General features: G+C 38.4%; 1 protein-coding gene across 1 annotated transcript; it reads right to left on the bottom strand.

The window, feature by feature from the left end:
- Positions 1-18,094: 18,094 nt before the first annotated feature.
- Positions 18,095-65,817, bottom strand: LOC722305 (ovostatin homolog 2). The gene is made up of 36 exons (XM_015151050.3): positions 65,630-65,817; positions 65,122-65,305; positions 64,431-64,587; positions 63,073-63,125; positions 62,615-62,635; positions 60,357-60,525; positions 59,455-59,539; positions 55,839-55,956; positions 51,027-51,138; positions 49,974-50,083; positions 49,473-49,631; positions 48,557-48,784; positions 47,027-47,081; positions 46,324-46,469; positions 45,817-45,966; positions 39,026-39,196; positions 38,061-38,205; positions 36,540-36,645; positions 35,552-35,780; positions 35,177-35,306; positions 33,169-33,287; positions 32,410-32,461; positions 31,532-31,615; positions 30,630-30,803; positions 29,795-29,876; positions 29,014-29,170; positions 26,918-26,992; positions 25,605-25,770; positions 24,626-24,837; positions 23,415-23,624; positions 22,724-22,845; positions 21,222-21,312; positions 20,781-20,849; positions 19,419-19,521; positions 18,656-18,730; positions 18,095-18,252 (listed from the first exon to the last, which is right to left on the bottom strand). The coding sequence occupies exons 1-35, from the start codon at positions 65,692-65,694 to the stop codon at positions 18,678-18,680; spliced, it is 4,362 nt and encodes a 1,453-aa protein (XP_015006536.3). The 5' UTR covers positions 65,695-65,817; the 3' UTR covers positions 18,095-18,252; positions 18,656-18,677.
- Between the last annotated feature and the right edge of the window lie 6,272 nt (positions 65,818-72,089).

Below are 72,089 nucleotides of genomic sequence, written 5' to 3'. Positions count from 1 at the left end.
TATTCCTTCCACTTTTTGGTGATGATGAATGAAGCTTCTCTGAATATTTTTGTGTATGACTTTTGGTGAACATAAATGCTCATTTCAGTTTGGTAGATACGTAAGAAATTGAATTGCTAGGTCATAGTTTTTTCTTACATGTAGCTTTAGTAGATACTGAAAATTTCTTGTAGTTGTAGTTCAAGTTACACGCCCACCAAGTGCAGACAAAAGCACTAGTAGCTCCACACTCTTGCCAACACGTGGTATTGTCAGTCCTTTTCATTCTAGTGCATCTGGGGAATGCAGTGCTATATAACCTGCATTTTCTTTTCTTTCTTCTTCTTCTTCTTCTTTTTCTTTTCTTTTTCTTTTTTTTTGTTGTTGAGACATGGTCTTACTCTGTTGCTAAGGCTAGAGAACAACGGTGTGATCATAGCTCACTGCAGCCTCCACCTCTTGGGCTCAAGGAGTTGTCCCTCCTTAGCCTCTGGAGTAGCTGGGACCACAGACATGCACAGCATGCTCAACTTAATTTGTATTTTCTTGATGGTTAATGAAGTTGAACAGTTTTTCATACACTTAATGGCTGTGTGAATAGCCTCTTTTGTGAAATACTTTTTAAACATTTGGCCCTTTTAAAAAGATTTTTATTGTCTGTCATTTGTTATTAATCTGTGGGATTTCTTGATATATTCTGGATGCAACTTGCTTTGAAAGACGTGTATTATGATAATCTTCTGCTCTGTGGCATGTCTTTTTATCACATAATGATATTTTTTGATGAACCATATATTTTTTATTTTAATAAAGTTCAATTTATTAATCTGTTTTTACTATATTTTATTTTTAACAACCTTGTCAATATATTATTTATTATTTTTGTTTATTTACTATTTTTGTAGTTAGTGATTTTTTGTATAAAAAATATTTGCCTATCCCTTTGTTATAAAGATAATCTTATTTTTTTAAAAAAAATTCTAGACCTTCTTTTCTTCAATATACCATGCTTAACACAGATTGACTTTTTTTACCCTTCATGGTTTGGTCTAGGATCCATCTCAGATTTTTTTACATCAGGACTGAGGTGGAGAGTCATGGTTTCTATTTTTCTATATGGATGTGTGGTTAGCCCAAGGCCATTTATTGAAAGACCACCCTCTCCCCACTTAACTGTGCCGCCTCTCCTGTGTCATCTGTCAGGTGTTACTGCCTTTTCACGTCTGTGCACTCTTGTTTGCGCCATTGGTCTTAGAAATGTATCCTTGTGCCAGCACTTCAGCATCTTAGCTACTGCAGCTTTAAAAGAAGTGTTGTTGTCTAGCAGTTAAGTCCTCCAGCTTTGTTCTTCTTTTTCAGGGCTGCCTTGGCTGTTCTTGATTCTTTGATTTTCCACGTATACTGCAGAATCATCTTCAATGTATACCAAAAAAAAATGCTGGGATTAATTGGCATTCCACTGAATCCGTACATCAAATTAGAAAGATTTGGCATCTGAAAATATTGAGTCTTCCAATCCATGAACATGATGTAATCCTCCATTAATTAGGTATTTCTTTAATTTTTTTCTCAGCAATGTTTTGTGTTTCATATTTTTCAGTGTAAAGGTCTTGCCTGCCTTAGTTTGATTCCTAGGTATTTTTTGGTTTTGGTACTATTGTAAATGCTCCTTTCAAAAGTGTATTTTCCAATTGTTTATTGCCAGTATATGGAATGCAATTGATTTAGGGGGGTTATTTATTTTAATTGTGATATAGATAACATAAAATTTACCATTTTAACCATTTTTAATTGTACAGTACAGTGGCATTAAGAATACTCACATTGTTGTGCAACAGTTCAATTGATTTTTAATATCAGTTTTGTTGAGGTGTGACTGACGTGTTAAAATTTGCCAGCTTTAGGTGTGCAGCTCAATGAGTTCTGATAAATGCATGCAGCCACATGGTCGTCACAATGAAGACTCCAGCATCCTTCAGAGTTCCCGTGTGCCCATTAGGCCTCCTCCCCCGCAGCCTCCCTCCTGGCCCTCATATCCACAGACCTGCTTTCTCACACTGTCATTTTGCCTTTTCTAGAATTTCAGGTAAAAGAATCCTACAGCAGGTACCTTTTGTGTCTGGCTCCTTTCACTTCGTGTAAAGCTCTTGAATGTTAGATGTGTATCAGTAAGTTGCCCTGTTTTATTACTGAATATATTCCACTGTATGGGGATACCACAGTTTTTTTAATCTATTTATCAGCTGAAAGCCACTTGGGCTGCTGTCAGTTTCTGGGGAGCAGGAGGAAGCTGCTGGAACATTCTTGTACAGATTGTTGTATGGAAATCTGCTTTCATTTGTCTTGGATAAACACTTAGAGGAAGAATTGCTGGGTACCATATTTGACTTTATAAGGAAATGCTAAACTGTTTTCCAGAGCAGCTGTGCCATCTTGCATGTCCGTCAGCACCATGTGAGTTCCCCTGTGCTGCAGCCTTGCCAACATGGATGTGTTTTTCAATTTCACCTGTTCTACTGCGGATGCCATTGTGGTTTCAGGCTGCATTTCCCTAATGAATGATGATGTTCTGAATCTTTTCAGGCACTTTTTTTTTTTTTTTTTTTTTTTTTTTGCCATGTTGTATACTTCTCTGGTGAAGTGCCTGGTCAAGACTTTTACCCATGTAAAAAAATCAAACTGTTTTCTTATTGATTTATAAGATATAAGCCAGGCATAGTTGCATTTGCCTGTAGTCTTAACTACTTGGAAGCCCAAAGCAGGATGATCACTTGAACCCAGGTGTCTGAGGTCAGCCTGGGCAACATGGTAAGACCCTGTCACTAAAAAATAAAAAAAATTAAAGATATATGTATATCTCACCATGCTAGGCTGAATGATGGCCTCCCAAAGATGTTCACAACCTAATCTGTAAAAACTGTGAGTTTCTTACCTTACCTGGCGAAAGGGACTTTGCAGATATGATTCAACTAAGGACGCTGAGATGGGGAGATCCTCCTGGATTACCTGGCAGTGTCTGATGTAATCACTGGAGTCCTCATGGGAGGGAAGCAGAAAGGCCACAGTCAGAGATGGAGAAGTGGCCATAGAAGCAGAGGTCCGTGTGCTGTGGGACCATGAGCCAAGAAACCCACACCACCTCTGGGAGCTGGGAAAGGCAAGGGAGCAACGTCTCCCTGGAGCTCCAGAACGAGCCAGCCCTGATGACACCGTGACTTCAGCCCTCAGAGACTGACTGTGGACATCGGACCTCTGTGACTGTAAGATCCTAAGCTGATGTTTATTTGTGGGATTATGAACTCTTTCTTCAGTGGAGGACTTGAAGCTGGCTCTTCTGACTTTAAGGCTTTGTTGAATTATTCCTACCATTGTTTGGGGTGGAAGGGAGCAGGGTATCTCAGGTGGTGGGAACGGTGTGAGGAAGCCCCCAGGCAAACATGAGCACTGCCGCCTGGGGAGCAGGCACCTCTCAGATAAAGCAGTGTGTGCTGGGTCAGTGGGAGGTGAGGTCCATCTGGTGGATCCACTAGGCTTTGGAAGCAGAGAGTCTGGGCTGGAGATGGTGAGAAGCCATGTTGTGGTTGAAGTGCTGGGGGGTTTGTCAGAAGGGTCAGGGCTGCCGGCCCAGGCAGGAGCAGGTGCTGGGGAGACAGCACTTGCCTGCCTCCCTCCCTGGGCTCTGAGGAGGCATTCCGTGTGTGCTGTTCATTATTATTCCAGAACAGCGCTGCCAAGTTCCGTGGACCAAGCTGCTTCTGTGAGTGAGCGGTAGGGAATCCAGGAGAGTAAGGCCATCTCATTTCTCAGGGACCCTCTGGCTCACTGGATGGCCTCATCCCTTAATCTTCTTCAAACGGGTGCTGGCCTCGCTGAAGACATTCTGAGCTGGCGCCGTCAGCCTGAGCAGCACTTCACTCCAGTCCACCCGCACTTCACTCTGGAGTGCACCCTGAAAAGACATGGATTTTGTTCAAGGGTGAAGTCATGTATGCCTCTGTCTGGGAGCTGGAATGTATGCAGTGGTCATCTTTGCTGCTTCTGCCCCGGTGCCACACTCTGAAGAGTGAGAACATAGACAGGGTGGTCGATGGCTTCACACTCCTGTCTCCCCACCAGGATCTCTGGCTGAGACTCAGGGTCGGAGAAACCAGGGCGCCTCCAGACCACAGAACAATGAATTTTCTGTTCTCTTTTAAACTTCTTCCCAGCCTAGGGCAGTTCAAGGTCAGCTTCTTTCAGGAAGCCTGCCCTGATAGTGCCACCTAACTACAAACACTTATTTTCTGTGCTGCGTATTTTCAGTGCTAAGTGATCGCGCATTCAACCTTTCATGACACATGGTCTCCTGTGGTTCTCTAGTCTTTCTGGAGAAGCAAGTGTGAGATGGATGCCTCATCCGGTGAGGTTACAGAACTTCTGAGGACGGGGAGCAATCTTTCTTCATTTGTACCATGTCTCACCAAATAGATGATAAACCACTGGAGGACAGGTACTGTTTGACATGGAAATAAAGTTTATGGTGCCCTCCTGATCATTGTTCAGTAAACTCTTCAGGGAAAGGAGTGCAGAGATCATTCGTTAATTGGAAAAGGTATTTCTTGTCTAGTGGGGTGGATTCCTAAATTTAGGGCAAAATGTGTCATGCAGCTCTAATTTTCTACACCATGAGAAGGTAGTCCCTTTTACTTCTTTCATGTACAATCCATGCATTTGTTCCACAGACATCTGATGTTGACTGAATGCCCTGTGCAATAGAGATTGAGGATTCAAAGGTGAACAACAGGTGATCTTTCTCTGCAGGTGGTTATCTCTGTGCACATCACTCACAAATATCCATCTACAGTCCCAAGCTCCTTCCCCTAATCCATGTCTTCTGTTAGGTGTTGGGCAAACTTTCCAGATGTCAAGATGCAGACAATTAGACCTGCCGCCCCAAGAGGAGCTGGGATAATGCTACTCCTTTCGAGGAGGGGCACATGATATCGCCTGACCTGCTGAAGCAGTGGACAGAGAGGGGTTTGGGGGACACTAACTGGAAAAGCTAGCCCTCCCCACCTGTGTGTCTTGTAGCTGTCGGCTCCGCATCCACGGATTCAACCATGTGGGGTAAAACTACTCAAACAACATTGCACATGTGCTGAACATGTACAAGCTTTTCTTTTTATCATAATTCCCTAAACAACTATTGACAAAGTATTTACGTTGAATTAGGTATTACAAGTAACCTAGAGCTTATTGAAAGTGCATGCAGGGTGTGCGTAGGTTGTCTGCAAATGCCACACCATTTTATATCAGGGGCTTGAGCACCTGTGCTGTTGGTATCTTCAAGGGAGGACACTGAAACCAGTCTCCAACAGATACTGAAGAATGACAGTATGTGGGTTCTGACAGAAAGGTAAGAAACCCCGAATGTCAGAAATAACCTCCTAACAGTAGGAAGCTGAGTTAAAATCAGAAAAAGCCAGTGGTTAAATTAAGTCTTTCTATACACAAAAGTAAACCACATGTTCTACAGCCATGGAGGAAAAACTCAGTGATTACCCAATGAAGTGAATAAAAGCTGCAGTGATAGTGACAACAACACAACAACAGGTTATCTTGAGAAGCAAGATCTCATTTAGCATTTGTTAGAGGGAGCCAGAGCCACTAAGGATGCAGCCTTCTTTGGAAGCACTGACCTGGTCCCTGCACCCATGGACATGGGAATAGTGTGGGAGCTGGCAGGGTCTCAGCAACCTCTCAATCCAGTGTGTCTCCTTAGACGGCATCCATCTCCCCCATTCTCCATCAGCTCCTTTTCCAGCTTCCCCTTCCTGCACTTGTTTTTGCAAGGCTGGCAGGGAGGTGTCTGGGCTTACGACAATGCCTCACATTGCCAGGAGACGGCAGCAGATCATTCTCCCATCCTAGGTGCCTCTTCGGCACTGTCCAGGATTCCAGTGAATTTTCAAGGGTTATTGAGGGTTCATGGGAGCCAGGCTCTGTGCCAGGCTCTGGGAATGCAAAGCCGACTGAGATATGGGGCTCTGCTCTGCAGGAGTTGGTGGTCTGAAAGGGTGAGGCAGCCATGGAAACAGATACAGGGCCAAACAGTGGGGTCAAACGCTGGGGCAGAAGGCCCTTCAGGGGACTGCGGGATCCCCAGGAAGTGGGGAGAGGAGGGGGTCTCAGAAAACACCCAGCAGGAAGAGGTGCTTGAGCTGAGTCTTGGAAGCTGGCAAGCTTTCCTGGTTCCTAGGCCAGGCAGGGCACCCCAGGCAGGGCACCCCAGGCAGGGGAGCTGGGCTGAGTGCGACACCACAGGGCAAGCTGGGGCTTGAACACGGTGCTGAGGGCAGGAGGGGTCTCAGGGAGGGGAGGATCATGGAGGGCTGTCCTGCATGGCCATGCTAAGGAGTCTGGACCAAGGCCTTGACAAGCACCGAAGGGTTTCATTAGGAGAATGACCAGAGCAGACCTGCACTTTAAAATGACAGCTCCGTTTGGCCCGTGGAGGACAGACATGGCAGGATGGAGAAGGGCGGGCCTGAAGGCCGCTGGCCCAGTCAGCTTGGCTTGAGCTAGGCGGAGGGAGCGAGGGCGGTGGTCTGAACTAAGGTAGGAGCAGTGGGAAGGGAAGTAGGGTGAGCGAGGTGGAAATGACACGTTCTGGTCTTTGGGGCCGGATGAGGGCAGAGGTCTCCCAGGTTTCTGGCTTCAGTGGCTGGTGTAAGTGTCGGTGGCAGCTGAACACAAGGGTGAAGGAGCGATCTCGGGAGAAAGATTAGGAGTCATTGACAAATGTGGGGCACCTCCCCAGCCCCTACTATTTCATTTCCCACTGCACGCTCTAATCTAGATCCCTGCTATTTTTCACTGGTTTTGAGACAGTGCCTTCCTGTTGGGTCTTATAAGATCCAGTCTCTCTTCCTGTTGGAAGAGCCTGTGAATTCTTTCTTTCACTGCATGTTGATGAACAGCCTTCCAGGGGCAGGCACTCTGATGAGTTCCTTCTCCCACAGAGCTCCTGGCCTGGCACAGAGGAGATAGATGGTGAAGCTGATGGTTGCAGTTCAATATGCAGTGTGGTCTCATAAGTGAAGAACAGGCTACAAGGAGAACATTCCAGGAGGGGCCTGCGATCTGGACTTCAGAGTGTTGAGAAGGTTTCCTAAAGAAATTGTCTGGGCTCAACTGGATGTACAGGAGCTCCTAAGTGACAGGCTGTGGAGAGGGGCTCCTGTGGGGCTGGAAGGAGCCAGTGCAGTGCCCAACCCTGTGGCATAGAACGTGAGAGGTGGGCAGCTTCCTCTTGAGAGGATGCCGGGAGTGGTCAGCAAGGATAATGGTGGTGGGGCCTGACGGGGCCAGCTTGCATCAAGCTGGGTGGAGCACGAGTAGCTCCAGGCCTCCCATAGTGCACAGATCCTCAGGCCTGGAGGGGTGTCCTTCTAAAGGAGCATTCCCAGTTTCTGACAAATGAGGCCTGCGTCTCTGGCTGGAGTTGGAGTGGGTCTGTGTCTGGAGCGGGCACTTGGGCTCTGGGAAGAGGCTACAAATTCTAGACTAGGCTGGACAAACTATGGCCAGGTCCTGTCTTATCAGAACGTACCTTCATACCTTCCTTCATGTTTAAATTGTTCTTTATTTAACATGGTTTATTTAAATGGTTGCTTTAGTGAGTTGAGTATTTGCAACAGAGATTACATGGCCTGCAAAGCCTTCAGACATTTCGTAACTGTCTAACTGGCTTTTTATGGAAAAGGTTTCTGAAGCTCTGCTCTAAACTGGCAGGCAACCTTCTCAGAGATAGTTCAGGTCTAGTCTCCATGTGTGGACAAGATGAGCCCATACTCCAAAGCTGGATCTCCCAAAACGCATGTCTGTCTCAGGTCTTATAAAACTGTGATTCATTGAGCGTGTGAACATACATATGGTCATGTGTGAATACACATGTGGTCACGTGAGCATACATATGGTCATGTATTAACATGCATGTGGCCACATGTGAACATGCATATGGTCATGTGAGGTTCCATGTGGTAATGTGTGAATATCCATGTGACCACATGTGCATATGGTTGCATGTGACATGCACATGGTCATGTGAATATGCATATGGTTGTGTGAATATAAATATGGTCCTGTGAACATATAGTTGCATGTGAACATGCATGTGGTCATGTGTGAACATGCATATGGTCGTGTGAACATACATATGGTCGTGTGTGAACATGCATGTGGTTTGATGTATGTGGTCGTGTAATGTGAGCTTGAGGTACAGCGCCAGGCTGGGATGGGCCTTCCCTGGGTGGTTCATGGGCTCAGTCACTTGATTCAAGAGACAGCTTCCTGAATCCTGGTCCTAAGCCTGTTAGCCTTTGCTTGGCACCAAGAAGCGACTCTGTTGATACTGAATGAGATTCAGATGCCTCAACCTGACCTTCTATACACGTGGCCCTAGTGGATCATTCCAGCCTCAGTTTCCACCTCTCCCCACATGCCTACTAAATGTGTCAGCCAAACCTGACTACTTCCCATTCTGCACACATACTTTCTCCACCTTGGTGGCCGAATCCTTTGGAGCCCGCCTCTCACATTCAGCTCCCTGTTCTTGGTTATTTGGGCTCCTGTCTCATGTGCTCTATCAGGTTCTAGGCTTTGTAGGAGTGAGTTCTATGTCTCCACTCATTTCTATGTGCCTCATAGGGCTGACTCTTGGGAAGGTCTTCATGGTGACTGAGGCATGGATCCTTAGCCCTGTAGCTTGAATTCACTTGGCACTCAAATATTCAACCTGAAATGATGCTTTGAAAGTGATGCTTCCAGTCAATTAAGGGTCCACTGTATTATGGATTCCCAGCACCCAATATCTAGCACATAAGAAATGAATGAAAAATAGTGAATGAATGAGTGAATGATCTTCAGTATGCCTACAAGGCGAGAGGAAAGTGATCCTACTTACTAGTCATGCTAGGGAGGCATTTGGGACTGTTGGCTCTGCTGTTGCACAATAGGCCTGGGACTCTGAAGGCTGGCATTTCCTCATCCTAAACCTCAAATTTCAATAAATTACCTCCAAGTCGACAAAGGTCCATGAGCCAGGGTTCTTGGTGTAAATAAGCCACTTCTTTTGGGTGTGGTTAATGGACAGGGATTAACAAAACTAAAAACAATGTTTGAGTGCTGACTACCTGTCAGCCATGGTGATGAAGCACTCTGTATACATGACCTTATTCAATGCTCACTACAAACCCATGAAGAAGATTTTTAGAAAAACTTTGTATCTGGAGCATTTTGTACAAGAGGATAGTGTAATGAGCTTTCACCTCCTCGTCAGCAGATTTAAGTATTTGTTAACTCATGGCCAATCTTGTTTCCTGTATACTCCCACCCACTTCTCCTCCTCTTTTGTTATTTTAAAGCAAATCCCGGACATCATATAATTTCATCCATGGACACCTTAGTATGTATCTGTAAAAGAAAAGGACTAAATTTGTTGTTGTTGTTGTTTTTGAAACAGGGTCTCTGTTGTCCAGGTTGGAGTGCTATGGCACTCCAACATTCATCACGTTGATGAATTCCTTCCTGTTTCTAGTTTGTTGAGAATTTTTTTTTTCCATGCATGGGTAGATAATTTTACTCTCATTTACAGAAAAGGAAATGGTTATTCATCAGCCTGCTTCTAGACAAAGCCCTGGATTATGGTGCTCTCTATAGCACTCTCTTCCATTTCATTTTTCCTCTGTGCCTCCTCTAAAATTGTCTTTCAGCTCACTGGGGAATGTTGGTGTTCTCCAGGATTCTCAGCACTTTGCTTGGGTGCTTCTCTGCTGAAGTGGGAGAATGATTCAGCCATCCCCTGCAAGCTGATGACTGCACATTCCCTATCTCTGCCCTGAGCTCAGTGAATCCCCATGCTCCCAAGGCTTTTCCACTTGGATACGTCAGGAAATCTCAAACCCATCCTGTCCTAGAATGCCCCGTTATCCCTCTCCACTCAAGTGGGCTTCTCTGCCTCTATGTTCAACATTGTATGCTGCTGCCATTTGCTCTGTTCCAGCCTGAAACCTGGGCGTGATCCAGCACTTTTTCCTCTCCTTGACCCCTCCTGTCACCTTTTCTAATCAGTGGCCAAGTTTGACATATTTTTACTCCTCACCTCCACTGCTACTGAAACAGGAGGTAGAAAGACATTATTTAGGCAGATAGTGAGGGGAACAGAGTCCTTGGCAGAGCTTCCCTTCCAACAAAAAGCAGCCCAACAAATTATCTTTTTCTAACAAAGAGCAGCCTGAAAAATCAAGCCGCAAATGTAGTTAAGCAAGCTGGAAGCTTGCACGGGGGAATGCTGGCAGCTGTGCCAATAGAAAAGGGCTACCTGGGGGCCGGGCATATCCAACATGGAGGGTCCATCTTCCCTCTTCTGTCACCACGTGTGCAGTAATAGAGAAATGGGCAACATGGCACAGCTCAGACAGAGAACCCACCTGCATAATACAAGATTAGGGAGGGGACGACCAGAATTTCGCACCCTATGCAAACGGCACACCGGATCTAAGCAGTTTTTCATGCCCTATGCAAATGGCACACCTGGTCTGACTAGTCTTTCACGTCCTTTGTAAATCAGACACCACTTCCTCACCAGCTCATCTATAAAACCCTCTGCGTTTTGCCATGGACCGGCGATCCATTTCTCTGTGACCCCTCGCTGCAGCAGAGAGCTTTTCTTTTTCTTTTGCCTATTGAACTTCCGCTCTTAACCTCACTCTTTGTGAGTCCACATCCTTGTTTTCTATGGCTGTGAGATCACAAACCTCAGGTGATACTCCAGACAATGAGGCCGTTTCATTCCTGCCTTGCTCCTGCCTCCAGTCTCATTCCCCTCAAACTCACCCTCCACGTTACCAACAGAGCAATTTCCGAATTACAGATCCTCTCACACTTAGCCCTTTAACGGTTCCCTATTCCCACAGCACAGCAATTAAGGCCTTTCCTCATCTGTTCATTTCATACACTAGGAACTTCCACTAAAGACTGAAGTCACTAAATGCACTTTCTGATGTCAATTTTAATAGCCTCCTCCTGCTTTCATCACTTGATGTTAGAAATAATGTTACCCGTTTGACTCTGCTTTCTTCTGCATGTTGTGTTTTCTCTGCCTCAATGCTTCTTGTGTACTCTGTTGTCTTTTTAAAATATTAAACTTACTTAAATAGAGACAGGGGTCTCACTATGTTGCCCAGGCTGGTCTCGAACTCCTGGGCTCAAGTGATCCCCTCAGCTCAACCTCCCAAAGTGGTGAGCTTACAGGCACGAGCCACCACTCCCGGCCCTGTTGTCTTTTTTTGAAAAGTTCTTTCTCCTCCCATGCCATCCCCTCTATTCCTTTATATCGTGAAAAGCCCTCTTCTTTGAACCTTCTCCTAGCTGGTGCATGGTTAATTATGTCCCCCTCTGTATTATTTCAGAACATTGTGTATGCCTATAATATCACATATGTTATCCTATGTTATAAGTATTTGTCATATTTTCACTCTAGATTTATACTAGATTTATCTTAAATACTCTTATAATTGCCTGCATATAGAAAGTGCTTAAAGAATATTTGTTGAATTCACCTGAATTAGGATTTGTCTATAAATAAATGTCCTTGCTCTTAATAAACAATTTTCTAGTTTGTCAAACAGTTTAAATGCATTTTGAAGAGAACAAAACGTTTTAAATGTAACAAAGTAACATGTTTATTTTGGACTATACAGAACATATTGAAAAGACCTACCAAGAAAAGAAAAATGATTTTTAAATCTACGATCTGGATACTGTTAGTCCAGACTGCACTGTTTTGTAAGCCCCCTGCCATTTCACAGACCTTGGTCAGAGCAAAACATTCCATGGGGGTTCCACCGTGAGAAACGTCCTGCCCCACCACCTGACCACAAGGCACAGGAACGTCCCTATCATACCCTGCCAGGAAAAGGCCCAACTGAAGGAACATCTGTCCGGAGCTGCGCGCCCCGGCCATAGCAAATAATAATTAATGATTAAACGCCCGAGCTCTATTCCTTTCCACCTTCTACCTCCTCCCTAGATTTGTTGTTTCTCTTTTGTATCAATACCTCATAATAGATGGCGCTCTTCCTGCTTCTTCTTCACTTGTTTTCCCCCCCGCGGCGGCGAAAATTGTTACTTTGTAGCACAGGCACCATCCCGTGCCCGGGAAAATTACCAACTGACAGCGCAGGTGCAACATGACGTTCCACCAGAGAAACCAATACCTACTTGGTCACGCCCTCTGCGATGAGATCATCTCCACCTCTGGCCCAACCCCTTCCCCTCCAAGTGTATATAAGGCACTGCATTACCGCCATTAAACGAGACTTGATCAGAGCACTGTCTTGTCTCCATTTCTCGTGTCTCTTGTTCCCCAAATTCCCACCCCCTCCTCCAGGGCCTGCTTCGACTATCCCGCGGGCCGGGATAAACATCTTTGTCAAGCAGCAAGCCATGCCACCCAGACCCTTCCCGCCCATACCTATAAGTACCCCAGCCTGTAAGCGGTGGTGGGCTCTGGTGTTAAGCTGGTCCCCCACCTCAGTAGGTTGCTCTGGCAATGAACTTTTGTTGCTGTCGAGCTACCAACTCTCCCTCTGTCTTTTTGTAACCCTCGCCTTCCCTTCAAAAACTAACAGATATGTTACCATTTTGATATACGTCCTTTCAGTTTTATCTGTGCACTCATATGTGCATTCATATATGAGGATTAACCTGGCATTTATTATATAAAAATCACTTGGTTGCTTTTCTTTAACATTTTTGTTTTGAAATGACTAGATTCACAGGGAGTCGCAAAAGTAGTAGAGCGTCCCTTGGATGCTTTTCCTGGCTTCCCCTAACAGTGCTATCTTACAGAACAGCAGGACACCATCAAAACCAGGGCATGGGCATTGGTTGGCTATTGTTAGACTACAGACCTTATGCAGTTTTTGCAGTGTTTGCATGTACTCCTTTGTGTGTGTGTGTTCTATGCAAGATGGTCTCATGTGCAGTATCTTGTAAACACTTGCACCAGTGTCCTTGCCAAAGAACTGTTTCATCACTGAGAGGAACTCACTCGTGCTACCTCTTTTTAGTCATATCCTCGTACCTTGTCCCTGTCTCCTGGCAACCACCAATCTGTTCTCCATCTCTATAGTTTTGTTAGTTGGAGTGGAACAGGAATTAAAAGAAATTAAAGAATATGTAAGCGAAAACTCAGCTGTATGTAAGAAAACCCAATTCCCCCTGAGGAAGAGAAAGAGCTGGAGTCTTTAACAATTAACTGCCTGTTTTTCTGTGACTGGTGAGCCTTCTTTCTCCCTTTGCCAGGCATTATGAAGACCCGTTTCTCTAGCTGTGCAGCTGCAAGGTCACTAGACAGATAAACTCAAGTCGCAAAACATGTTTTTCCTTGAAAAGTAAGAAATAATGTAATGCAAGTCTCAACTGAATAATTGTCTTTGTTTCTTGATTCTGTAATATGCTTCCCCCCTGCACAGATCTCCCCCCGCCCCACAAAATGCTTAAAAGGTAACTTGACTCTTCGTTTGGGGCTCAGTCCTTTGGATGTTAATCCAGCTGGACCGGTGAACCTAAATAATAAATATCCTCCTCAACTCCTTGGTCTCTCTGATTCCTAAATTATCCCACAACAGGAGAATGTTTTATACATGGAATCTTATAAGTGTAAAACCTTTTAGAAGATTGGCTTTTTTCACAAGAGAAAGTTTTTTTCTTTCTTCAACAAAAGCCAAAACCCAATCTTCAACAAAAGTTTGGCTTTTTTCACCAAGTTTCATGCTCTAACAAAACTTCCAAGTTGTTGCCTGTATCAATAATTCCTTGCTTTTTATTCCTGGGTAGTGTTCTCTTATATGGATATGGTAGAATTTGTTGAGTCTTTCACCATTGAAAGATATTTGGGTGGTTTCCAGTTTGAGGCTATTTTGAATAAAACTTTTAAGAACATTCACGTACAGGTTTTTGTGAACCTGTTTTCATTCTTCCAGTTAAATCCTGAAGAGTGAAATTGCTGAGTCACATAGGACGTGTACCTTTGGTTTTATAAGAAACTGCCCAACTCTTTTCCAGAGTGGCTATACCTTGTTCAAGTGATGCCAGTGATGTGTGGGTTGTCTGGTTTCTAAGCAATCTTGCCGGCATTTGGTGTCATCATTGACCTTATCCATTCTAACAGACATAGTGATACTTCATTGTTTTAATTTGCATTTCTCTAATGGTTACTGATGCTGATCATATTCACTTGTGCTTCTTTGCTGTTCATGTTCTTTCTTTGACAAAATGTCTTTTCATGTCTTTTGCCCACTTTTTCATAGGAATTTTTTTTTTCAAAAAGTGATGAATTTTCAAGGTTCTTCATAGATTCTACATACAAGTCCTTTGTCCACTATATGGTTTGTGCTATACGTTTTCACTCAGCCTGTAGCATGTCTTTTTGTCCTCTTAATAAGATCCTTCACAGAGCAAAAGTCCTAAATATTGAGGAAGTTCATTTTATCAGTATTTTCTTCTATGAATTGTTTAGTGTCATGTCTGACAACTTAGTCTTGAATATTTCTTCTACGGTTTCTTCTAAAAGTTTCATAGTGTTAAACACTTTTTATTTAAATCTGCGCTCCATTTCAATTAATGTTTATGTAAAATAGGAGCTTTAGGTTGAGGTTCAATTTTTTGCGTATGAAAGTTGAGTTGTTTCAGTAGCATTTGTTGAAAGATTGTCCTTTCTCTATTGAGTTGTCTTTGCAGCTTTGTTAGAAATCAATTTTCCATGTCTGTGCGGATCTATTCCTGGACACAGTCTGTCCCATTGATCTCTGTGTCTGTCCCTTTGCTGGAATCACACTGTCTTGACTACTTTAGAATTGGAGCAGAACTTTAAAATTGTGTAGCATCACTTTTCCAATGTCATTCTTTTTTCTACCTTTTAATCTTTGCATTTTTTAAAAATCAGATTGCCTGATATACAACATATCCTTTGGTGGGATTTTGATGGAGATGTATTAAAAGTATAGATCAATTTGGGAAGAATTGAAATCTTTACTATATTGAGTATTTCAATCCATGAATCCATATATTTCTTCATTGATTCAGGTCTTCTGTGATTTTGTTTACAGGATTTTGTACATTTTCAGCATACTGATCTTATAGAGACTTAATCATTTCATTTTTTTTCAGAGATAGTACAAATGCAATTATTTTAAAATGTCGATTTTCTGTTAGTTATTGTTAGTATATGCAAATTAAATTGAGTTTTGTATTTTGAACTTGTGTTACTTCTGGAGTGTGTGTGTGTGTGTGTGTGTGTGTGTGTGTGTTTGTGTGTGTGTTTATGTAGTCCTTGGAATACACCATAACCAAGTGGGTTTTTCCTGGGAATGCAAGACTGCTTCAATACTTGAAGATCAATCAATGTAATCTGCCATAGTAATAATCTAACAAGAAAATCAACATGATCACATCAATTGATATAGAAAAAACTTTTACAGAATTCAACATATTTTCCTATTATAGATTTTCTGCAAACTAAGAATAGAAGCAAGCTTCTTAACCTGATGTGTGACACCTTCAAAAAGCCTACAGCAAACATCTTACTTAGTGATGAAAAACTTATTGCCTTCTCCATAAGATTGAGAATGAGGCAAGGATGTTTACTCTCATCACTCCTATTCAACATGGTATTGGAAGTCCTAGCCAAAACAATAAGGCACGAAAATGACATAAAATAAAAGTAGTAAGATTAGAAAGAAAGAAATTGTATTCACAAACAAGGTGATTTCTTTTTCTTTTATTTCTTCTTCTTCTTTTTTTTTTTTTTTTTTTTTTTGAGACAGGTTCTTTCTCTGTCACCCAGGCTTAAGTGCGATCATGGCTCATTGTATCCTCAAACTCCTGGGCACACACAAACAATCCTCCTGCCTCAGCCTCCCAAGTAGCTAGGACTACAGGTGCATGCTGCCAAGCCCAGATAATTTTTTTTTTTTTTATTTTTTAGAGAGACAGGTAGTCTCATTCTGGTTTCAGCTCTGGAAGGGGTGAAGAACAACTCCCCAGAGCCTGTCCCGTCCATTGTGGATGACATACTGAGGGCTCAGGAAGATGCTCCCTCTCAACCTGTCCTGGTTCAGGCTGAGCCACCTGAGCAGCTGCTTCGGAAAGCCTCTTGTGCCACAGCCATGCTTAGGAAAAGGCATATCTTCCATTCTGTTCACCAAGAAACACCAAGAAACAACTGAATACAAAGAATAAAAAATACCCTGCCACACTGGCAGGGCAGGAGGGTGAAAATTGCACCCTTTCCAAAGGTAGTGACTATAAAAGGACAACCGGGGCCAGCACCAAAGTCCACCTACAGAAGGTGGGTCTGTCTCAATCCCAGCTGCCAGTCACTGTGAACCTTTAGAACTGGGGCTGAAGCTTCTTCCAGTTGCTTGCCCAGATGTCAGTGAGACCGCTCCACAGCAGATATGGGGAGCTGTGTGTCAGGGAAGTCCCAGCCATTGGGACAAGCTGCACCCCAGGCAGATGTTTCTACTCTTGTGCAAAGAACAGAGCAATCCATTCAAGTTCACAGAGGCAGTGACACTTGAAAATGTCAGGGTCAACTTGCAGGGCAGAAGTTAGCAGGGATGTCTCCCTGGGGCATTGGGAGAGCCCAGCAGAATTTAGGAGAAGGGAGGGGCGATATCGGGGCAATCCTCTGAGTCCCTCTTTCCTCTTCAGGCAATGTTCAGGAAGACCCTGCAATCTCTCTGCAGGCTCATGGGAGCTCCCAGAAGTGAGACAACGCACAGATCCAGGCCTGCTTTGAAGTCAGTGGGATGAGGCCCTTGGAAGTCAGTGTATTGGGTTCCCAGGGCTCACATAAAAACATGCCACACCTGACTGGTTTTAAACAATGGGAGTTTATTCCATCAGTTGCGAAGGCTAGAAATGCAAAGTCAAGGTAGTGGCAGGACGAGTTCCTGCTAGAGGCTGTGAGGCAGATCAACTCCATGACTCACTCTTGGCTTCTGCTGGTTTCTGGCAACTGTCCACGTCCCGTGCCTTGTAGACACTTCACTCTAAGCTCTGCCTCCATTTTCACAGGCACATTCTTGTGTGTGTGTGTGTGTGTGTGTGTGTGTGTGTGTGTGTGGGTCTGTGTTCTCTTAAGGACAGGAATCATTAGACTAGGTGGGGCCCACTCTAATCCACTGTGAGCTCCTCTTCCTTTGGTAACATCTGCAAAGACCCTATTTCCAAACAAGGTCATATTCCATGTTCTAGGACTGTCTTCTGAGAGATGTCTCCCCCAGGATTGGTCCAAGTGGAAGGATGCCCTTTGATCTGCAAAGCCAGCCAGAAAACCAGGATAGGGGCAGGACAAGGGGATGCTAGCCTGTGATGGCTCCCACCCAGGTGGGGGTGTGAGGAGCAGTGCCTGTGGGCTGGGACACGCCAACTTGCTCCCATCACCTCATCTGAGATGGATTGTACAGTGTATGTCCAGGGCCCATCCTGGCACACTCTGCCTTTGCAGTGCTGTCTCTGCACTTTGGAAATTTGCTGAGCCCACTGCGTGGGGTGGTCTGAGGCAGGCCACAGTTGTTTCAAAACCATCCCTGAGTGCCTGACCAGTATCCCTCGGGGGTGACGACTGGCCACATCTGGAGTGTGAGGGGTGTGTTTACCTAGTGAGTAAGGACGCAAGCAAAGGATGTGCTGGCCTAACCTCTGCATAAGCAATGCCTTTGCTCCAACGGAATGGGCAACGTTGGATTAGGCCTAAGGAGGCAGATTTGATCTCGGAAGATACATTCGAGTCTATGTTGTGTGTGTTTGTTTTTGTTTCCTTGAATTAACATGGAGTCCATTTCAACTTTCACTTAATCTGCTTCTTTCTCTTCCCTCACTTCTTTCTCTCTCACTCTCTTTGGATATGGAAGAATTCTAACTCTGTATTCCATAATGTCTAAACATTCGAATTTAGAGTTGACAACAATACAGCAAATTATTCAAGTTGCTGTCAAAAAAACCCCTGCGTTTTCTAGGATTAAAACTGTGAATAAAGTACTGGAAGAAAAAAAAAGTCATAGACTCAGTTGCAAAATGACAACATTTAATGGGATGACAAGGAAATAAAACCTGATAAGAAGCCAGAGCAGATTGCAGACTGTTCAGGATGCCAGATGGTTCATGAAATTTTTCCAGGTTTGATACAGAAGAATCAGTTTGTTAAAAGAAATGGTTTTCCACCTGGGATTTAAAACATTGTTTAAACAACAAACACATGTTTGTATGTATATATAAATATTTAGATATAAAAACATGCATATATAGGCACATAGACATGTATCATACATATACATGCATATGTACAAATATATGTGCCTAAATTTTTACTGACCTGTCAACTTACAAAACAAAAATGAGAGATTTATAAAAGGTACATATATAGCTGTGAATTCTGTAAAGCTATTTTTAAAGAAATTAATACAATCTTAACGACTATCAGAATACTCATGTAGTACACAGTTACACAACTCTAATGAAGTACCAAACACTTGTCTTTCTTCAACCATTGTCCTATCTTATTTAGGTTTTCATTTTCTTATTAGATGTGTTTTCAATGGTTTATGATGTAATAAAATTTCTTTACCTCTTCCAGTAATTGCTTTTTCTCACTTGGAAACTGAACTAATGTCGATGTTGTAAAAAGCAAGGGCATATTCTTCTGAAAAAATAAAGGGAACATGTATTTTTATTAAGTAGATTATATAAGCACATTCAATCTAATCTTTCCAAAAATTTTGAAATAGAGACAATTACTTTCCCATTTTATACATCCAGAAATAAGCTAATAATATTTAAGACACTTGATGAAATACATTCTATTAGTAAATGTCAGAGACAGAATTCAAATACTCGACAAACTTCACACAGCATTCAACAAAAACCAAATAGCACCAATTTTCCAGGGAACAGTTGTATGGTCTCTACGACATCTTAGTAATCGTTTTAGAAATGAATCTATCAAATTTTTAAAATAGCATTTCAGAATATTCCCCACTCCCCTTTTTAAGTCAAAGTCCTTAGAGGTAGCTTAGAACGGTCAGTCTTAGCATGAACAACAATGACAACAACAAAAAGACCTGGAAGCTTCATGTGGCTTGTATTTCAAGTTCAAGTGGAGCCCTGTCAGATTATATTGAAAGGATTCTGGTGTTGAAAAACTCTGGTAACTGGAAAATGGGTTCAGTCAGAAGATGCATCATGGAAGAAAGAAACCAGTATACAAAGTAATGCCATCTATTGCTTACTCTGTGAAGACAGAGGTTGATTTTGGGAAGTTTAGTAGCTCGGGAATGTTAGATATAAATACCATGTTCAATAGCCTTAGGGCATGGCTGTTGCTTGCCTACCTTTTTCATAATAATTGTAGACCATGACCGGGGCTGGCTGAATGTTGAACACAAGGTTGCTCTGCTCAACAGAAAAAGTGAAACTGTGGGTTGTACCAAAAACCTGTAATGACACAAATTATAATTACATTGTAGCAAGTCTGAGAAAAGATAATCACTGAGAAAATTATCCCCAGAAGTTTATGATCTATGTAATTAAATAGATCTAGGGTATGATTCACTTACATATTGGCAAAATAAGGAGTTGTTAACCTTAAATCATATAAAATTTTCAGTTCCTTTGCTTACATTGAGGTGAGAGGAATTTAGCTGGAAGTCTTAGAGGAATGTAGGCATTTATGTGAGTGGTAACGATACACATAGAAAAGACGTCTCTAAACTGCAAGCCACAGTTTGGCTTTTCCTGAGAAAAATAAAAATAGAACTATCCTATGATCCAGCAATCCCATTTCTGGGTATGCATCCAAAGAAAATGAGATTAATATCTTGAAGAGACAGCTGCAGTCCCATGCTCATTCTTTCATTATGATAGCCAACAGAAGGAATCAACCTAAATGTTCGAAACAGATGAATAGATAGTGAAACTGAAGCATATATATATACAAATTATTCAGCCTTAAATAAAAAGAATTTCTGCCATTTGCAACAACATTGAAAACTTGGAGGAAACTATATGGAGTGAAATAAACCAGAAACACACAGAAAACACTGCAGGATCTCACCTGTAAGTTAAATCTAAAGTTGAATTCATAGATGCAGAGAGTAGAATGGTAGTTATCAGGAATGGGAAAATGGGGAGATGCTGGTCAAAGGATAGAAAGCTTCAGCTGTGCAGAATGAATACATTCTACAAATCTCAGATACAGCAGTAGCCTACAGTTGACAATGCTATACTGTATATATAATATTCCCTAAGGGAGTAGATCTTAAGTACTTCATCATGAAAAAAGAAGAGGGATGTTTTACTCAGCTATTTCACATATAGTCACGCTAGCTAACAATCAGCTCACTATATCAAAACATCACACCACACACCTTCAATACACAATTGTAAATTTAAAAATTATGGCAAACTTTGTGAGAGTTTAGTCAAATTATAAAATAATTACACATCTACTCTGTGACCAGACTGTGTTTGATAGGGAGAGGAAAGCTATCTAGTCACGTAGCCAGGGCATTTATGAAATAGCCTTAGAACTAGAAAGGAGAAGATGATCAGTGGGATAGAACACTGGTCATCCTTAATGTCGCTTAGTTTTTTCCTTTTACAAATCCTATCATATCTATAAGAAGTGGAAGCATCCAATCGTCCTTGGAAGGAAAAAAGAAAACTTCAAAGAAAAAAATTATTGCTAAACTTACATTTTCCAAATAGAAAAGAACATGGCCGTTCTTGACTTCAGTCTTCATCACTTGGCCCTTGTTTTCAAGCTTTGAAGAAATTGTTAAGGAAGGATAGAGAATAGATATTAGAACAAATGGCAGCACCACTGCAGAACTGAATGTCCACGCTTTTCCGTGTCAGGTTCTGTTTTATGGAACATTCCTTGGTGCCATGATGTTTTCATAAGCACAGGTAGCAACTAAAGAAAAATATATGATGAACCATGGGACATACTGACTGCTAATTTGTACGAATTAAATACACCAGCTCTCCAGTGTTAGCGTAAAAATATAAAGGTGAATGTTGAAGAAGAATTCTATAGTTTTGTTTTGCTAAACAACTGCTAAACAAGTATTTATTTTATCTTTATACTCTATGTAGCTGTCTTTGTGCTGACAGATTAGGCTTCTATTATTTACCTCTTCAATGGATGACATGGCTGGAGTAAATCCTGATAGCATTTTTACATCTGTAACCACAATACTGGATTTATTGTGAATTCCAGTATATCTGAAAATTTTAAGAAAACACTAGTTTAGATATCAATTTTAAAAAGTGACTTATCTCAAAATGAGAGTGCCAGGTGGATAAATACTAATTGGCTAGAAGTCTGGAGGACAGGTAAAAGCTGAAGAGAAAATTTGAAGAAAGTCATTTTCAAGCATCTGTGAATAGGCATGATCAGAATGATAATGAAAGAAATGATACATAGCAACAGAAATTGGAGCAAATAATGAATTATCTGACACGAAATCTCCCCCAAATCCTGGTCTTAAGCTTACCTGCAGTCTCAAAGTTTGAACTGGTAAACAAAGCTTCTAAATCTATATTACATATGCTTAGGTTAATGTTGGATTTGCATAACACTTAGAGGACATCTTTGCTTACAAGGTGGTATATTAGCAGAATTATGGAGTAGACATGTATCCAAGAGATCTTCTAGCTCAGTTTCCTGCTTCTGGGTAAGACTATTGGGGTATGAAGTTAAGAGTTCCATAGTTCATCAGGGCATGGTTGCTCACGCCTGTAATCCCAGCACTTTTGGAGGCCAAGATGGGTGGATCACTTGAGGGTCAGAGTTCAAGACCAGCCTGGGCAACATGGCAAAACCCTGACTCTACTAAAAATAGAAAAATTAGCCAGATGTGGTGGTGCACACTGGTAATCCCAGCTACTCGGGAGGCTGAGCCGTAAGAATCCCTTGAACCCAGGAGGTGGAAGTTGCAGTGAGCTGAGATTTTGCCACTGTGCCACTGCACTGCAGCCTGGGTGACAAAGTGAGACTCTGTCTCAAAAAAAAAAAAAAAAAGGGTTCCCCAGGTCATTGAGTTCTTAGCCCTGGAGCTCAAGAGATTTTTATTTAGAAATTCTAAAGAATATCTGCCAAACTAATTTCACTCAATGCTTTCCACATATTAACTAAGGCTAACATCCTTTAGCATCTATAAATCATGCTTGAAATCAAGAGATCATTTTGTTTTTCTATTCTGAAAGTAAAAATCTAAAATTTTACTCTTTACAGTTATAAAATAAACATTTGTGGGCTTGCTACTATATGATCATGCATGCTTGTCTTGAGAAAGAAATATAGAATCTCTGTTTTTCAAAACTAGGAGTACTTCCATACAACAGAATAGAAAGTGTCATTGGAATATCAGTGCAGCGAAAGCTTTCAAATCACGCTCACATAGACTGCATGTTATACTTGCCTCATTTTAGCTCTGATTTAGCTGAAGATGTACTAAATTGTGGTGTCCGAACAGAGGGCTAAAAAGTGACTGTGCTGTAGAATTGTCACCACCAACATGAGAACTCATCATATTACCATGGTTTATATTTTGTGATTTCACTACTGCTCAAACTTTTTAAATATTTTACCATCTTGCCCACATGGGAGTTACTATCAAGATATGACACTTACTTGAGGGTCACTGTGAGGTCAAAAATAGTCTGGAAGATATCCGAAGAGTTCTTTACTATTTCCAAGGAAAGAGAAAATCCAGATGCCTTCTTAGGTAGGAGAACATTGTACTTAAGGGTGGCCTAGAAAGGATAGCAAATTATAAGAAAACTCATCCTGTATTAAGAATTATACAGGCTGACTACAGTCAGTAGTAACATAATTTTACATTTTAAGATAACTAAGAGTATACTTCCATCATTTCTAACACAAAGGATAAATGCTTGAGGTGATGCATACCCCACTTGCCCTGATGTGATTCTTACACATTGTATGCCTGTATCATGTACCCCATAAATATTTACACCTACTATGCACCCACAAAAATTAAAAATAAAACATTTTTAAAAAGAAAGAACCTATTGCTTATTTCTATTATTAATGTAGTTTACATCTTTATCATCAGGGAATCGGGTTAAATTCTTTAGTTTTCAGAATAATGTAATTTAAGGAAGACAGAATACTTTCTAATAGCAATAATCCTCAAGAAACTTCGACAACTGAGTACCTTTTCATAAAATAACTTGCATTTTCAGCTATTGATAGTGTAAATACACAAAACGGTCAGATAACACTTCACGTAGAACTGAACAGACAGTCTGACTCTTTTACTGGCAAACACTCATCACCCTCTCAGACAGATTTCTGTTACCTGGATAAATGTACAGCCGTGTCCTTCCACATCTACTGTGTATTCTCCAGGTGCCTTTGTTAGTTCTGAACGTTGGACCAGTAGGCGGTTATCACTGTTAACCTGGAAAATCTCACTGGATCCTTCACGGCTAAAGGTAACGGTGTTTTGATCCTTAGAGAAGGTTAACTTCATGTAACGGGTTATGGCAAGAAGACAAACCGGAGTTTCCTGCACAGAACAGCACAAGCAACGATCCAAGCTCAGTTATGACACAATATCGGTCATCATTTGACCACGGACTTCATATCAATCCTTAGAAGTGTTCCTAAAACAGGTCAGCAAAACACCAAGAAGCAATATCCTGAATGGTAGGAAAATATACTTCCTTGTGCAAATTGTTTCCACTTAAATTAGTTTTCTTCAACAAATCTTAATTGTGTTTTTACTTTCTAAAAATTTTTCATAAAAGATAGTCTCTTTGGTTAAAAATGGTGTCAAAGCTTTTCTAAAAGGTAAGGCATTACATAAGTCAGCGGCCCCTGTGGCTGCCATGGATAATTCTTTTTTTTTCTGCTCCTCTTCAAAGAAGGGAAGTCAGAATCAGGAAAAGATCTTCGGAAATGCATTTGTATATGGTTTGACTCAGAAACTAAGACCAAATACAAAGAGAAATGCAGATTTTTCTCGTGGAAATAAAACTGGTTTTTGTTTGTTTGTTTTTGCATTTTCAATTTGTTTCCAAGTAAGGAAAAACATGTCATTGTTTCTCATACCCCCCATTTCTCCTGTTTTCCTTCTTTTCATTTGCTTTTCCCAGTGTATAGCCCACAGAACTAGAGAGAAAACTTTCTTTTTGGTCCATATATAATTTGAACATAGTATCATCAGGTGTCTAATGTACCACCAAGAGTGGTGCTTATGACAAAAATATCCTTTAGACTTATTCTGTGTTTGCTGTGTGAATGAAGTTACAAATGGTGATAAGTTCCTGGAATAGGGGGCCTCATTTCATTCGCTTCTACTTAGAGGCTTCCTAGTAGAGTGCCTGATACACAATAACTGGTCAACAAATAATTGTTGAGGAAATAAAATAGGATTAATAATATCCACGATTCTTCTTCTCAGAAAGGATTTGTTGTGATATCTTTACTATTAATATCTCACTCGTCATAGAGTTACAGCTTCTGCACTAAACATACTGCTATTAATATCAGGCCTACATGAATTACCTGGGTAGAAGAAAAGCCTCCATGGGAATCCATCTGTTGGGCAAGCCACTGCACAATCTTGCTGGCATAGGTGAGGTCAGGAATTTTCCGGGAAACGACAGCCAACAGCACATAGCAAGTCTTCTCAGTCTCAGCAGAAGGTGCCCAGGGAATAAAGGATGGAAATTCTTCTGTCTTGGGTTTCCTTTCTCTTTCCCAGTAGATGACATTATCTGAGAAAAAGGAAGAATTTTCACATAGTCTGTATAAAAGTCATGGGTTACACATAAAGAAGGATGCAAATTCCATTCCCGACCTCTGTTTGTGCTGAATTGCTCCCCTCACATTTATATGTTGAAACCCCAACTCCGAGTACCTCAAAATGTGGCTGTATTTGGAGATAAGACTTTTAAAAGAAGTGACTAAGTTAAAATGAAGCTTACAGGCCACAGTCCAATCTGACTGGTGCCCTTATGAGAAGAAAAATTTTGGACACAGAAAAGGGAGAGCAGGGCTGTGCACACACAAAAAATCTTGTGAAGATGAAGGGAGAATGTGGTCACCTGCAGGTGAAGAAACCACACTTCCAACACCTTGAACTTAGACTTCTAGCCTCCAGAAGCGTGAGAAAATAAACTTTTGTTGCTGAAGTCATCCAGTATGTGGTATTTGATGACAGCTATAGCAAATTGCTACAGCCTTAAATAGCAACTTTCTAAGTAGCAGGTGATTAAGCTTCCCCAGTAGTTATGATAGCCTATGGCTTGGTCACCAGGCTTGACTCCCCTCACATCACTCATTTGAGAGGAAGCTAGCATAAAGCAAAAGAGGAAAGTCTAGAATATGCAGTGTTCTTGAAAGGTATAAAGGCCACTGATAAATTCCATAAGAGAAATAGAAACACACTGGCGAAGAGGGAGCTCCTATGTGACTGCTTAGAGCGCTTCCTCGCTGTGCTCCAAGATCACCCCCACTAGCAACAATGAATAATAACGCTTACTTATTTTTGTGGCAGATTGATCCAGGGTCTGGAGTAAAGATTCCACTTTCTGCTCTTCTCCAGCTAAGGCAAAAGTGTAAGCTAGAATTGCATGATTGTAGCCATTAGTGACACCACTGTCCAATGCCTCTTCAAGGCAAAAGAGTGCGCTTCGTAGAGCAGGAAACTGTTGGTCAGGAAGTAGAATCATATATTGTAAACTGATAACCGAACATTCCATGAGCTTGCTGAACATTTAAACTAATCATTGTTTATAATATATATAATATATCCTCAAAGTATATTTTATATACAAATCCATTTATATATACACATATATTTTATCCTTCAAAAATATCATTAAAATAAATTCATAATATCATTATTAGTACCTAAGCAATAATTTTTTTTTTTTTTGAGCTAGGGTCTCGCTCTGTTACCCAGTCTGGAGTGCAGTGGCATGATCTCAGCTCACTGCAACCTCCACCTCCCAGGTTCAAGCGATTCTCCTGCCTCCGTCCCCCAAGTAGCTGAGATCACAGGCATGCACCACCAAGCCCAGCTAATTTTTGTATTTTTAGTAGAGACAGGGTTTCACCATGTTGGCCAGGCTGGTCTTGAACTTCTGACCTCAGGTAATCCACCTGCCTCAGCCTCCCAAAGTGCTTGGATTATAGACATGAACCACCATGTCTGGCCCAATAAAATTTAGTAAGAAAATGGCAGTTTTTATATCTGATCAGTGATATTTTAGTTATGAATGTCTTCTATGTGGCAAAGCATCCAAATTTATCATAGGCCCAAGAGTTTTTTTTTTTTTTTTCTAACGCCTAAAATAGAGGCTTACATTTCTGAAGATAATTTTCAAGGTATACTAATGACCCTGACAATTCCTAGCATCTTAGTTCAGGAATAGATTTTGGAAATCTAACCTATGGATTGGGAGGTGGCGAGGGTGAGCCACACTGGAGTTGAAAATGTTTACTCACTGTTGAGAGAGAAACAGAATACTAGGCTATGGCTTTACTTAGAGCAGAGGTTCTCAAACTGAAATTCATGGCTGAACTTCAGGAGAGATGTGAATGCCTGCAATTGCGTGAATAAGTCGTTTTTGTGTGCATATGTGTATTCTCCCTAGAGAGAAACTCAATCCTGTTTTTCAAAGCTGTCTATGAATAAAAAACAATTTGAACAGCATGAATTTAAAGGGTGGTAATAAACTAAATGTTATCTCGGGGTTTCATCCAGTCTTAGAATCTCAAGTGACTCTGACTCTACAGTCTATTTAATGTGCATTCAGCTGACTGAAATCAGAAGATGATGGGGATCCATACAGTGAAATTGAGCCCGGCTTCAAAGAACATCCCAACAACATATGCAGTGAGTGAAATGTCCTCTTCATCTCCACCCTGAAAACAAAGGAACAATGAGTCATTCGGGACAGCAGAGCACAAAATAACAAGTATTCTTTTGAAGTAAAACTAGGTAGGTTAAAAATACTGGAACAAATACCATTATTCATAAAAACACCCGAACATGTGTAGTTTTTAAATTAGATGGTTAATAGTCATACTATCTGAGCAAGAATCATTCAGATTCTACGCAATAATTAAATCATAATTATTAAGTTGTTATTATTATAACAATTAATTTCATGTGTATTAAATAACATATATAATCGTATTTATGCAGCCTGGTGTTAAGCATACATTTTAAGGAATTCACAGGACTCTATTTGTCTCCACTCGGTATAAATCTGAAGAAAGTCAACAAAGAATTTCTAATGAGGTGAAGCAGAAAGTTGCTGTGAAGATTCCTGGAAAAGCACACTAGGTCAGCAGAGTCAAGTCTCAGATTGTTACAGTGTAAAATGAGAAACTCATTTTAAATCATGTGGTTTGCAAACTAACTGTGCATAAAAGTCCCCTGGGATACTTACATCAACCAGCATCTACACAGAGACTCTGATTCAAAAAACTCGGAAATAAGACAGCGAAATGCATTTTAATGGGCGCTCTAGTGATTCTGATGGAAATGGCATTCAGAATGGCATTTGGGATCTACTGATCTTGTACAAGCTTTCCGTTTTATCTATTTAAGCAAAGGACAACCCCTCCCTTCTTCAGAAAAGAAATATTTCTGAGAAACCAAGTGTTTAAGACGCAAATAACAGCATATGGCAGGCAATAACATGAGGCACGAGGACTCACAGTACATGTAAATTACAGCGAGTGGTATCACCATTCCTCTGCAGTGTAAGCTTTTATTTTTCCCTTGCATTTTTATTTCTCTCAACTCATAACACACCCACCCACTCACCCCCCCACACACAGATATTTAATTAATGAGAAAATACTGGGGAAGATCAGACAAACTGAAGCAGTAATCAGCAATGATTCGCCAGTAATGAATCCAATAAGAAGAAAGATGGGATGTGAAGAGGTTTTAGAAGAGAACGTGGGAAAGTTTTTGATTTTTCTACCGAGGAGCAAGAGCTCTTCTCCATCAGGGCCCCCCTGTTGTAAGGAATAAGTTTGGAATAAATTAAAAATACCACAAAACAATTTGAATACAATTTGCATGCAAATTAAATATCATCGAGTGTCTGTTTTCATTCATATTTTGACATGGATTAGATATGCATTCTGTGTTTCAAGAACAGGAGTGATGATTAAGAGGAAGGATGCTGAAGAAAAGCTCAGCGTATTTCAGGGGCCATTGGAGCACGCTAAAATGCCATGATAGGAGATTTTGAGCATCCAGAGGGAAAAATAGGACAGGAAAGGAGACAGAAGATGGGCTGGAGGTGGACAGCTATCTGCAAAGAAAGGAAGTTGGAAGGGAGGGATTTACCTAAATATGGACAGGAAAACGGTTGGATTCTGCCAAGGATATAATTCACCTCATTTGTACTTTGGCCCTGGGGCAAGCTTGGCCTTTGAATTTTTCCTTGAGAGGATCTTAGAAAAACTTGCTTCATTGAAACAATGTGAACTACTAGATGCTCTCCCCGGAACTTTCTTGCCATCCATGGACAGGAATAAACTTTCCTTCCTCATATACTCACAGCCCCCTCCCTTTATACATTGACTGTCTCCAAATTTATGAAAGTTTCTTTTCTAGGTTCCCTTTCTCTCTCCTCCCTTCTATTGCTAGTTTACTTTCTGAAGAGGACTGAGACCCGGGAAGGACTAGAGGCTGAGTAAGGCAGACAAGAGACTCAGAAGGAGTCACATCCAGGCTGTGGTTAAACATGCACGCAGCTGGAATGGTGCTGCTGACCAACCCACCACAGGCCCAGGACTGCAGTGGCTCAGAAGGCTTCATATTCACAGGAAGAATATTCATATTCCAGATCAGGAAAGCCAGAGGCAGGGCAAGGCAGGCAACGCCCAGGAGCAAGGAAAGCCTGGTGCTGCTCCTCTCTCACCTCCCAGGCATGGTTGAAAAGCTGGCCATCATTCTTAAAGCAGCCGTTTGTTTTCTGCTGGCTTGAAAGCCAGATTAAGGTCTGTTTTTGAACATTTTCATCAATGAATACATAATTTTTCATTCTCTCCAATGTCTGATAAGTAAGAGCACTGAGCCTGTAGTACAAATCACCAAAGCAAAAGTTAGATAAAGAGGAAATGGCGATGTTAGCAATTCCACATGTTCATCACCATCGTTCTCTTTGGGTAAGGGATGCATTCAACTCATCTGCTGTAAACCATCTTTATTGATAGTGGCTCTTTCCTTTGGGTCAGGAAAATATTATGACTAGCAATAAGTGGAAATTAGAGTAGGTGATTTTCAGCATGTTTGCACCCAAAGGTCTTGCTGTAAGCCCATTAGATTACCTATACATGGAGGGAGAACTGATGTAATTAGGCATTTTGGGTTCTTCTAATTTCACTTTCCTGAATCTACAGGGGACTCTGAGAAACATAGAGTAAGACACGCCCTCTTCGGTGGAGTTAGCCAGCTGTGCCTGTGTACGGGCTGTCATGAGAGGATCAGACTGCTGAGTAAATCATCACGAGACTGAAGGTATATTGTTGTATTAGAATCGGAATCACTAAATCTTTAGTTTTATCTATTTCTCCTCTGTAAATTGACTTTGAAACCCACTTTGCTTCTAAATCCCCACTGAACTCTATCCTCCTTCACCTCCTTGCAAGCCCTCCTCAGGTAATTTCTATATTATATAAAATAAAATTTTTATGTCTCACCATATGCTTCCTTTCTGATTCTGCTGCCAAAACACACTATATGAACCGTCAGAGTTCTTGAAAGATAACTGCCTTTGATAACCTAAAATAGAACATTGTAGGAAATTATTTTTTAACCTAAGAAAGTCAGAAGAGAAAGAATAGTGCAGTGCAAGCCCGAGGTTTTGGTGTTAGACAGACATAAATCACTAGGATGATCATTTCCATTTGAACTTCTAAAATTCAGTTTCTGTATTCACAAGGGAGAAAACATAACTCTTACTTTATAGGATTTTGATGACAAGCTACTACAGATGGATATGTCTGGCTCAGTAATTGCCTCATCATTGGTACCTACTAATTATTCAGTATATTTCCCCTAAGGTCCTTTTAATTCAGTGTTATCTTTCTGAGAAGAAAAACTAAAGAAGATTATTTTATGCTCTTGGACTTTTCCTTAGCCTCACATTTTACAACATTGGCCCTCTTTCTGTATACAAAACCAATCACTTCATTGCAACAGACCACAGCTGAGCACACAAATACAGACACTGATAGATGAACCACTGACAACAACTCTTAACAAAAACAACAGCAATCACAACAACAAACAAGGTAGCTTGCAAAATACCAGGCATTAAAAAAAATTAAGTGCATAGCTTAAAACTCTGCAGCTGCAAATGATGACCACACAGATTTTGAAGTCAAACAGAAAACAGAGCTAGGACTGAGAGTTCCCAGGTTCAGGTTCACTTTTCTTGCACCAGACTACTGCAAAAAAACAGCTTATGACATCTTTGTATGAGTAACAATTGATTTCAACAATTATGGGCAGAAATTACTTAAATCTTCTCACCATTAGACAAGAGAAAGAAAGCCTTAGATTGAACTTCCTCTGTCAGTTGCTCAGTAGATTTCAGGTAGTCAAGAACGTAAGTATCAGATGCCAGCAGGGCAGCATTCTGCTCTCCACTTCCATAGGGCGTTTGCAGAACAACCAGATTCTGCATGGCAAGTCCTAGAATATCCCCTAAAAACAGGAAAAGTAGAAAGCTGTATTGTTTATAGTTGCCATCTCAGCATTAATAACTATAGACAAAAGAGGCCTAGTGGAATAGGTAACATTTAAAATTGAGTCTAAATGGTGGAAACAAAGAAAGTTTTATGAAGCAATTTGAAAGAGGAGATAGCCCTGAAGGGTGAAGTTAAAGTGCTATGGAAAATATTTCTGAAAATCTCATTACCAGAGAGAGGAGAAAGTTAGGAGAATATGTTTGCTCATTTGCTAGTTTTTTTTTTCTTTTTAAAATAAACCAATCCTATGAATTACAAAGTATAATCCATCCCTTCCAAGAGATGTTCATGTTAATAACAGACAAAGAAATTTGCCTTTTGTAGCAACAACAAAAAATTCTCCTTGTACTGAGAAAACTCCCAACATCATTAACAGGCAAAGTTAATTCTGATTCTCCAAGAGGTGAATTTCGTATTTCAGATTAATGATTATAAAGAACCTCTTGCTTTCTGAACGCTAGTTACCATCTACACAAGCTAGGGTTTCCTGAGAATATAGGTCTGGAAACGGTACTGTAATCCCTTCAGATCCTGTCAGGAAACATAGAGGGTGATCTGAACAATAATTCCCTCCAATTGATAGCTTAGGAAAATCTCTCTATTCTGTTATTTTAAGGATTTTTTTAAGACCACCTCAACCAAGATTTTCAAATCATTGTGAAACAAAACATTTAATCAACTTACCCACAACTGTGAAAAAGCCTCTGGCTGAACCTTCTACTACATCGTTTGGCAAGTCCAAAACTCCCTGCTTGGAGGCTCTGGCACCTGGAATGAAAATATTGATTTAAAAAAATGTGATGGCTTCTTTATATCAGCAGATTTGGGGGATACACGTATTGGAAGTAAGATTCCATTACTTATTTTTATTTTACAAGTTGTTTATTAGAGGAGATGAAATTGGAGTTCTGACCTAGTTTAGGATAACAGCACATTCAGAAAATGGCATATAAATCTGTGCATTAGATCGTGGCCCCCATTCTTCACTGGTTTAGTCCCTGAACTATTTATGTATGAAAAAAAAAAAGTAAAAACTACACTGACTGTAACACATAAAACAACACACGCAAAAGGTAAAGCTTGAAGGCTCTGATGAGTGAGTATAATCAGATCAGCATCAACCGGGTAAAATAATACTCCTCATGGCCATAAAACCAGAGACTGAGGGGCAGGGGCAGTAACATATCTACGGGTTATTTTATCCTAAGAGTACAAAAGCAAAGATTATATTATGTGCTATTGGGCCTCAATCCTGATGTCCCATTGTCCAATATTGTGTGCCAACCATATCATAAGAGGAGCTAAGAATACACATGATGAAAAAAAAAAATAGGTTGGGGCAGACTAATGTCAAAAAGTGAAGTAAAAACCACCTTCTGAAGATGCTTCTCGATGGCTAAAATTATATCATCAAGATAAAGCATGAAACACGAGAATCCTCCATGAGATATTTAAAGTGAAATCACAGGGCACATGGACTCATGTGGAAGGAGAGGACATAAACTGATTCTTCTGGTGAATTTTATTTAGGACTAATTTGACTTCCTAAAAGATCCTCTTACCTTCTGTACAGATAAGGAAACTCTGGGTCCTTTCCTTTTCAATACCTTCAGGCTGTCAAAGAGTAACACAAACAAGCACGGAAGAATGAGTTTAAGTCCTCTGTCCATGATGGAAAAGTGATTAAGCACCAGCTCACTTAAGCATGGCTGGTGCAAGTTTATCCCTGAGAGAAGATCCAACTCATGGTCCCCTTCTGTTCATATCTGGAAGGCATGGGACGTCACCAGCACCCATTTTAGCTTCTGCGTTCTGTAGCTTGGACAGGCATAACCTTGATGTCATTGTGGGACACTCTCAGCTCCTCTGATCCTATATAGCATCTCCAGTAAACAACTAAAAGTGCTTTGTGGAACAGGGATGTGCCGAGAGGCAAATCAAGAGTGTTCCTCTGACAAGTGCTGATTCTTGTTGAGGATGACGGGAACTGCACGGGAGTGTAAGACAAGTAGATTTGTCTCTTGAATATGAGAATCGGAAAAACAGAAGGAAGAGAAATAGGTGTACAGGAAACATCTTGACTCAGAAACAAACAAAAAATTGTCAAGTCTGTTTCAAGTGTTCAGCTTTACTATCCTGGGTGAGGTATTAATTAAAGAAAGGATGAACTTTATGCTGTTTTAATTCATTTAAAATGGCATGTCTTGTGTCAAAAGTAAATGTTGTCAACTAAGTCTCTTCAAGGAGAATGTCTTTTAAGACAGAGCCTCTTAGATGTCTGTTTCTTTTCAGGAAAAGCTTGAGAGTTTGCATATCCATACCTCTACCAAGAAGCTTTTGACCACAGTGTCTTTCCAGTTCAGCTTTTGCTGTTCCATTCCTTTATTTGGACAAGCACTGCTTTGTTTGGACTCAGCAGCTACAGTGATATTCACTTTACCTGGAAGACATTCCAAAATATAAATTAAATTGATCATTGGTCCCTTCTATAATGAGAAATGACTAGAGTCTGTGAACCATGTCTTGAATTGGATGAACCAAATTCTATCGTTAATTTGATGCTTAGAACAAAATAACTTGTTTCTTCTCCTTCCTCGATACTATGTGGTATCTTCCATTTCACCTGTTCCTTGATTTTCATGATTCCTTATATTAAGTAAATGATAAATTTACTTAATTAAAACTTAAGAAATTTTAGGAAAAGTAACATTCTACAAAGTCATCTGAGTCAATTCCTTGATATTGATTGTTTATAAAGATTATTTATGACAATATAGGCAAATAATGTCAGCTGATTAGGGCTCCTAACTTTTCCCAAGATCAAACAAACAAAAATAGTAAAATATTATGTAGTAGACAGGCACTGGGATTAAAATACTGTCCTAGCAAGGAATTCATTGTCTTTAAACTTCCTGATTTCACATTACATAATTAGAGCTGATCTCCAGTTTCCTTGCTTGTAAAAATTAGAGGATTGAAAATAATCATTCTTTAAAGTTATTATTATTTACATGACTATACATCAATATATACAACCAAAATATTTTTCTTATTTTTTGGTGTGTTTGATTTGTTTCTCTGTCTCAGAAAGCTTGTTATTTCACTCTTAACACTGTGTCTTCAACTTAATGTCATAAAACTATACAAGTTGGTACAGAATTCTCTCTCAATTGCCAAGGTAGGATTTTGAAGATCTTGTGCGGTAGAAATATTGAGAAACTTCAAATCTAATAGAAAAATAGTCTGAGAACAGCATCACAACTGAACTAAAATAATCTCATCGATGTATTATTTGCTGTTAAAATAATACAACGAATATAGGACATTAAATAAAGACAATTTGAGTAACTATTTTTTAAAAGTAGTGATTAAAAGTATCACACATATCACATCTAGCATTACTTGTTTACTAGAGTTTTAAACTTTTTCCATTCCATGTATTTTCAATATTTCAATAGGAGACAAGTTTATTTTTCCATCTTGCAGATAGCATAGGCACTAAATATTCTCAGTTTTTGATCTCATTCCAATCATTTAGTGATTTTGGTATCCCCGTGGCACATGTAGTAAATTTACAAACCTGACAATTACCTAATTGATCATTGTGATGGAGCAGCAAGTTTTGTGAAGGTGGCCTGGGTTCATGATGGTAGGCCAAGGAGCCAGTGAGAAGTCAAAGAATTAAGGTGGCATCAATGACAACATGGCCTTTATTTGGGATATGGCGTATTCCAAACATATAGTCCATGATAGGTCATGCAAGTTAGCATTTATACTGTATTTTAATTGCATTATGCTCTTGTAAAAATGAATGGTGGTTTTGCGCTACACAACATTAACAACCAGAAATTAGATTACTATAGATTAGAATTTCTAGTGGAGAATTTACAACAAGAATTTTAAAAATGTAGGCCGGGTGCGGTGGCTCAAGCCTGTAATCCCAGCACTTTGGGAGGCCGAGACGGGTGGATCACGAGGTCAGGAGATCGAGACCATCCTGGCTAACAAGGTGAAAACCCGTCTCTACTAAAAAATACAAAAAACTAGCCGGGCGAGGTGGTGGGCGCCTGTAGTCCCAGCTACTCGGGAGGCTGAGGCAGGAGAAGGGCTAAACCCGGGAGGCGGAGCTCGCAGTGAGCTGAGATCCGGCCACTGCACTCCAGCCTGGGCGACAGAGCCAGACTCCGTCTCAAAAAAAAAAAAAAAAAGAATTTTAAAAATGTAAAAGAGAAAATCATGTTTGTATAGACAATTTAAGAAAAATAAATGGATACAATTAATATGGGCTGGTTTTCCATGAGCGACTGGTGTAGACAGATAGCTGCTTACCCAATTTCTTAGGTATAATAGTCCAGACATTTGTTTTCCTCCCTCCAGTTTGGATAATCTCACTGCCATTGATTTTCAGGGTGTTAATATTTGCATCATAATTCTGAGACTCCTCCACTTGAACAGAAATCTAGGAAAACAATCATGGCAATGAGGATAGCACTGGAACACACATCACTATGAAACGCCGTGCTCAATACACTGTTTAAACCATCACTGTGAATGAAAGCAATTATATTTGTTTGAAGAATATGGACCTAAGTCTCATACCTTTATAGTAGCATTTTGCATTTGAGAATAAAGAGAATATGGAAATATTAAGAAATATTTTAGCTTTGTTAAATTTTTGCCTCCAGATCAAAGAGAACAACTCACCTCTACACATGTATCCAGGTAGTTGAAGACATTGACAATCAAATCAAATTGTTCATTTTGAACAACCGAAAAGGGTGAGGCAATTTCAACAAAGAAAGGTTGGGAGACTTCTAGAGTGGTTGTAGAGGAAACACCAAATCCAACGTCGCCATTCACACAAAAGCCACTTGCCTCCCATTGGGTTATCGTATCAGGAATGAGGAATGAAAGATTGGCAGAGCCTGAGGAACTGGAAGAAGAGGTTATCGGTAAAACACATTCTTTGTCTGAACCAAGAACTTAAAATTAAGTGCGAAGCAAGCAGAAAAGTATTGACTGAAGCTCAAAAGTGAGTTATATTGTTTGGATGGGGCATTAGATAAAAATAATGAGAGCTGGATTTTTATAAAATTTGAGTGTAGAAAGGTCATGTTTCTTTAAACACCACATTATGGTTTTTGTTTTTTGTTTTTTGTTTTTTTTTTGAGACAGAGTCTCTCTCTGTCACCCAGGTGGGAGTGCAGTGGCGCGATCTCAGCTCACTGCAACCTCTGCCTCCCGGGTTCAAGCAATTCTTCTGCCTCAGCCTCCGGAGTAGCTGGGATTATAGGTGCCCACGACCACACCCGGCTATTTTTTTGTATTTTTAGTAGAGACGGGGTTTCACCATGTCAACCGGGCTGGTTTCAAACTCCTGACCTCAGGTGATCCACCTGCCTCAGCCTCCCAAAGTGCTGGGATTACAGACATGAGCCACCACGCCCGGCCCACATTATGTTTTTTAATTGGGGCAGCTTAAATCTGTCTGCATAAAATAAATAGAAGAGAAACTCTTGGTGAAGGGAAAACAATGCTAGAGAAAAAATAAAATGTGTGATCAGTGCATGCAAATCGATGATATATATGTTTTACAAATACGATACTGTTTTATATACCCAGGAATAAAAGTGAAGAAAGAAAAAGAAAATAGAAATAAAGACACATAGGAGAAAAAATGGTTAAAACTCACTCAACACTGACGAGGTCCCATATCCATGTCTCTGGGAAGTTCGTTCTTACTGTTTGAATTATAGCCTGTTCTACATAGTCAGCATTCTCCTCTCTGAGTTCACCAGCTAAAAACAAAAAAGGAAGAAGTACCTTATTCAGACCTTGGACTCTGCAAATTACGGTCTATATATTATCAGGGTGTAAGTTCCCCATAAAACACCTCACCTTCCTGTATCACAGTCACTTACTATGACTGTTTTTGTGTATCACCATACATTGCCTGTTCCTATACACAGTCAGTTACCACATAATGACACTGTGATCAATGACAGACCACTTAGACTGCAGTGGTCCTGTAAGATTATAATGGAGCTGAAAAATCCCTACCACCTATTGTCATCAAAGCCATCATAACATTGTAGTGCAATGCATTGGTCATGGGTTTGTGATGATGCTGGTATAAACAAACCTACTGCACTGCCAGTCCTATAAAAATATAGCAGAGAAATTCTGTATAGTGCATAATACTTGATAATGATAATAAATGACTATGTTACTGGTTTTTGTGCTTACAGTAAACAGTATACTACACTCTTTACTGTTTAGAATGTACTTTTTCCTTATCAAAAAAAAAAAAAAAGTAACTGCAAAACAGCTTCAGGCAGGTCCTTCAGGAGGTGTTACAGAAGAAGGCATTGCTGTCACAGGATAGGACAACTCCATGTGTGTTATTACCCCTGAAGACCCTTTCAGTGGTACAAGATGTGGAGGTAGAAGACAATGATATTGATGATCCTGACCTTGTATAGGCCTAGACTAATGTGTGTGTTTGCGTTTTCGTTTTTAACAAAAAAGTATAAAAGTTACAAAAATTGAAAAATAGGAAAAAGCTTATAGAATAAGGATGTAAAGAAAGAAAATATATTTGTACCCTGACTCACTCAGAGTAACTTTTAACTTTGCAAGCTCCATTCATGGGAAGTGCCGTATATAAAAGTACAACTTTTTAAAATCTTGTATACCACATTTTCACCGTGCCTTTTCCATGTTTAGCAATGTTTAGATACACAAATAGTTACCACTGTGTTACAACTGCCTACAGTATTCAGTATAGCCACATGCTGTGGAGGTTTGTAGCCTAGGAAAAATAGGCTGTACCACATAGCCTAGCTGTGTTGTAGGCTACAGCATCTAGGCTTGTCTAAGTACACTGTATGATGTTCACACAGCAATATCACCTAACAATGCATTTTTCAGAACAAATTCTCCATCACTAAGTGAAGCATGATTGTATTTCTGACATTGTATTTTATCAATAAAAGTAAACTACATCTCACCTCTGAAGCTAATTTCTTGTTAGAGCCAAAAGCATTTCTAGTCTGTCTTATTCTGCTTTATCCAACTATAGGATGTCTAATTGTAGCCAAAAACATGGCATAAATAACATATAAAATTCCAAAATTGTATAGTTTATCTCAAATACACTAAATTCCACAAACCGCTTTGGTCTTCCCCCAACAAAAAATTTAAGATTACCTACATGCAATTCTAGATGGAGCACTAAGCATCAGACCATAATTTTCTGTTCCTACATAAAGCGGCTTAGAGAGTGAACGCCCTCTCTCCATCACGCATACTTCTGGTTTTCGGTAATGGAGATTGGTAAAGACTTTCAGACCCATGTTCTTTAAAGAAACAAACAACAAAAATATTGTTCATTCTTTTCATGCAAGAACTATAAAAGGCCTGTTATTTATATTGTAAAGATAAATGGATGGTCAGTATCCATATTTTCTGTCTTAACAAAGGCCTGAGAAGTTGCAAGTCAACTTACCTCTATCTGACTTATGGAAAAGCCCTATTTTAGAGAAAAAATGGTAATTACTATGATTTATCTAGCACTTATTATGTGCTAGCATTTTTCTAAGTATTTTCCATTATTCTCCATTTCATCCTAAGTGAAAAATACTGATGAGATCAGCACTATCATTACCCTAATTAACATCACACACACACACACACACACACACACACACACACACACACACACGGCACACTCAGTAAATTGAAGAGCTGGAACTTGATAAAGTCTGTCTGATTCAACGCCCCTTTTCTTATACACTTGTGACATTAATTATAAAGATTCTTTCATGGAAGTCTCAGCATATTTCATTAACGGCCTAGGGATATCTGGAGTCCACACTCTCTTAGCCTCTTGATTTGACTATCTTTGCATAAGATTTATTGTATTAATTAGAGGCTGTCTTTTTCTTTAAATGAGGTTTTGTAATTGTAGCTACATGATTTATTTTCAGCAGAAAATTTAAAAATCAACAAAATTAACATCTCCTTTTTATAAGACACTTTCTCTGTACTCTATTGGCAGATTACAGACACAAATCTCAAAGTATAGGCAGAAAACTATATAATTAAGAAAACATTAATATGCATTATGAATACTAAAAATTGAGATGAAATATTTTCCAAATTCCTTAGTGATCTTACCATGACAATATTATAGATGTCTCCATCCCCATAGTTGCTTACAGGCATGTAATATAAACCATTGTAGAACATCTCTCTCTGAGGAATGCAAGGGTCTTCCTTGCCATCATCAAGATTGAGGCCACGGTAGAAATAACCATACAGCTCTATACTTGGAACCTTGTTATACACCTATGAGAAAAAACATTTCCCAATAATTTTAAGCACTTCTTTTACAATTACAAAATTGGCAAATTGTGTACTATACCATTTATTCTTCTTCTTTTCTTTAAGAGCATGGCCATCATATTTAATCCAGTATTTTCACTTAAGCTCTTCCTTTCAAAAGAGCAAACCAGTTTTGTTTTAGGCCACCGATACCATGTTCACAGAATTTCTCAGCTTAGGCACAGGATTTAAGAGAGAATATAAGAAAGCAATGCCTGATTATTGATTAACCCAAGGCCCATTGTACAGACAATCAATTATAATGCTAGAACTTCTAAGTCTGGAGAATAATATTAGCTGGCTGATTTTAAATCTTCTTACTTAATCTTCCAAACAAAACATAAAATCAACAAAGAGAACAAGTAATGATACTCATGACGAATATCTTTAACATTACTGCGATACAGAGAATGCCATGATCTTCAAATTATTCCTTAGTAGAGAAACAAACACCAAATTCCAAGAGAGCTTCTACTGCTGTTACAGAGGGAAGGCTTAAGAGACTGCAGAGAAAAAGCAGAAAGGCATGGAAAAATGAGAAGAAACATGCACCAAGTCAACGCCAAGTAAAAGAAAGTCTAGCATTGTTAAAAATACAAATCACTCTGATGGTAGTTTCTTTTGCTGTGCAGAAGCTCTTTAGTTTAATTAGATCCCATTTGTCAATTTTGGCTTTTGCTGCTGTTGCTTTTGGTGTTTTAGACATGAAGTCTTTGCCCATGCCTATGTCCTGAATGGTAATACCTAGGTTTTCCTCTAGGATTTTTATGGTATTAGGTCTAACATTTAAGTCTCTAATCCATCTTGAATTAATTTTCGAATTGACAAATGGGATCTAATTAAACTAAAGAGCTTCTGCACAGCAAAAGAAACTACCATCAGAGTGAACAGGCAACCTACAGAATGGGAGAAAATTTTTGCAATCTACTCATCTGACAAAGGGCTAATATCCAGAACCTACAAAGTACTCAAACAAATTTACAAGAAAAAAACAAACAACCCCATCAAAAAGTGGGCAAAGGATATGAACAGACATTTCTCAAAAGAAGACATTCATACAGCCAACAGACACATGAAAAAATGCTCATCATCACTGGCCATCAGAGAAATGCAAATCAAAACCACAATGAGATACCATGTCACACCAGTTAGAATGGCGATCATTAAAAAGTCAGGAAACAACAGGTGCTGGAGAGGATGTGGAGAAATAGGAACACTTTTACACTGTTGGTGGGATTGTAAACTAGTTCAACCATTATGGAAAACAGTATGGCGATTCCTCAAGGATCTAGAACTAGATGTACCATATGACCCAGCCATCCCATTACTGGGTATATACCCAAAGGATTATAAATTATGCTGCTATAAAGACACATGCACACGTATGTTTATTGCAGCACTATTCACAATAGCAAAGACTTGGAATCAACCCAAATGTCCATCAGTGACAGATTGGATTAAGAAAATGTGGCACATATACACCATGGAATACTATGCAGCCATAAAAAAGGATGAGTTTGTGTCCTTTGTAGGGACATGGATGCAGCTGGAAACCATCATTCTTAGCAAACTATCACAAGAACAGAAAACCAAACACCGCATGTTCTCACTCATAGGTGGGAACTGAACAATGAGATCACTTGGACTCGGGAAGGGGAACATCACACACCGGGGCCTGTCGTGGGGAGGGGGAAGGGGGGAGGGATTGCATTGGGAGTTATACCTGATGTAAATGACGAGTTGATGGGTGCAGCACACCAACTTGGCACAAGTATACATATGTAACAAGCCTGCACGTTATGCACATGTACCCTACAACTTAAAGTATAATAATAATAAATAAATTTAAAAAAAAAATACAAATCATAGTTTTCAGACTCAACAGTTCCCAGTACTGCACACAGGGAAAGGGCTTGGAATGAATGGGCCTGGTAGTGGAAGCTTCCAAAAAACATGACTAATGGGAAATAATCAGATCACAAGAAGAGGTGTGCAGACCCTTGGAGACAGGGCATTTAAAGAAGGAAAGGATGTCATAGGATAAAATAACTCCCTTCACCCTCATTTCCATCACCAACATTTTTCAAATAATGCATTTTACTAAAAAAAAGAAAGGGCACTCTTCACCTATGAACACTCTGCGCAAAATATCAAGAACTAGAAAAAATCAACTCCATACAAAGCTGCTGTAAGAGAAAATAGGAAATGTAAACCAAAACAGTTCAGCTAATGAAACTTCTCCACTAAAGTCCCTAAGTAAATAAATAAGTAAACGAAGAAAAGCCATACCAAAATAATTTAACATAAGTGAAATATTCTCAAGCATGTATTTGGGGTATTTAAAAGGCAGCATGAGTCAGAAACTCAATTAAGAGAAGATAGAAATGGAAAAAAAAATCAAGAAGAAATAAAATGAGGCTTTATTGAACTCAGAAAAACTAGACAAAATTATATCATAAATAAACCCTAAAGTATAAGGACATCAAGATAAAACAGTTCAGAGAAAACTTTAAAGGCAGCGTAGATGAAAAACCAAAGAATAAAACTGGGAGAGAATGAATTAAAACAGGTCACAGACAAAGTGATTGAATTGGAAAGCAGGCAAGGAAGATCCAACAAATGTACAGAGATTTTTTTAGAACAAAAGAAAAGGGAAAGACTAATATTTACAATTATAATTCAGGAGAAATATCGGAAAATAAAAAAGATTTGAGTTTACATATTGCATGAGTCCACTGCGTATCTGGCAAAACTTCTACAGAATAATACATTCTTACTGAAACTATTAGACTAAAGTATAAGCGGGAAAAACATTCAAGGCCTTCAGACATAAAGATAAAGTAGCCCACAATGGAAAATGAATTAAACTAATGTCAGCACTATTAAAACCATTTTCAAAGCAAGTCAATAATAGGGTAGCATTTCAAAGAAATTTTAAAATGTATAAACCAAAGATTTAATATACAAATACCTGTCCTTCATTTATTAAGGCTTTAGAAAAAATAATTTTGAATATGAAAATGTCAGAGAATTCTATACTTATGTAATATCCTGAGGACTTTAGTAGAGAATTCATGTTTAAAAAAATTTTATTTATTTATTTTTGAGACAGGGTCTCATTCCCTTGCCCAGGCTGAAGTGCAGTGGTACAATAATGGCTCACAGCAGCCTCGATCTCCCAGGCTCAAGCAATCTTCTCACCCCAGCCTCCTGGAGAATGAGCTTTATGTAACCAAAAGGTGACTCAGGAAATTAGTAAAACTTGATGAATAAGAGAAACAATAAAGAATGTAAACATTATAGATCCTGACAAAAAAGGAAAGATACAACAGTCAAATGAGAGAAGAGGGAGAGAAAAGTGGAAACTAGAGATACTGACTGTTGTGTAGGTGGCAGTTAAGACTCAAAGATTTAATATAATGGACTAGATATTAAGGTTAAGCAAGAAAAAAATGAGATTGTGATGTTATAAAATATGTAAATATAAAAATAACCACTATAATAAAAATTCAACCTTGCCTGAATACTCAAAGAAGCTTCAAGCAAGATAACAAAAAACAAACAAACAAAAAAGCTAAAGAAATAAAGTAGTTTTAAATAAAATATAGAATCATAAGAAAAATAGTATGATAGAGCTGAGGCCTAACACATAAATCATATCAATAGAGTGAATAGACTTTATTCTCCTTTAAAAGACAAAGATATGTATATTTAAAACAAAACCCAATGCTGTACTTGATACAAAAGACAAGTGGAGTGTGTATTTCAAAATGTGAAATCCAAAGGGCAGGTAAAGGAAAATAATAAGAATGCAAAGGCTGCAATCCTCCTGTTACTGGAAATAGTAGAAGTAAGGCCAAAAGACATCAAACAAGACAGAAAAGAATACTTACTGCTAAAAGCTACAATTCATAATAAAGCCATAACAGTTAATGATTACCTGTGCAGAAACTACAGAAGATGCAAGAAGAAACAGAGTGCTATTAGTAGGGTATTTTAACATATCACTCAGCAGAAGAAGGTTAAATAAATTTTACAAAATAAGTAAGAATACAAAGGATCAAAATAATCCAACCTCGTGGATGGAAAACAAACTGTCTTCTCAACACATGAGATATATTCACAAAACCTCATTATATATTTGGGCACAAAAATATATCAGTGGAAATATTGCTGACCATGAAGATATAGAACTTGAAATTTAAAAGAAAACTCTAACATAAATTCCTTTTTACTTGAAAATTATAAAATACTCCAGTAAGCAAATTTTCAGTGAAAGGGTTAATACAAACAGAAATTACAGAATTTCTGAAAAATAAAAATGGTGCGATTGCTACATATCAGGATCTATGAGATACTTCAAAAGTAGGAATCATGGAAAAACTTAAAGGCTTAAAAACACCGAACCCAATAAAATAAATTAATGAAAATGAAGCAAATTTCTAAGTGAAAAAGCTAAAAATAACAACAAAATAAAGCACCAGTAAGGAAATAATAAAGATAAAAACAGAAATTAATGTGGTGGAGTAGCAAAAAACCTCATATCATATGACATCACATTAATACATTAAAATTACATGTTTTTGGAAAACTCGGCAAAATAGGTAAACCACTAACTAATCTAACAAGGAAGTAAATTAGCTATCTGCTTAGGAACAAAAGAAAAACAATTTCCATGACTCAGTTTTCAGCCTTATTTTTTGTCCTTTTAGCATTGTGAATTGGGGTCTTGAGTTGTTTGTATTTTCCTTTCACAATAGACTGATGTATGTAACCTAGTCTCAAATGATTCAGAAAAAATTGAAATGCCATAAACTGTGTGTGTGTGTGTATGTGTGTGTAGGGGTGGAGAGAGTGAGAAAGAGAAATCAAGTACGGCAAAATGTTCACAAACTGGTGAATCAGGTCAATGGTATATGGGAGTTCTCTGTGCTATTCTTGCACTTTAAAAAATTATTTAAAACTAAAAGCTAAGCTTACATAATATAAAAAATAACATAAACGTATAGAATATAAATTGGAATTCACTCATTTATAGAACTTCACTTGATTTATACTATTGATATAGCTATCAATAATAAAGAAGGGCAACCTCTTTTGGTTCTGATATATTCTGAGACCCCTGAAAATGCCTCTAGAATTTTCTTTTTGAGGTCCCTTGATGATCTTTCCTTGAGACAGTTTTCCTAAGATATTTCCACCTCCAACTGTAGGAAGAATGAGCAGAAGCTATTTACTCTGAATCCATGAAACTCTCAAGGTAAAAAAAAAGTGTGTGTGTGCATGTGTATGTGTGTGTGTGTGTGTGTGTATGTGTGTGTGTGTGTGTGTGTGTGTGTCTATATACATATATATATTTTCCTTTTTTTCTTTGAGATAGAGTCTTGTTTTGTCACCCAGGATGGAGTGTAGTGGCACGATCTTGGCTCACTGCAACTTCTGTCCCTGCCAGGGCTCAAGCTATCCTCCCATGTCAATCTCTCAAGTTTCTGAGATCACAGGTGCACACCACTGTGCCCTGCTCGTTTTTCATATTTTTGGGAGAGATTGAGTCTCATCATGTTGTGCAGGCTGGTCTCGACCTCGTGAGCTCAAACAATCTGCCCACCTTGGCCTCCCAAAGTGCTGGGATTACAGGCGTGAGCACAGCACACGACCATATTCCATATTTATAGAAAAATTGATCCTTTATTTGTTTGATGCCTCCTCAGATCCTGAAAGCTTCTAACTAAAAGTATTTTTGCTCCCTGTAATAGAAAACTTACATGTATTTATGTTTTGCATTGAGAAAAATATATGGTTTCTATCATGATTCACAGTTATTCAGTTATTATTACTGATTCTATAATTTTATATTTAAAACTGGACTTACTATAGAATGTTGAAAACGAAATACAGAATTGTATTTTTTGGTGAGATCTCAAGTTTGTAAAATATATATGCCTTCAGAAAAGAGATTTTTAAAAATTACAGCAAAACTATAAAGATGCCTAAGTGTTAGGACTATAAATGATTTTTAAAATTTCCTTCTTTATGTCTTTGTATACTTTGCTCATTTTCTATATTATCCAGGTATAATATTAATCAGAAAAAATTAAATTATTAAATTAGATTTAAACATGATCATAAATTTCAATAGTTATTTATATGTAATTGTGTTGGAAATAAACAGAAAATATCCAACAATTGTTAGCCGAAATAAATTTGATGTGAACTTCTGGAATTCCAGGTCTGGAAATATTTACGAAAATAAAAGATGCATTTATAGAAAATAACTTTACACTGAATCCAAGCAGATCCTTGAACACAGAGATTTCATTTTATTCCAGGTTTCCACATCTATGATTACACCTACGATTTTAAAAAATCACAGTTGTAAAATTCCTAAACTGTTATAATTATCTATCAAATTCTCTATTGTTATAAGCATGTTCTTAGGGTAGCCAAGAAAAATAAGTATATAATCCATGAAGGAACAAAGGAAGAAAACATTCAATATTTTCAAGATGTTCAAAACATCACCTGAAGGCTAAAACTTCTGGGAGGCCAGAGAAACATGAAAAACAAGGAAGTAGAGAACTTACACTTTCAGCTGACAGCTGTTGTTCCGATTTCAGTAGAAGGACGCTCCTATCCACAGCCCGGAGGGCACAGAATGAGTCAGGGGCTGCTTGAAGATAGAGGCTAGCATTGGAGCCAGGTAGGCCCTGCTCTTTAGAGAACTTTATGTTAACCTAAAGTGGAGGGAAAAAAAGAAATGAGAGTAGAGACCATTTTATGTAAAGATGATCTGAATACATTTAATCTCTCCTGAATAAATCCTTAGAGATTTCTGTACTGTATTTCCCCTGCCCACTCTCACCCTCAGCTCTCCTTGCAGAAGCCCCCCTTCACCACCCTGCTGCCGTCTCAGGATTGGCACTGCTGCCAAGGATCATGTATGGTGTTTGGTGATTCTCGCATCCCCTAAGAATTCAATTATGCCAGCACTGAGTGTGAGTTTCCCACTTGACGGTGATAGTAGTCAGAAGAGAAGACAGCAGGGAGCAAACTGTTCCCACTTTTCAGGCCAGAAATAGGAGAAACATCACCTTGTGTTTAAAGCAGTTGTCAATCTGGAATCTGACACTGTCAGCCACAATTTCCCCACTGGGGTGAAGGGTGTAGACAAACAGGACAGCCACAGGAGCCAGATCAGCACTGATGCTGATTGGGAATGAGAAGTTTCCATTCCAGGCTGTGTAAATAGGAGACGAACAGATAAAATGCCGAGAGTTTCCTGGATCACTGGTACACTTAGATAAAAGAGAATGGCTCATGGACAGAAAGGGTAAATTTGGCCCTGTTTTCAAGACAAATAAATCAAATAATAGGAAGTACATATACAAATAAAGAAGACTGCATAATTTAGATGATAATAACAACACTGGGATTTTGTACACCACTTTTCTAATGTACTCAATGACCTGCCAATAAAAGATTAAAGAAGGAAATTTTAAAAGAAATTTTGTCCTTCATCAAGACATTTAGTAGCTTACCTCAGGCTGTGCTAACTATTCCCTTCATCCAAAAGTTGAAATAAGTGCTCGTTCTAACTTCTTTTCACTATATATATATACACACACACACATATATATACACACACATATATATACACATACACATATAAGTTTGACTACATATAAATGTATTTTCTTAATATATATAATTCCCATATATATAATGTCTATATTTCCTTAACAAGAACAAAATGAAGTTAGAGTACGTAGTTTAAAATGAATATATTATATATACCTTTGTTTCTGATTTCCTTTTGTCCACTGAGTAAGATAGCTCCTTTCACCATCATCTGTGCAGAACAAAGAAAACATAACATGCAATATATCATCTAATGTCATCATATTCTCACATTGTGATTAGGTAATTTATTACTTAACGGTAATTCTGTTCCATAAGATAGGGTAGTTTCTGCAAGCATATATTCAAAATAGACTTTGCATAAGTTGGAAAAGAGCAGAGAAAAGGACTAAAATTGATTGAGGTTCTATTATGTACTGGAAACTTTGTGAACTATGTGCAATGCACTGTGCAAAGTGGCACATAAAGCTCTGAAATTGTCAGGGCTGTCTGGTTTCAAATACACCTTCACCTGCTCATTAACTTTGTGACTTAAGGCATGACGTTTTACCTGTTTGCCTCTGTTCCTTTATCTGTAAAATGGAGATACCTATAATGCTAATTAGATGAGTTAACACATATGCAATCCTTATAACAGTGCCTGACACAGAACACTTACCCTCAGAGGTAAGTCTTATAATCTCCAATTACACTGTACACCTGAGGAAGCCAAGGGTTAAATAGTTCAAACGATCTGTCCAAGATGCACTAACTTGCATGCTTACTAGGAGAGGGTGGGGGATTCAAGTTAATGTCTTAATTTCCAGGTCTTTGTCTTTTCACTCTTCAACAAGCTTTAGAGCAGAAGTCCCCAGTCCCCAGGCTGTGTACTGGTAGGTGCCTGTCCATGGCCCGTTAGGTACTGGGCCACGCAGCAGGAGGTGAGCAGTGTGGTGAGCAAGCATTACCACCTGAGCTCCTGTCAGATCAGCCGTGGTACTAGATTCTCATAGGAGCACAAGCCCTGCTGTGAACTGCACATGTGAGGGATCTAGGTTGTGTGCTCCTTAAGAGAATCTAATGCCTGATAACCTGTCACTGTCTCCCATCACCACCAGACAGGACCATCTAGCTGCAGGAAAACAAACACAGGGTTCTTACTGATTCCACACTATGATGAGTATGTAATAATAATAGAAAGAAAGTGAACAATAAATGTAATATGCTTGAATCATGCTGAAGCCATCCCCCCATCCCCACCCCATCTGTGGAAAAACTGTCTTCCATGAAGCCAGGCCCCGGTGCCAAAAAAGGTTGGAGGCTCCTCCTTAGAAAGACAAAATGGACAGAACCAAGAGAACGAAGTCCGTTTGCTGCTTATCAAAATAAGTTTTCCACCTTGCTTTCTGGCATCTGCCCAATATTTTACTATTACAGAGGGTCATACATACTTGTTATGAGTTACATTTGAATGCTTAAACAAGCAGATGCTGAACAGCAAGTTCTTCAACCTTCGGGAAATTTAAATTGCCTTAGATCATTTTATGTGTTTGTTGTTAATGGATGGAACAGTATTCACCAGCAAAGTGAGAAGGCTGCCCTTACTCTGGTCACCATGGGATGACTGATGCTTGCTTCCTAAGCTGTGTGGGGCTAAGCAGACGTACAATTGAACAGGATTCCAGGAACCCACTGACTGAGACTCACCAAATAGAAGAACTTTACATTGGAACCATCCTCATATGCTTCACTGTTTAGGGAGTAAAGCACAGTAACAACCTTCTGCTGATTACATTCAAGCTGCTTTGGTTCAGGAACAATCTTCAGGAAGCTGTTGGTTCGGGAGTAAAAGCGTGAGACTAAGAAGCTGGCATCCGAGTACTGAGGCGTCAACCAGCTGGGAAGATAGCAGCTCTTAGGTCGAACATATGTGGCCTGAGATGACAAAAGAAAGTGAAGGGTCTTGGTATCATGACATCCGAAGACAGGTGTTACTGAGAATGGAGGCTTCTCAAGTCTCCAGAGTAGGGAGGAATCTCAGCTTGTGGCTGACATTTTAATGTGAAGTTATTGGAATCAAAATAATAACAGCACTCTGCTCTTTGTATACAAAACGTGACCATGAAAGATTGTGTAAATATTTCATTAGACTGATCGTGAATTGTGTTTTTTACTCCTTAATTGAAGCCACAGAACTGTCCTTCAGTTCTGTTTCTTCCAGCTTCATGTGAACACTGACAAATTGTTTAACTGCGAAATTCTGTTTAAGCAGCAGAAAATAAAGAGAAAGCATAGGATCTCCCCTATCTATGTGTGAAATGATCTGAGGAAGAAAGTCAAATCATCCTCATGAACTACTTCTTGTTTCCTAGAGGAAAATATTAGTTGTTAGCAAATTTATAACAATCGTTAATAGACTTTTAGCTTCTTATCCTCTTGAACAAGTATTCTCATATATTATTTAGTGAACAAGCAAATTATATAAAATAAGCTACATTTTAAATTTTCTTTAAAATATGTTCTATATACAAGTTATCTTTTAAGATATTCCTAATGTTTAACATTTCTGATGCCCAAATCCTCTGCGGGATGTCCAACGGTCTTCTGTTCTTTGATGTCTTACTTTTAGGTTGAACTCTGGGTCAAATATGTCTGAAGTGTCAATGGAAAATTGAGCTTCGCCATTCTCATCTGTAGTGTAATTTCCTATAAATTCATCATTCAGCTCCAGTTGCAACAACTTGTTCACCATAGGTACATTATTGGGACCCGAAAATTTAAGCTGTACAAGAAAAGAATAATTAATATGACTTAAAACACAAAATGTTTACATTTGTATAGAGAAATAGTTTTCTACTCATAAATGTGATCCCTTGTCATTTTCCTAAATTCAAACAGACAGAAAGATGCTCTATTAAATATATAGATACATAATATAAAGTATGGAAACAAGTGTAATGTTATTTATTTTGCTTCTTTCCATTAGGACATTTTCTAGCACCTCAGACATAGTAATGCTTAAAATATCTTATAAAAGTAGGAAAAAAGTGACCAGAAATTTTCAAAGGGCAATCTATGATCCAAGAAAATGAAATGGAAGCATGCATTCTTTAGTAAAACCTACAGTTCCAAAATAAGAAATCCCTCTTCTGTAGAAAGTATCCATGTTCTCAAAGTTTACAGTTCCCAGCAACTGAGTGATAAACACTGAGGTCTCCTCACCGATCTGCACACCTGTAAGGAATGATGAACACAGCAGAGTGGAACATGTCTAGCTAAGCTACCATCCACAGCAATATAAACGTGACCAGTTTGCCCAGTGTGAACAGCATCAAGATATTGATCAAGTATGCGTATATAGAGCACTTTACAATGGCATAATCACAATTCCTTTTTAAATAACAAGAAATAATTAGTAGTTACATCTGATTTTCCCACTCCAAATGAAATAATTTCTTTCTTCCTTCCTTCCTTTCTTCCCTTTCTTTTCTTTCCCCTTCCTTCCTTTCTTCTTTCCTTCCTTCCTTCCTTCCCTTTCTTTTCTTTCCCCTTCCTTCCTTTCTTCTTTCCTTCCTTCCTTCCTTCCTTCCTTCCTTCCTTCCTTTTCTCTTTCTTTTCCTTTCCTTTCTTTTCTTTTCTTTTCTTTTCTTTTCTTTTCTTTTCTTTTCTTTTCTTTTCTTTTGACTAAGTCTTGCTCTGTCACCCAGGCTGAAGGCTGAAGTGCAAATGGCGTGATCTCAGCTCACTGCAGTCTCTGCCTCCTGGGTTCAAGTGATTCTCTCCTGCCTCAGCCTCCCGAGTAGCTGGGATTACAGGCACTCGCCATCATGCTCGGCTAAGTTTTTGTATTTTTGTAGAGACGGGGTTTCACCACGCTGACCAGGCTGATTTTGAACTCCTGACCTCAAGTGATCCACCTGCCTCGGCCTCCCAAAGTGCTGGGATTACAGGTGTGAGCTACCACGCCCGGTCTCTTCTTTCATTCTTTTAACAGATACTTATTGAACACTCACTATGAGCAATCTTGTAAATTTTTCAGTAATAATTTTTGCACTTGCAACTATTCCCAGTTGTATTAAATTAGAAATAATCTGAATTTGTACTTAGTGCTAACGCAACAAGCTTCTCCCAGTAAGTTGCCATATATCCTCAGGTCATCCAAAAATACAGTCATTACCTGTTCCAAATTCTGTAACAATTACCGCAACGTGAAATGTCATGAATAATCCAGAACGGTAGAGTTGGAAGACTTTTGTATTTACAATTTGAGAAACACAACCATTTTCCAACTGAAAAATAAAGAGAAGGTATAATTAAAATGTTAGGGATCTAAGAGGGTTTTTTTAAGTGTCTTTTAAAAATAGGGTTTTTGCACAAATATATTAACAATCCCCATCCCATGCCATGGCTCTACCTCATAAACTTGTTGAAATGGCCAAAGAATTAAAGGAGGGGAAGGAGGAGCGAATATTTACATCAGCATTTTAAATAAGGTAAGGAGGTAATCTGTATTTTACAGATTTCAAGGAAATTCTCCTGGAAACATTGTAGATGGGAAAAGGTTAAAGGATGGAAAGGAAGCTGAATGGTATTGTGAAAGGAAAGTAAATCTCAGGACCCCCCAGCATCACTAAGTCAAAGGCAAAGGGCGAGCTGGGAACTCCTGGGCAAATCTGTCTCCCATTTTATTCCCAAATAAGGTAGCTACAAAGTTAAAAACTAGATTCCTCCCTCATGATTTTTCCCTAAAACACATTTCCCTAAAAGAGTTCTTTGGAAATTCACCCTGGCAATATAAATTCATAGTTTATCTTCACAGGCGTGGGACAAAGGACAGAAGTCAAAGTCATCTCTGCTTACCTGAGACAAATGCGTATCTGATTTATCCGATTGCTTCCTCTGCCCAATAGTTTACGTAAAAATGCAGATTTACTGAGCCAGACTAAGGCATAAGTGACAGTTCCTCTATCCTCCTTTCACATGTAAATTGTGTATTCAGTGAAAGGCTGATCAAAGACAAAGATCTACTCTCTCTCTCTCCTTTTTTTTTTTTTTTTTTTTTTTTTTTTGGAGATAGTCTTGCTCTGTCACTCGGGCTGAGGTGCAATAGCGCAATCTTGGCTCACTGCAACCTCTGCCTCCCAGGTTCAAGCGATTCTCCTGCATCAGTCTCCCAAGTAGCTAGCATTACAGGCACCTGCCACCATGCCCGGCTAATTTATTTATTTTTTAATTGTATTATTATTATTATTTTTGAGACAGAGTCTCGCTCTGTTGCCCAGGCTGGAGAGCAGTGGCGCGATCTCAGCTCACTGCAAGCTCCGCCTCCCGGGTTCACGCCATTCTCCTGCCTCAGCCCCGAGTAGCTGGGACTACAGGCGCCCGCCACCACGCCTGGCTAGTTTTTTGTATTTTTTAGTATAGACAGGGTTTCACTGTGTTAGCCAGGATGATCTCGATCTCCTGACCTCCTGATCCTTCCGTCTACGGCCTCCAAAGTGCTGGGATTACAGGCGTGAGCCACCGCGCCCGGCCCAATTTTTGTGTTTTTAGTAGAGGTGGGGTTTCTCCATGTTGGTCAGGCTGGTCTCGATCTCCTGACCTCACGTGATTCGCTCGCCTCGGCCTCCCAAAGTTCTGGGTTTACAACCGTGAACCACTGCACCTGGCCTCAAAGACTTATTCTTCATACAACTGTTGGTCTCTTATCTACCTATGACCTGGAAGCCCCCTTGCTTGGGATTGTCCTGCCTTTCCGGACCGAACCAAGGTACATCTTACACGTATTTGTTGATGTCTCACCTCTCCCTGAAATGCATAAAAGCAAGCTGTACCCCAACCACCTTGGGCACGTGTTGGTAGGACCTCTTGAGGCTGTCATGGGCACATCCTTAACCTTGGCAAAATAAGCTTTCTAAATTGATTGAAATCTGTCTCAGATACTTTTGGTTCACAGCGTTTTAAGAGGAAGAAATTATAATCATGGAGAAAGGCACATGGATGGAACAGAAGCACTCAGCAAATGTGTAACAACAAAACACTTTTTAAGGCAAATTGCTTATTTAAAATAACAAAAAAATCTATAGTTAATCTATCATCAGTAATGTCAATAATTAGAGAAATATAAATTTAGTTACATTTTACAACACAGTGTTTACTAATTCCAGATTTAAAATGTTATAAGGATATATCAGTTTATTTGATATTCAAAACTATCACATGAGCTAGGTACAGTTATTATCTTATTATATAGATGAATAAACTAAAATAGGTACATCATGTAACCGGTCCAAGACCTCACAGCTAAAAGATGGTGGAGCTAAGTAGCTGCTCTGGCTCCAGAGTATGTGCTTCTCAATTTTAAATTAACAGCTACGACATCAACAACAAAAGCAATTTTACTTTGTCTAATTATAATATAGTCAAAGTAAAATGAAAGAATAGAAAGTGACCAGAAGAACCTTAATTATTTTGAAAATAAGAGAAAAGCTTTTTTTCAGGAATCCTTGAATCAAAGAGAAAATATAAAGTAAACCATAAGAACCAAGATATTAGACTAATGAAAAAATGCTTTGCATCAAAATCAACGGTGTTCAGCTGTAGTTAAGAAGAAATGTAAAACATTGAATGTGCTTATTACTAAAAGAAACAGCTAACATATTTTTTAAACCCCCAAAAAATCAACTACAAATATTAAAAAAAAGAATTAATAAGATGAAAGAGAAAATAAATTATTTAGGAACACAAAATAATATAAGAAAGAAAATAGTAAAAATAAGAACCAATAAAATAGGTGAAACTTTTGTGGGCATGATTTAGAACAAAGAGTGAGAGAGAACAAAATCGGGAGATAGGTGCTAACACAACACAGCCCACATCTGGAAGAAAAATTCCCATTTTAGAACATCATTGGAAATGAACTTTATGTCTATTAAAAAATTGTAAACAATCTTAAGAGCATACTTAGCCACATGTACAACACAGGGGCCGGTGAGATTTTTTTTCTAAGACTGGAAACCCAGGAACGTAAGGAAGGTGGTATGTCAAAAATAGGACAAAGTAAATGAGTTGGATGTTTAAATAACAGGCTCGAAAAAAAAAATGCTTGGAGGATGGAAGGCAGTACTTACAATGAAAGTTTCCATTTCACATGAACAGAAAAACATAGGTAATTAAGAGTTCTCAGGCCGGGCGCGGTGGCTCAAGCCTGTAATCCCAGCACTTTGGGAGGCCGAGACGGGTGGATCACGAGGTCAGGAGATCGAGACCATCCTGGCTAACACGGTGAAACCCCGTCTCTACTAAAAAGTACAAAAAACTAGCTGGGCGCGGTGGCGGGCGCCTGTAGTCCCAGCTACTCGGGAGGCTGAGGCAGGAGAATGGCGGGAACCCGGGAGGCGGAGCTTGCAGTGAGCTGAGATCCGGCCACTGCACTCCAGCCTGGGCAGACAGAGTGAGACTCCGTCTCAAAAAAAAAAAAAAAAAAAAGAGTTCTCAAATCCAAATTGATAACAAAAATATGAAAAGTTGCTCAAACTAAATAGAAATTAGATAACACAAGTTAAAACAAGCTAAATTTGTGTCTATCAAAATGACAAAAACTTTTAAAAGTTCTAAATATATTGCTGAAAGTAATTTGGAAAATATAGTATTCTCATATATTTCTGACAGGAATTTGAATGCCTAAAAACTTTTAGGAGAGCAATATGCTAATAGTTATTAAAATTAAAACTATCTGTCTGTGAACATTATCTGTATTTCCTTTGACTCAGGAAACTCACTCTAAGAAATTTATTTCAAATAAATAAAACCTCTCATATACAAAGATAGTTCCACCAGACAGAATCTTTTTTTTTTGTTTGTTTGTTTTTGAGGCAGGTCTTGCTCTGTTGCCCAGGCTGGAGTATAGTGGTGCAAACACAATTTATTGCAGCCTTGACCTCCTGGGCTCCAGTGATTCTCTTGCCTCAGTCTCCCTGTAGCTGGGACCACAGAGGTACACCACTATGCCTGGCTCATTTTTGTAGAGAAGGGGCTCACTAAGTTGCCCAGGCTGGTTTTGATCTCCTGGAGTCAAATGATCCTCCCGCCTCAGCCTTCCGAAATGCTCAGATTAGAGGTGTGAGCCACTGCTCCTAGCCTCTACCAGATTATTTATTGATATGTTTTTCACATGGGGGAAAAAAATAAACCATTAGCTGAGGGAACACCCATCACTGTGTAAAACGGTTGACTGAACTCTATCAGAACCACCCAATGGAAGCATGTACTGCTGACGTGGAAAAATCCCACCCTACTTTTCTTTGCCTGCATTTCCTATATAAAGGTAGGATCCTGCTTGTGTTTGTCAATTATTGATATTTACCTAGAGGATGTTCACTAAATTTGATGAGTAACTTTAGGACAATTGGACTTAAAATATGAACGATGTGGCACACACAGGCTTCACTTCGGGGAGTCAAAAGACAGTTTGGAAGAGATAGGAAGAGTTGTTCACTTAAGGTTAGGATGCTGCAGATAGAGAGAGCAAATGATGACTTTGGATATGAACTGCAAGTCTAAAGTAATATAGTGGGGGTACTCTGAATTGCAGCTGATTGCAAATAAGCTGTTTCCATTAAAAAAAAAAATCCAGGTGGCATGGAGAGTAATATCACAGACTCACTTAAAAAATGATTAACAATTCTCCAAAGGAAAATCAGGGAGGCTACCTAGGCAGTATATAAAACAACAAAGCCCATGATATCTTTCGGATTCTAAAAATCCCATGAATCTAGAGGTGGATAACAATTTATGTGGCCTGTGGAATAAAAGACTACTTTAAGCCCTGTATTTTCTTCTCTTTCTTCACTTTATTTAGCTGCAAACTCCATGATCAATAAAATGAAAACAGTATTGTGAAGCCCCTCTTATAAATGAAATCAAAGAAAGAATAAGAATGAAAAATGAGTGAGAACTTTTGTTTTGGAGTAAAGATTGTGGTCTTTACCTGTGCAATAAATTGCTCACATATTTCATTGTCGTTTTTCTCACAATTGCTTGAAGAAAAATACTCCCTGCACACCCGGATTTGGGTTTTCCCTTGCACAGGTTGGCCAAAGGTGTACCTAATAGGGGAAGGTGAAGTTATGATTACAGACAACCAATACCATAGCCATATTTTATGATCTTCTTCAGAAATTATGTAGGAAGTCTCTAAACTATGAGTAACCCAGTCTAACCAAATTGAATTAGGAATTCTCACCTACTGGTGAGGCTTTAGGTTCCCCACAGAATTCAGGTTAAACTGGGCATTTGATCTCTTAGGAGGATTTGGCTGCTTTTTAAAAAATCGAATTCAGGGTAAGGCAGAATCTAAAATAATCTAAAGTCTCATTGAATATGATTTAATGCTTAAACTGAGTTTTTTAAAAATATATTTTAATCTGATAGAAACATCATAACATTATAGCACTTTCCCTTCTATCAGAAAAATATATATGTATATCAAACTTGGATGATTCAGGATCTTGAAATATTTCCACATCAGTATTTTAAGCATGAGTTTTTATTTATCACTCAATAAATATAAAGGCTGTGGGGCTTGGCATGAACTGGTTATGCTTTGACCAAAAATATAATACCTTATGGGGTGGGTTTGAGTATCTCATTTTCTCCTAAAACACAAAACTACAACACAAGATTTGTAAAGGTTCAGCCAAAGGCAAATCTAGTTAATTGGAGTTTTTCGTTTTGTTAATAGATAACAAGTGTAAAACTAGCATATAATAAAAGTGAATATTATTTTCACAGATTAGAATACTTTTTTCTAATTGTTGGACACTGATATATATCATTTATTTTTCCCAGTGACCCTGATTTGTAAAATGAGGTCAAGTAACTTACTTCTCCACATTGTAATTGATGAAACTAAAATTCGGACTCAGATCTGCCTCCCTCCGTGGCCTGTGCCCTTTTCTTTCCACTCACTTTTTTCTCTTTCTATTTAAACATTCCTAACACTTCTGAGATTCTGGGTCAATTCACATCAATAAACTCATGTGTCAGGTTTCATGATTATATAAAGGCCAGACTTAGATCTGGCCACACGTATTTCTTCTTATTTCTGAACATTTCTTCTTATTTCTACTTAATGTCTTTTATTTATAAAATAAAACTCTTACTGCAGTGTTATCTGTAAGCTAACATATGCCCATAAGACAGGTAGCTTAAATGTTTAAAACAGGACAGAATAAACATTCTCCCTTTGTTTGTGATTTGAAAAGCTTTCTGTGAATGCTAATGCAGTGTGTTAAAATCTCTTTGCCTATAGGTAAATTTTCTTCCCTCTCAAAAGCCTAAGTCATCTCTGAGATGGTTTGCTAAACTAATCCAATTTTTTCTTGTTTTCTCTAGCCCTTCTAAGCTAAATCCCAGAAAGGACTAAAGAAACACAGACACAGTATCATACAATTTGAGATGAACCAATTTGGTGTGAACCTTCTAGAAGCAGTGCTCTCACAATCTGCCCAGAAATAACTTTGTAGCAAGCACAGCTGCAGTCTAGCTGCCTGGCCTCTTGGCAGGGTATTATTATTGCTGATACTGATTTACTCCTTAATGTGACTCTATCCAGAATACAATATTAAAGAAATTTCAAGAAATCAGGTTTGCAAGTTTTTTCCAAAGGCCAGGCTTGAGAAACATTTTTTTCTCTCCCAATGTGTTGTAGTTTTTTTTAGTATACTATTGTGCAGATAAATAAATGAGATGTTAATGCCGTTGAAAGCTCTGGCTTTGTGTATGGCCTTTCTAGCGAAACCAGTTTAGGACTCTGGATTTCTTCCAGCTTATATTTAACACCTCATCATTTTCAACATCAACGATCTACACTCTCTCATCTATTACGTATATTAAATTCTGGTATTTTCAACTACTCTTCATTAAAACCCAGAAAAAAAATTTATAATCGTTTCCTAAAGTCAAAACAAGATTTGAAATGCTGCTGAAAACTGATTTCCAAGATTCAAGATTCTCTGGGGCATCAAAGGCATCTTAAGAACCACCCTTGCACGTTCATTAGACAGCCCTTTAACCAATGTATCTTTAATAGACTGCTGAAAATACTCAAAGGCAAGTAATCTTCACCTCATAAGTTAAATAAAGTGTTTAACAAATATGACAAATATTAATATTGTTAACCGTTTTTATAAAGTATATGACAGTTATTGATTAGGAGAGTAGTTTTGAAACTGAGCAACCTAGGTCTAAATCCTAGTTCTGCCATCAACAAGCTCCATTACTGTTGGTAAGTTATTTTAATTCTCTGTATCTTATTATCTTTCTTCATAAAATAGAGATGACAATAGCTCCTATCTCATAGCACTGTGGTAATAATATACGCAAAGCTTAAAAACTAGTTGACATTCAAAAATGTTAGCTGTTTTGTTTGTGTGTTTGTTTGTTTGTTTTTTCTGAGACGGCGTTTCACTCAGTTGCCCAGGCTGGAGTGAGGCGGCACGATCTCGGCTCACTGCAACCTCCGCCTCCTGGGTGCAAGCAATTCTCCTGCCTCAGCCTCCCGAGTAGCTGGGATTACAGGCGCCTGCCATCACGCCCATCTAATTTTTTGTATTTTTAGTAGAGATGGGGTTTCACTATGTTGGCCAGGCTGGTCTCGAACTCCTGACCTCGGGTGATCCCCCCCACCTTGGCCTCCCAAAGTGCTGGAATTACAGGCGTGAGCCACCGTGCCTGGCCAATTGTTTATAAATTATTATTAGAAATTTGAGAAAAGGCATTAAAAAAGGGGAAAAAATTAAAAATAATTTTCCAAAAACAAAATACAAATTTCTGAAATCATGTATTTTTTTACATTAAGATAATTCAAATAATTCAGATTAAATTGATATGATGCCTTATCTTCACTTTGCCATTTCAATAGCTCATATTCTTATTTTAATGAAAATATGCCATGATAGTGAAGATTCAATGAGACAATGTCATACCAGCTGCTAGAATTCTACATTGGCACAACATGTTTAGTGAGGAGTATGGCAATCAGAAGACTAAAAGAATGTTACAGATTTTGTCTTGGTAATTCCTTTTCTGGAAATCTTTCTTAAGAATTTTTAATTCAAAAGCTACCTATTATATGTTATACACAAAGACATATACTGCAAAATTATTAATTACCAGGAAAACAAAATGAAACAGGCAACATATTATATAATAAAATAATTAAATTTGATACAGTCACATATAAATATGTTTGTGCAACAGAAAATTGGAATTAATGAAAAGATTGGCATAATATGAAGACATGTTTTCTTATTATAATAAATAGAAAAGTATGATTGCAGTCATGGAAAATATTCATTAAAATTAGAGGAAACTTACAATGTTAGTGACATTACAATGTTAATGGCAGTTGGTCAAATTAATAATAGGTAATGTCTTGTATTTTCCTCTATATTTTTTCAAATATTCTATAATGAGGATTCATTGCTTCTCTAATGACATTAATGTAAGCATATAAATAATTAAAGTTTCATGGTTAATCTCACATCTCATTCTCTCTGAGCTTTGTTTTCTTGTGAAGGTAAATCCCCTGAATAAATACTTACTTAGCACAAACATCCACTTGGAATTCATCATCTGAAATAGTTACTATTTGTGGTGCACTGACCGTAACTTCAAACTTGGGCAACACTGGAAACAAAGAGAAATATACTTTAGCCTGCACAATCACAGGAAATTGCAGTCTTATAGCTTACTATGATTCCTTGTACCCTCCATCTGTACGAGCTATGTATCATTTGCCCCAAATTGTGTGGCACCATTCTACATGGTGGTGTCTCACTAATGATTAATTCTTCCTCTTTCTTTTCTTTTCCCTATCCTCAGAATTTCACATTTTGTTTCTTTTTGCTTGTTTGGGATGGAGTCTCACTCTGTTGCCCAGGCTGGAGTGCAGTGGTGCAATCTCGGCTCACTGCAACCTCTGCCTACAGGGTTCAAGCCATTCTCATTCTCCTGCCTCAGCCTCTTGAGTAGCTGGGATTACAGGCATGCATGACCATGCTAGGCTAATTTTTATATTTTTAGTAGAGACTGGATTTCATCATGTTGGCCAGGCTGGTCCCGAACTCCTGACCTCATGATCCACCCGCCTCAGTCTCTCAAAGTGCTGGGATTACAGGCGTGAGCCACCATACCCAGCCTCACATTTTGTTTCTATTGCAATCCTTAGATCTCTCCTAGAAGACTGTGGGGATTCTAGGAAAAAATGTGTATTTTTCTAGGGGGAAAAAGAAGGCAGGAATCAGAATAAGGATACTGGGGAAGGAATGAGGAGCAGCAAAGTACTGATGACGAAGCCAACCAGGTCAAGGAAGGGAGATCAGGGAGATAAGGAAAATCAGATCAAGCTTCACCTACTCCTGCCTAAGTGTAACATAAATGTTGTTTTGTTCCATCCTTTAAACCCTTCATCTACATAGGACAACTACAAATAGCAACTGGTTACCATATCTTTTAACAGCAAATTGGTGTGTCACTGTCTTCCCTGAGTTTTTTTTCACAACAATCCAGTAATCTCCAAATATTGGTTCCGAAATCAATTGGAATGAGAGTTGGGTAATATTTCGGAAAGAAGTCACATTTTGCCATTGAAAAATTCGATTGTTTTGAGGATCCTAGAAAATAATGAAAAAAAAAAAAACAATCAGAGTTTGCATGAGAGCATTACCCTTTGCTGAGATATTTTGGATCGTTTCTATAGTTGTTGGAAGTAAAGAAAATGTGATCATTTTATTGCACTAATTATCTCAAATTGTAGAAGCAGCATAACTTCCTCAATGCATTCAATTCCAATCTTAACGTATATCTCACTTAAACCCAAAATGGCTAACAGTTCCATAGTTAAAGTTCCATAGTTAAAGAATTAGAAACTTATTTTGCTTGCTTCAGAGTGGTGCTGTCCAAAGCGATGAACTCACACCAAAAGGGTCACAAAGAAACACATGCTAATAAATGCTTATAAAAATTGCCACGGGTTTTTATTTAGTCTCTACATAAGTTGGTCATGAATTGCACACTTTGCATGCAAGAGCTGCTAAGTGGAAGTTGTATGACAAGAGAGGATTGATGATGCCAATATAAATAAATTTATTAACTTATTAATAAATTCTAGAAACAATGTATATTTTCTAGGGGGAAAAAGAAAATAAATTTATTGATAACATTCAGCTGTGATTAAAGAAATCCTGACTAAAAAGATCTCCATAAAAAGACAAAAATGTACTTCACTACTCACTACAATTTTTTTTTCTTTCCTCTACTGTAAAGTCTAAAAAGCTAGAGGCCAGGCACAGTGGTTCATATCTATGTTCCCAGCAGTTTGGGAGGCTGAGGTTGGAGGATTGCTTGAGCCCAGGAGTACATGACCAGCCCGGGCAACAAAGTGAGAACATGTCTCTACAAAAAAATTAAAAATTAAAAATTAGTAAAGCATGGTGGCTATTTTTGTTTTCCTGTGTAGCTCTGGTCCCAGCTATACAACAGGTTGAGGCAGGAGGATTGCTTGAGCTCAGGAAATTGAGACCGCAGTGAGCCGTGTCCACATCATTGCACTCCATTCTACACAACAGAGCAAGACCTTGACTCAAAACAAAACAAAACAAATCTTAAGGCTGAATTAATATCTCAGACTTCCTTTCAGTTAGAGTTGTACAAGTGACAAAATGTTGGTTGATTAAGTGTAAGAGGAAGTCACTGGTTAGAAATTCTCTCTAAAAGAATCAGGCCTAGTTGGCAATACATTGAGGGTAGCAGAGAGGTTAAGCAGAAAAAGCCTGGATCCTTGGCAGCACTGTGTTGTTGCTAAGTGTCTACACTCAGACTTACTGGTTTGTGAAAACAAAGAATCTTTACTCGTTTAAGTCAACTTTAGTTAAGCTTTCTGTTACTTTCAATGGAATGCAATGTTAGCTGAATCAGGATGTGATGGAAATACTATTTATAGATTACTGATAATGCAGACAACATGAAAATGACTGACATGATAATTTTTCTACTATAAGGATGAGCTTAGTGTAGGATACACCTCTGTAACAAAGTCAAAGCCATCTAAATTATACAAAGACTATTTGATGCACATATTTACATACATAATTGCTAGTGCTGAGCCTGGATCTCAGTGTACCCATCTTCAGACATAGCTAGCAATACTGTTGCACATTGTGTGTAACAGATTAAAATACATATGTTGGAGTTGGTTGATACAATTTTTTACTGATAAGCATACGACTTCAAATAAGTTTGAAGACCCCGCTATTCTAGAGACTAGAACAGTTAGGAAGAGCCTCCCTTAATTATTTTCTGAAAACAGAGTCAGTTTTATAATAATATCACCTTCTAGCATATTTCAGAATTTTTAGATGTTTGTGTTTTCTATTTCCTTAAAACAAGAAGTGGCTAAATTAAGATTGAGAATGGCCAGCAGCCAAAATTAAGCAATTTCAGGCAAGGACATCGCTTAGAAAAATCTCAATGCTTTATTCTCCATAAAAACCAAGATAATGCATTTGCCACACGGCTTACACCAAAAGCAGCAGTACTTGATTTAGACCTTCATCTGATGCCTTACATTGTGTATGCACATAAAGGCTTTCACTTCCCCTTATTTTAGTCATCTTAATTTCTAATTATGAATTATAAAAACCAAAACAAATCACCTTTATCTAAATATTTTAAAAGAATGAATGTAAAAAGCAGGTATCTTACCTGAACTGTGATTAAAGGATACTGAAAGAGGAAAAAACAATACAGATTAATACTGTAATAGCACATTATTTTTTGCCAAATATTGCATTGCAAAGCTCTAAATATGTCTTAATTTAAGTATCAAAACCTAGGCTTTACTTCCCCGGAGGGCAACGTTTCTATGGCTAAAGATGCCAAGAAAATCACAAATGCGAAATAAATCCCAAACATCTTCTGGGAAGGAGAAAGCAGGTTCCATACAACCTATGTTTACTTTACATAATGAAAAGGCCTAAAAAATATACATCAACTCACCACAAATGAAAGTTTTCCATTTAAATGTGAGGTTAGCATTGAAGCTATACCCATAAAGTACCCTACGTTGGAGCCTCATTTCCACACATGTGGAAAGCTTCCTGAAGAAGGTTTATGTAGCAATGGATTTGTCTAATTGTACCACTAGAAATTATTGAACTCACCAAATCTTCAACAGCCTTGAACTTGGTATCCAGGGTCACAATGCGAAACTGAACTAAAAGAGATAGAGAGAGAGAGAGAGCGGGGGATCATTTTTTGTTGTTATTGTTATTTTCCTTCCAGGTATGATTGCTTGTAAACAGAGAAATTAATTGCCTTGCAATCATGGAATACTACGCTCCCTTCTCCCCTGGCTCTGACTTGACTCTTTCAGATTGGGGTTTCATTGGGAAAGATCTCTTATTGCACGTTGATAATTCCTCTCTTCAGGATGCTCTGCTGTGACCAAGGCTGACACTAGCAGCTACTACTGCTGGGAACTTTTGCCCTTATAGCCCATAGAGAGATCTTCAGCATTGGTGACAGAATTAGTCACAGAAGGATAAATGTGAAATACATACGGCAGGAGATAAACATAATTTTCCTGAAAAAATGTATTGATGCTAGCAAACATTAATTTTAGCAGAATTCTAGAAAAACTATCTTAGCCAACTTTGTATACATAATTTTCATCATAGCATTTTAGTGAGTCCAAAAGAGAAAATATAATTTAGCAAAAATCTCACTATAAGAATTCTGAGTTTAGTTCTATTTATTTTCAATAAATGATATATAATAATAACCAGAATTAAACGTAGAGATGCTTTCTTCCAACTCTTTAATTTTACGAATGAGAAAACTAAGTCCTAAATAACAGAATTTACTTTGCAAAAGCCAATTATTTACTAACAGATCCAAGACCAAAACTAAACCCTCTGAATCTTGATTTGGTGTTCTTTCTGCTACCTTCTACTTACAACAACAATAAAGAAACTAGAAGGGCTTTACCTAGGTTATCAGATTCATTATTACTTCTACTAGTATGAATAATAGTGATAATAATATTAGTTAGGGGTCTTTACTGAATGTTAGGCACTATTTTACATTGACTATCTTATTTTACTCTAACAATATTTCTACAAGTGAAACACTTTTATTTCCATTTTGCAGGTGAAATAACTGAGCCTTAAATAGAGAATTAATTATCTTGCCCAATCGGTAAGTTATGGAGCAAAGATTCAAACCAAACAATTGTCCTCCAAATCCTACAGTTGTAGCCATTACATTATATAGGCCTATCGCTAGAATTTGTAAACACTGAAAATGGTATTGAAAATTTTATGAAGCAAAGCATTCAATTACTGATGTTGGAGGGTACTCTTTCATAACTGACCCAGGCAACCAATAAGAATTCCAGAAATTCACAATTCCATGATGTTAAGAATCAATTTAAGAGTAAAATTCAAGTTTGAATTGCTCTTAATTTGGTGAATGCATTTCTGAAGCCAATGATACTAAGGAAACACAAATATTTACTTACCATTCTCTCCTGATTTATAGATGGGTTTATCTGTCTGTATAAAGGTTGCCTTCTCCTCTGAAATGACTGCTACAGATCTTCTCTCAGAGATTTGATGAGTATCTCCCTTAGCCAGCAAGGTAATAAAAGCCAACTGTTCAGATGACTTCTGAGAGACCTTTTTATGTGGAAGAGCAGAGAATGAAGAAATTATTTTTGGATGTTAAGATGGTGAACAATGTCTTAATTTGGTTTCTTACAATAAGAGAGACTTGTAAACCTACGTTTTCCTAATGAGAGACAGTGATTCCCTGTTATAATTCCTTTATTTAGCGTGAGGACACTTTCTAAGAAACTTTTTTCTTATATCTTCTTGCCTTTTGTTTATGGTTTTTGTTGCCCTGAGTCCCAACCCTTCTCTTCTTTGCTTACATTCTCTTTCCTCAAATTGTGGAACAATTTTACTATCTAAAAAAAGTTTTTACTGTTACCTCATTACATCTTTTTATGATAGAAGTATGGCAGTATTTCCCAAGTTTTGTTGCATGTGAAAATTTTCTTTATTTCTTGACTTCCAGGTATTATCCAATTTTCTTTCCCACCTTTTACAATTCATCCCCAACCAAGATTTGTTACCACTCTAAAAATAATTTTTAAAAAATAATTTCATCTTTCCATCTGAAGTCCTGAAATGTCAAATTCAATGCCTGACCTTGAAATCTGCACAAGCATAGAAGTTATCTTCTTCCACAAACTGGTCAAAAATAGTGGTATTGGATCCATCATATTCTAAGACGACACTCAAGGATACAGATTCATTAAGTTTTAAGAGGTGGAGACAAGCTTTTCCTGCAGAATCACTCTGAATCACAGATGAGACCCATAGGATATATTGCCTATGCAAAGAAAGTAACTGACACTGTAAACACATGTAGGAGAAATGGAGAACATCCACAGAAAGCATCTTTACCTTACTGAAATATCCCTGAAATATGTACCTTTTTCACAGATGGTATTACAGTAAACTTAGGCACAGAGAAGTATCTTAAGAAAAAGAGGTCAATTGTCTTTATATTTGCTCAAAATTTATAGAACAAACAAACCAGCACTCAGTCTCAGAAGGTGAAATGGTAAAAATGTAATTTACATTTTAACATGAAACATATTTCATGAGGTCATTTTGTTAGTACTTTGCTATACATAGTGCAATATTTCCTTACGGTTCTGAAGCCACAGCAGCAGTAAAATGAAGCAAAAAGGTGCTCAGGAGAAAAGTAGCCACCATTTTATCCAGATGCCTGAGTAATAAAGATTTCAAGAGAAATTTTCTCACAGTCCCTTTCTCACTCTCATTAGAAATTAGCTACCTCAACTCTCCACTTTCCTTACTTCCTTCTGCTCTACCTCTCTCTGTATATTGTTGCTTTTATAGTCATACACAATGGAAGACCAATTACTTTTTGGAGCAAGTACCATGGAATCCACCAATCACATTTAGATCACCTCTCCTGTTACTTCTCCGAAAGGTGTCACTTTATATGCAACTTCCTGCTTAAGTTCACTGGACCCTGCTCTGTTTTTAGAATCAGCAGCACAAGTTGTACAGGAAGAAAGAGAAGAACAAAGAAAATAGTTGTGTGACAGGGGTTCATTAGTTTATTTCAGCATCACACTCACAGGGTTGACCGCAGTATCAAAAGCATTACTACCTAGGAATTAGCAGTTAGAAGAAAAATACCTCTCCAAAGAGCTGTTACCACACCAATTCCCAAAACATAAATTTTCCAGGCTTCTGAGAGAAGTAGCATTACTGGTTTTGCCAAAACATTAATACAAACCAAACAGATATTCAACAAAAGCTTATTTTACAGATAATTGAAACTGTTAAGTTACTCTTTTATAATTTCATAATACAAAATTCAGCATTAAAAATGTTGATCTGTGTTTAACATTTAATGTGACTATCTTAGTGAGGTCTTCTTACAATGTTCAATGTCCTTTTCTACCCTCAATATAATGAGAAAAAAATGAAAGAAAAGGTGAAGCACACACACACACACACACACACACATTTCTTGGCCAAAAAAAAAAAAGAAAAAATAAATTCTTTACCATTATTTTGATTGCAAAACATTTTTTATAAAGCACATGAACCATACCAAGGAAACTAGGAAACCCTTGATAACATCTTTAGTGTGTTAATTCTCCCATTTGTATTGTCTTTCCCTTTTTTTTTCTTAAAAACATTCCTCTCACTTTAAGTATTGATGGAGTTAATGCATATGGCTTAAAGAAGGTTACATTGGGTAAGAAAAGACAGAAACTGGATTTGATCTTTTGGAAATAGGCCTGAAACAGCAAACACAAAGTAAAGAACAACAAAACCAATTAGAACCTAAAAATTGAGGAGCTGTGATGGCACTAACATGCAGGTAACCATGAAGTCTGGGGAAGGTGAGAACAGGGGCTCCTTGTTGACCATATTTCATGTTCTAACACAGAATTGTAGTCATAAAAATTCTGACCATCTTATTCTCTCAGTAGAGTTGAGACATTGCTCTCTTACGCATCCCCACTTAGGATTTTGTTTATGTGTGCCTTTTCTCTAACCTGCATAGGACCCCAACTCTCTGAAAATCTCTGTTACCGAAGTCAGTCTTCAATTGCCGGCCAGCCCTGCCAGCAATTGGAATATTTTCTTTTTTTCTTTCCATTGCAATATCAAATTGTTAGTCTTCATTTTTGACCAAATCCTTTGCTCTGATAGCACATTAGATTATTATTAGATCCACTCTTCACACTCCTCTCTACATGCTTATTAAGTAAAGTGAGTCACTAGCTTCCAAAACAACTAAAACTCACCAGCATTCAAGACAAATAGAACAACAAGGTAAATTGTTTATAAATCAAAGCAACCAATTCTTCATCCCTAAGGCTGGTAAGTCTAAAGTAATAAAATTTCTCTAAAGTATTTTTATTTTTCAAATGTAAAATTTTTATGCTAAATAAATGAGTTTATTGATCTTAAATTTAATACGGCAATTTACTGCTAACAGAAATATAGGAAAAAAATAAGATAAAATGTTATTTTAATTATCTTGGGATAAATAATTATCTTGGGACCTAGCATGTTTTCATGATAGCTCTCTCTTCAAATATAGAATACTCCTAAATAATTTTACCCGATTAACATGGTCTTCAGGTTAATGGACTCTTATCTCAGAAAATTCAGATATGGTTCCAAGAGTATCTATTGAGTGCTTCTTATGTATCAGCAATAATGCTAGGCTCTAGGGATAACAAGATGAATAAGAAGATTCTCTAAAAAAAATTTACCCCTTATTAGAGAAGGTAAGAAAGGAAGAAAAAACAGCAAGGAGGAAGGAAGGAAAGAAAGAGGGAAGGAAGAGAGGAAAGGAGAGAAGTAGGACAGGAGGGGAAGGAATAAAGGGAGAGTGAGGATGAAGGAAGGGAGGAAATACGGAAGTGGAGCATTTGCTGAGTATTTAATATGTAGCAGTCTGTGTGCCATGTGCTGGTATTTATAGTATCTCATTTAATCGTCAGAAAACACAATTTGGAATTTATTTACCCTCACTTTAGAGACAAGAAAAATACAGTATCAGAAAAAGTCGTTGATTTCCATAGGGTCACCCAGACATAAGTGGCTGGGAAAAATTTCTTTTAACAAACATAGATTAAACAAGATCAAAGGACATCTTCAAATACAAGAATATAAAAAGACATGAATTGATGTGCTATGTCTTTATATAGTAGGTTTCTGCTGAGCAAAGAGGTATGGAAAACAGATACTACATCATCATCACTTGACAGATTCAATACTATTTAGGTTATTGGTGTTCACTTCTGTAGTAATACCTCTATTTACTCATTTATTTAGTTTGTTTTACTGAATACCTACTATCTGCCAGCATTATGGTAGATGGCGGGCATGAAAAGGTGAAGGTAAGTTGTTGGAGTTATCCTATCAGGAAATACAGAGGTTAATTAATTGCACAGTTAATTATCTCGTTATAATCATGATAAGTGTTACAGAGGAGACAATTATAAAGTGTCATGGGAATGCCTGTTGAGAAGGACTAAGTATTAGACCTCATCCTGGTGACAAACAGATGAATAAGACCATTTCTTTCCCAAGAATAGTTCACCATCCACTCAGTGGGATGTGTAATTATACATTGCAATGTCAAGTGATACTAAGAATAATCTACAATTGGAACTATGAGCAGTGCTTTATAGAATCTCATTAAAATTATAAATTAGAAAGTTGGAAAGAAATTAATAAGGAGATAATATTAGAATTGGAAATATTAACTTGATTAGAAATTTTCTAGGTAGAGTAGAAACTGAAGAAATGGTTACTGAAGTAATATCTTTAAAGAACATTGTAGAATTATAATCAAATATTGTGTGTTTTGAAAATAATAGCAGTTTCAGTTTTGCTGAAGAAAAGAGTGTGGTATGAAGTAACATTCATTCAGTGAGCCTATTGGAAGAGTTGTGGTTACCTTGTGAAAGGTCTTTTACTTGTGCTTAGGAGTTTGAATGTTATAGTGAAGAACAGTGGATATTATTCTTATACTCCACAGAGAACAAAAAGAGTGAGAGTAGAATAATGGTAGGAAAACCACATAAGCATATGCTTATGGGCATGGTGGCTTATGCCTGTAATCCCAGCACTTTGGGAGGCTGAGGTGGGCAGATTGCTTGAGCTAGGAGTCTGAGACCAGCCTGGGCAACATGGCAAAAACCCAATACTGCCAAAAAAAAAAAAAAAAATTAGCCAGGTGTGGTGCATGAGCCTATAGTCTCAGCTACTCAGAAGGCTGAGGTGGGAGGATCGCTTGAGCCCAGGGTGTCAAGGCTGCGGTAGCACCATGATAGTGTCACCGCACTCCAGCCTGGGTAACAGAGTGAGAACCTGTCTCAAAAAAATGAATGAATAAATAAATAAATAAAGTAAAAACATTAAAAAATAGAATTTGCTGCAGGGCTCAGTGGCTCATATCTATAATCCCAGCACTTTAGGAGGCTGAGGTTGTAATCACCCAGTGGGTTCACCTTGCCCGCTGCCTGGACAAAGCTGCTTTATCAAGACAGGGGGATTGAAATGGAGAAAGTAATTCAGGCACAGCCAGTTGTGTGGGAGACCGAACTTTTATTATGACTCAAATCAGTCTCCCTGAGCATTTGAGGATCTGAGTTTTTAAAGATAATTTGGTGGGTAGGGATTTGGGAAGTGGGAAGTGCTGATTGGTCAGGTTGGAGATGGAATCATAGGCGGTGGAAGTTGGAACCACAGGGGGTTGAAGTGAGGTTTTCTTTCTGTCTTCTGTTCTTGGGTGGGAAGGTAGAACTGGTTGAGCCGGATTATTGGTCTGTGTGGTGTCAACTGATCCATCGAGTGCAGGGTCTGCAAAATATCCCAAGCACTGATCCTAGGTTTTACAATAATGATGTCATCCCCAGGAGCAATTTAGGGAGGTTCAGACTCTTGGAGCCAGAGGCTGAATGTCTCTAAACTGTGATTTCTAATCTCATAGTTAATTTGTTAGTCCTGGAAAGGCAGACTGGTTCCTGGCCAGAAGGAGGTCTTTTCAGGAAAGGGCTGTTATTAATTTTGTTTCAGAGTCAAACCATGAACTGAATTCCTTCCCAAGGTTAGTTCAGTCTATGCCCAGGAATAAACAAGGACATCTTAAAAGTTAGAAGCAAGATGGAGTCAGTTAGTTTTGATTTCTTTCACTGTCACAGTTTCCTCAGTTACAATTTTGCAAAGGCAGTTTCAGCCTCTCCCTTTGGGTTTCATAGCATCATATTCTTAAGGTGTAGGCTATGAAGATGGGAAAAGACTGTCCATTACTCTGGCTTCCTCCTGCTGACAGGGGGCATAGTGCGGGAGGCAGTTGACCCTAAGGTGTGAGGAGTGGAACTGCATTGCTGCTGTCTGAGCTGTCTGAGTACTCATGCAGGCCAGGCTGGGATTCCAAGGCTTTTATGACAAATGTGATAGTACTTTTATTTATTGTTTTAGTGCAGCATTTAAACAGACAGTGTACTATAAGGTAAATAACGAGTTTTAGGATAAAGAGTGCAATTTCCAGTTTTAAAAGTAAAGATTTGAAAGCATTAGTTTGGGGACTTAAAATCCATAAAAAATTTATGATTTAGTCTAAATTGAAGAAAAATAAAAATAAAAACTCAAAAACAACTAGCAAAAACTATATTTTTGGAATATAATTTTTCTCTCTCCAGTCCTTATTTATTTTAAAAACAAATCATGATACGACTGATTTGTTTGCAAAATAAGCTTTAATTTTATTATAAATGGACTGATTATTTGTATAAAGCACAGCAAGAATAACTTTTTTTTTACATAGATATTTTTAAGTTGACTTTGATGAAGCTCTGTTCCACAGGAATCTTTTTAAAGCCAAGCCCAGCCGTGGGTTTGTACTCTCAAATATCTGTGAGTTGGGAAAATTCCTCTCCTCTCAACATCCCTAGATGACTTGGGGCTTCTGGTCCTGTCAGAAAGTGACAATTTTTACTTACCACAGGTGAGAAACGCAGTACAGGGACTGTGTGGGCAAAGTATGAGGCAAGTTTTACCAATAGTTTTTATTGGCTTTATAAGTCAGGTTTAATTCCTTAAAGGAAAGCATGCCATTCCAGGTAAAGCCTTGGTAAAATAACCAGTTTTTCCAATTGTGCCCTGTTACAAAAGAAAACAGATTCTGATTGCACTTATGCAAATACCTATATTGCCATAAATTAAGAATACTTTCAAATAGTTTTTAAATTCTGGAGAAATCAGGTAGCGATAAACACATGTGCTCCAAATTTTGTTCATAGGAGTATATGTTACTCAATTGCTACAATCTGTAATAGCTTAAAAGAAGTTTCCTTGACTCTGAAAAACAAAGCAAAGGATCAGCAGCATTTTAAGCAAAGTTAAAAAGATTAAACTTTTATTAATTTAGTTCATGCAGTTAACTTCTGTTTGATATTCATGAACACTTCAACTCTCCATGAGGGTTCTAAAAGCTTTTTCCTTTATCTTAATGTCATAATCTCCAAAGTTATTAGAAACTTGCGTTCAAGAGCACCTGTCAAAGTTTTATAGCTGATTATAAAACCATCTTCTCAAGAGGACTAAAAGAAGACAACAATTGACTGTGGATGACAAAAACGTTTTCATCAAAACAGTTAAAGATACAATTGACAAGGAAATTTGTTACTTCTTCAGAACACAGTAATTCAAAACAACAATTATAATTATTATTGATGACATATACTGAAGCATATCAGAATTACAGGAATTTTATGCAATTTTGCAATACATGCTAATAACAAATTTATATGAATATAACCTAAAGAAAGTTAAACACCATTTTATATTTGACAATGTTTCCTGCATGATTTTAATACATTAAATCAGTCAAATATGTCTTTTGGACTTCAGGGTACTTAACTTTTTTCTTTATTTTAACTTAGAGCTTGATTTTGAAAGGTTTCTTAAGTACCAAAGGTTTAAAATACTGTATATTACAAAATAGAATCTTAAGTTACCAGAAGTCATTCATTTAGCCAAAATGTTAACTTACAAATTTTGAAAAAGGAAAAGCCATTATTCTTATAGGAGACTCAGCTTTCCAA

This window comes from Macaca mulatta, chromosome 11, assembly GCF_049350105.2.
Source record: "Macaca mulatta isolate MMU2019108-1 chromosome 11, T2T-MMU8v2.0, whole genome shotgun sequence".
NCBI classification, from domain to species: Eukaryota; Metazoa; Chordata; class Mammalia; order Primates; family Cercopithecidae; genus Macaca; species Macaca mulatta.
The sequence above is the reverse complement of the archived record's forward strand: the minus strand, read 5'-3'. Positions and strand labels throughout refer to the sequence as shown.

Excerpts from the sequence above, each read along its gene's own strand:
- LOC722305 (XM_015151050.3), bottom strand. The coding sequence starts at position 65,694 with ATGGTGGCTACTTTTCTCCTGAGCACCTTTTTGCTTCATTTTACTGCT. Across the intron at positions 55,957-59,454 it reads CAAGTGGATGTTTGTGCTAA|GTACACCTTTGGCCAACCTG; the intron begins GTAAGTATTTAT and ends TTCCCCTATTAG. Across the intron at positions 49,632-49,973 it reads GGATTTCTTATTTTGGAACT|CTTAAATTTTCGGGTCCCAA; the intron begins GTAGGTTTTACT and ends TTTCTTGTACAG.